We start from the raw sequence: 72,089 nt of genomic DNA, 5'->3' as shown, positions 1-72,089 counted from the left end.
ATGGCAGAGGTACAAGGGCCTGGCCATTTTGGCTAAGGCAGAACCCTCTAACTCATCCTCTTTGCCCCAGAGCTCTGCTTTGGGTTGGTCCATACTTTTTTAAATCTCATCACTGTCTGAGTTTCTCCTCTCCTGATTCTCTTTCCTCTGTGCAGGTGTCAAAACTACAGCCTGATTTATTTTCAAAGAAATATAGTATGCAACATGCAGAAACATTTAAAGCTCATTTTATTTTTCTTCTCTTAGCATTAAAACACTTGTTACAGCACATGACTTTTTAAAAAAGATTAATGTTAAATTATTTAAGGAAAGCACTAAATCATCACGCTGCTAAGGGCTGCTATGGCTTCGCTCGGTTCTCAGCAAACCTCCCACCGCACTGTAAGCATGGCGCCTCTCTCCCTGGAGACCAAAGCAGCACCTCCGACACCAAAGAGCACCACTGCCGAAAGATAACAAGATGTGACGAGGACTGACAGCTCTTCTTCCACACCATTCAGAAGAGTAAGGGTGCCCGTACTCCCCAATAGAACTTTGTCTCCCCAATAGAACTTTGTCTCCCCAATGACTGTGCCTTGGAGATGCATTTATTGCATTTCATACTTGTGACTTGACTCTGTGATATAAGAAAACACATTTTTTATTTTGCAAGAGAAGCACAGAGTTTAAATAGTTATTTTTTCTTCCTGTTGATTGAATTAGCACAGCCTCAACTGGCTGATTCGTATCTAATATTCACACCTTCCACGTTCTTAGTGCCTTGCAGTTGAGAGATTTGATCCTCCAATATTTCATGTGAATCTTCTTACAATTTTGTGAGGGGTCAAGGACAAGTAATATTATCTTTGTTTTATATATAAGGAAAATGAGGTTTATAGAGGTTAAGTGCTTTTATTTTCAAGGTCACATAGCAGGAAAATGCAAAAGCTGTGACTAAATCCTAAGTTGTTCAAGTCTGATCAAGACCCATTCTACTATACTCTATGGTTTGAGAAATATTACTCTGACAAACTAGCAGAAGCCATCTGTTATTTCAGCCCAAGCTTTTATCAGATAAGGCTTAGTGCATAATAACAAGTGAGGAACATTTGTTTCTTTATTCCATTTGCATGAAATGCAAAATAAAATAAAATATTCATTAATGAAAACTTCTTTGAAGTAGAACACTTGCATGCCCTGCTTAAGTATTAAAAGCTGCCATTTGTTCATATTCACTGAGACTCTATTTTTGTGCAAAAGCTAATTTGGTTGTGACTCATAATGAAGGTTTAGTGGATGCAGCAACTCAGGAATGGAAGAAACAGTGAATTATCTGCCATTGGCATTTGGCTACCAACCAACACGTTGGACTACTGGATTAGACTCATCAGTAAGCCACTGGCCATAGTATGACTGTTGAAAACATGTCTCATGATTTTTGGCCCAGGGAAACTAATGAAAGTGGGTAGTTATGCAAGATTTTTTCCTTCTTTTCTTTCATAGCTCCCCAACTAAGCAAAATAAATTCACTAGCATTAAAAAGTTGAATTTAGAATAATTTAATGAAGCCAATGAATCTTTTAAATGGGTAATTACACTTACCATATTAAAGGAAAATAAGAAAAGATAGAACAAAGCTTATGGAAATATGATTTATTCAGGAGAAGGAGTTAGGAAAGAAAATAGAGATATTCTACTTTGTTTTTATGCAAGCACAGCGTGGACACCATCTTGTAGTGAAAAATGACTTCAAATATGTAGAATACAGGATAAAAATGGAAACTGTGCCTTAATTCCACCTCTCTTTCTGAGAGACAACTGTGGACAGTTTACTGTCTATGTGTCTATTTCTAGCTGTGTGCATGGACAAATAAACATTTAATAGTAATTGAACTTTGCTCTATGTATTATTCTACCACTCTCTTATTTTCACTAAATGATATATATTACAGATCTTTCTATGTCAGTGCATACATCAGTGTGTTTAAATTGATCATGTCTATAGTGTAGATGACACTGCAACTTACTTAGCCACTTCCCAATTAATACCTATTTAACTTCTTTCCCATCAACAATGTGGTGAGCAATATTGTACATGCCCCTTGCTTCACATGAGAATCAATACCCAGTAACCAAATCATGAGTTTAAATCAACTGTACCTTTAATATGTATGTATACCCCACCGAATTGCCTTCTGAAAAGACTACTCTTTTATCTTATCTACAGTAACAGATGAGATAAATGTTCACAGACAAATGTGTATATTATTATAATTTGAAAATTTTGTTTATAATTTTATTATTTAGGTTCTTTCTATTTTTTGTTATTTAGTGTATCTAAAATTTTGTCAAATTTGTTTATCTTTTTAAAGAAACAACTCTTGGTTTTCTCAGTCTTTTCTATTGTCTCTCTATTCTCTGTTTATTTCTGCTCATATCTTTATTATTTTCTTTCTTTTGTTAGCTTTGGCCTTAGTTTGTTCTTATTTTAAAAGTTCCTTGGTGTAAAGTTAGATTATTTATTTGAGATCTTTCTTTTTTTCTGATGAATGTGTTTATCACTGTAAACTTCCCTTTTAGAACTGCTTTTGCTATATCCATAAATTTTGGTATGTTGAGATTCTATTTTCATTTGTCTCGAGATATTTTTTATTTCCATTTTGATTTCTTTGATCCATTTGTTGTTCAGGAGTGTGGTTTTTAATTTCCATGTATTTGTGATTGTTCCAGCATTCCTCCTGTTATTGACTTCTGGTTTCATTCCATCATGGTCAGAAAAGATAATTGATATAATGCCTACCTTCTTGAATTTGTTGAGACTTGTTTTGTAGCCAAATATATGCTCTGTCCTAGAAAATGTTCCATGTGTGCTTCAGAAGAATGTATATTCTGCTGCTGTTGGATGAAATATTCTGTATATGTCTGTTAGTTAAGTCCATTTTTCTATAATGTTGTTCAAATATGCTACTTCCTCATTGGTTCTTTGCCAGATAATAGAGCCATTGTTGAGAGTGGGGTATTAAAGTGCCCCAATATTGTTGCTTTTTTTTTACTTTTAGTTTTGTTAGCATTTGCTTTACATATTTAGGTCCTCTGATGTTGGGTCCATAAGTATTTATAATTATTATATCTTCTTGATGGCAAATAAATAAAATTATACATGAGAGAGGAGATGGTAAAACTGATACCACAGAAATGCAAAGGATCAAGTGAGACTACTATTAACAACTTTATGCCATCAAATTGCACAACCTAGAAGAAATAGATAAATTCCTAGAAACATACCACTACCAGGGCTGAATCAAGAAGAATTAGGCCATTTGAACAGACCAATACTAAGTAAAGAGATTACATTAGTAATCCAAAAGCTCCCAAGAAAGAAAAACCCAGAACTGATGGTTTCACTGGTTAAATGGAACCAAACATTTAAAGAAGAATTAATGCCGATTCTTCTCAAATTATTTCAAAAAATAAAAATGAAAGGAATACTCCAAAACTCATATCACAAAGCCAGCATACTAATACTGAAGCCAGATACTAAAACTACAAGAAAACTACAGGCCAATATCCCCGATGGATATAGATGCAAAGATTCTCAACAAAATATTAGCAAACCAAATTTAATAGCACATTTAAAGTGTAATACACCATGAACAAGTCAGATTCATCCCTGGGGAACTAAGATGGTTCAAGATATGCAAATAAACAAGTATAATACAGCATACTAATAGAATGAAAGATTAAAAAACAGACCATCTCAATAGATGCAGAAAAAGCATTTGTCAAAATTCAACATCCTTTCATGATAAAAAAACACTAAAAAATTGAGTATATAAAGAAGATACTGCAACATAATACAGGCCATATATGACAAACACACAGCTAACATCATACACAGTAGTGAAAGGTTGAAAGCTTTTCCTCTAAGATCAGGAACAAGACAAGTGTGCCCACTCTCACCACTACTATTCAACATATCAGAAGTCCTAGCCAGAACAATTGGGCAAGAAAAAGAATAAAATGCTTCTTAATTGGAAAGGAGGAATTAAAACTGTATCTGTTTGCAGATGCCATGATCTTACACATAGAAAATCCTGATGACTCCACCAAAAAACTATTAGAACTAATAAAAATTCAATAAAGTGATAGGATGCAAAATCACTAAACAAAAGTAACTGCATTTCTATACACTAACAATTAATTATCTGAAAAAGAAATAGAGAAAATCTCACTTACAATAGCATCAAAAACAATGAAATGCTTAGGAATAAGTAACTAAGGAGGATAATGATCCTTACACATAAAACTGTAAAATATTGATGAACAAAATGAAGAAGACACATTTAAATGGAAAGATATCTGATGTTCATGGGTTGGAAGAATTAATAGTATTAAAATGTCCATACTACCCAAAGTAATCTACAGATTCAATGCATCCCATCAAAATTCCAATGGCAATTTTTATAGGGTATAGAAAAAATTCTAAAATTTGTATGGAACCACGAAAGACTCCAAACAGACAAAGCAATCATGAGAAAAAAGAACAAAGTTGGAGACATTACACTTCCTGATTTCAAAACTATATTACAAAGCTAAAGTAATTAAAAGAGTATGATAGTGGCATGGAAACATCAACACCAACGAGTCAGAATCAAGAGGCCAGAAATATACCTGTGTTTATATAGTCAAGTAAAATTACAATGGAACCAAGAATACTTGATGGGGAAAGGGTAGTATCTTAAATAAATCATGCTGGCCAAACTGGATATTTATATGGAAAAGAATGAAACTGGACCCCTGTGTTACCCTATTCACAAAAGTTAACTTGAAATGGATTAAAGATTTAAATATAAGACCTGAAATCATAAAACTCATAGAAAAAACATAGAGAAAACACTCCATGGCATTGGTCTTGACAGTGGTTTTAAGGATATGACACCCAAAGCACAAGCAACAAAAACAAAAATAAACAAGCGTGACTACAACAAACTAAAAAGCTTTTGCACAGAAAAAGTAAAGATCAACAAAATGAAAAGGCATCCTACAGAATGGGAGAAAATATTTGTAAACCACTTATCATATAAGAGGTTAATATCCAAATATATAAAGAACTCATACAATTCAATAGCAAAAATCTCCAAATAATCCAACTGAAAAATGGCAAAGAACCTGAAAAGACATTTCTCCCATGAAGATATTCAAATAGCCAACAGGTACATTAAAAAGTGCTTAACATCACTAATTATCAGGGAAATGAAACTCTAAGCCATAATGAGATATCACCTCACAACTTTTAGAATGGCTATTATCAAGAAGACAAGAGAAACCAAGTGCTGGCAAGGATGTAGAAAAAATGGAACCCTTGTACACTGTTGGTGGGAATGTAAATTGGTTCAGCCACAATGGAAAACAGTATGGAGGCTCCTTAGAAAAGGGAAAATGAACTAGCATATGAACCAGTAATCCCACTTCTGGGTGTTTATCTGAGGGAAATGAAATCACTGTCTTGAAGAGACATCTGCGCCCCTGTGTATAATGCAGCATTATGTCCGATAGCCAAGACGTGGAAACAACCTAAGTGTCTGTTGACAGATGAATAGCTAAGGAAAAAAATACACACAATGGAATCTTATTCAACCATAAAAAGAGGGAAATCATGCCATTTGTGACAACATGGATGGACCTTGAGAGTATTATGCTAAGTGAAATAAGTCAGATAGAGAGAGACAGATACTGTGTGATCTCACTTATATGTGGATTCTAAAAAAAAAAAAAAAAGTTCATGGAAACAGAGAACAGATTGTGGTTGCCAAGGCTGGGGGCTGAGAGATGAGGAAGATGGATGAAAATGGTCAAAGGGTACAAAATTCCAGTTATAAGATGGGTAAGTTCTGGGGATATAACATACAGCATGGTGACTACAGTTTACAGTACTGTATTATATATTTGAAAATTGCTGGGAGACTAAATTTTAAAATTTCTCACCACATACAGACAGAAAGGTCACTACATGAGGTGATGGATGTGTTAACTAACTTTATTGTGGCAATCATTTCTCAACATATATAAAACCACTACACTGTACACCTTAAACAATATATATGCCAATTATATCTCAATAAAGCTGGAAAAAAACTTAAAATTTTGCCTATCACATGGGAAAAAAATGTCTTATGCTTGGTATTAGTTCTAATTTTCCTAATTAATAATTCAAATGAATATAATTTTAGATATTTTTGGCCCATATGATCCACTTATGAAATATCTTTATACTTTTTGCTTAAATTCCTACTGAGTTGTTTGCCTTTGACTTTGGGTTGTTAGACGGCCTGTATATATTCTCAATTTTAATCCTGTCTGTAGTTTATGTTTTAAATATTTTTTCTCAGCCTTACACTTGTAATTTGCTTTTTCCTTATGATGTCTGTCATTAAACAATAAGTGTTTATACACTCAAATCTGTTGATCTTTTCCTGTAGGCTTCTGGGTTTTGTGTCTTGCTTAGTAAGACCTTTTCTACTTTGAAACAATGAGGAAAAATTCTCTTAATTTTTTCCAGTATATTTGAAATTGTGTAGTTTTCATACCCAGATCTTTAATCTGTATGGATTTTAATTTTTTGAATGATCTGAAGGAAAGATCCAATCATGTATATTTTTTACAAGTAGACAATTGTCCTAAGACCATTTGATAAATATTTAATTCATCCCTGACTGAAATATTATATGTCAAGTTTCTCTATGAACCTGTATTTGTTTTTAGACTTTACTTTCTGTTCCACTGATATAATTTTCTAGTCCTGTGACAGTGGTACACTCTCTTAATTACTATAACTTTATAGGTAGAGGGCTACTGCCCCACCCCTATTTTGCTATGCAAAATATGTCCCCTCTGTTCTTATACATTTTCTTTTCCGAATAATTTTTTGAATCAGCCTATGAAATTCTATGACAAAAAAGCTAGATTTAAAGAAAATTGAGAGTGCATTGATTTCATGGCTCATCTCTAGCTTTGTTCCCTTTCTCATTCCTAAAGTTAAACACCTGTGCACTGATTTGGTCTTCTCTTTTTCTCCAAATCTGTATTCAGAGTTCACAAAGGTTTGCCAATTGTACTGCTTATTTAAAAAACTTGGCTTTTTCATAGGCAGCAAAAGTAAAAGTAGATAAATTGGGCTGCATCAATATTAAAAACTTATGTGCATCAAGAAATACAATCAAACAGATGCAGAAAAAGCATTTGATAAAATTCAACACCCATTTATGATAAAAACTCTCACCAAAGTGGGTATAGAGGGAACATATCTCAACATAATAAAACCTATATATGACAAACCTACAGCCAGCATAGTACTCAATGGTGAGAAACTCAAAATTTTCCCACGAAAATCTGGGACAAGACAAGGATGCCCACTATCACCACTCCTATTCAACATAGTCTTGGAAGTCCTAGCCATAGCAATCAGGAAAGAGAGAGAAATAAAAGGGATCCAAATTGGAAAAGGAGAGGTAAAAGTATCACTATATGCCGATGACATGTTACTATATATAGAAAACCCTAAATGGTCCACATAAAAAATACTAGAGCTGATCGAAGAATTCAGCAAGGTAGCAGGCTACAAGATTAACGTTCAAAAATCAGTTGCATTTCTTTACACTAACAATGAATTAACAGAAAAAGAAAGTAAAGAAACAATCCCCTTTAAAATAGCACCCAAAGTAATAAAATACCTAGGAATAAATCTAACCAAGGAGGTGAAAGAATTATTCACAGAAAACTATAAACCATTGAAAGAAATTAAAGAAATCTTTAAAAAATGGAAAGATATCCCATGCTCCTGGATTCAAAGAATCAATATTGTTAAAATGGTCACACTGCCAAAGGCAATCTACAGATTTAATGCAATCCCTATCCAATTACCCAGGACATATTTCACAGAACCAGAACAAATCATAATAAAATTTATAGGGAACCACAAAAGACCTAGAATTGCCAAAGCATTACTGAAGAAAAAGAAAGAGGCTGGAGGAATAACTCTCCCAGACTTCAGACAATACTGTAGAGCTACAGTCATCAAGACAGCATGGTATTGGTACAAAAACAGACATATAGACCAATGGAACAGAATAGAGAGCCCAGAAATGAACCCACAAACTTTTGGTCAACTCATCTTCAACAAAGGAGCCAAGAATATACAATGGAATAAAGACAGTCTCTTCACCAAATGGTGTTGGGAAAACTGGACAGCAGCATGTAAAGCAATGAAGCTAGAACACTCCCTTACACCAGACACAAAAATCAACTCAAAATGGATCACAGACTTAAACATAAGACAAGATACAATAAGCCTCCTAGAAGAAAATATAGGCAAAACATTATCTCACATTCATCTCAAAAATGTTCTCCTAGGGCAGTCTACCCAAGCAATAGAAATAATAACAAGAATAAACAAATGGGACCTAATGAAACTGACAAGCTTCTGCACAGCAAAGGAAACCATAAGTAAAACAAAAAGACAACCTACGGAATGGGAGAAAATTTTTGCAAATGAAACCGACAAAGGCTTGATCTCCAGAATATATAAGCAGCTCATACGACTCAATAAGAAGAAAATAAACAACCCAATCCAAAAATGGGCAGAAGACCTAAACAAGCAATTCTCCAAGGAAGACATACAAATGATCAATAGGCACATGAAAAAAGGCTCAATATCACTAACTATCAGAGAAATGCAAATCAAAACTACAGTGAGGTATCACCTCACACCAGTCAGAATGGCCATCATTCAGAAATCTACAAATGACAAATGCTGGAGAGGCTGTGGAGAAAAGGGAACCCTCCTACACTGCTGGTGGGGATGCAGTTTGGTGCAGCCACTGTGGAAACAGCATGGAGATTCCTCAAAGACTAGGAATAGACTTACCATATGACCCAGGAATCCCACTCCTGGGCATATATCCAGAAGGAACCCTACTTCAAAATGACACCTGCACCCCAATGTTCATAGCAGCACTATTTACAATAGCCAAGGCATGGAGACAGCCTAAACGTCCATCAACAGATGACTGGATAAAGAAGAGGTGGTATATTTATACAATGGAATACTACTCAGCCATAAAAACCGACAACATAATGCCATTTGCAGCAACATGGATGCTCCTGGAGAATGTCATTCTAAGTGAAGTAAGTCAGAAAGAGAAAGAAAAATACCATATGAGATCGCTCATATGTGGACTCTAAAAACAAAACAAAACAAAACAAAACATAAGTACAAAACAGAAACAGACTCATAGACATAGAATACAAACTTGTGGTTGCCAAGGGGGCATGGGGTGGGAAGGGACAGACTGGGTTTTCAAAATGTAGAATAGGTGAACAGGATTATACTGTATAGCACAGGGAAATATATACAAAATCTTGTGGTAGCTCACAGAGAAAAAAGTGTGACAATAAATATATGTATGTTCATGTATAACTGAAAAATTGTGCTCTACACTGGAATTTGACACAACATCGTAAAATGACTATAACACAATAAAAAATGTTTAAAAAAAAGAGATACAATCAACAGAATGAGAAGTCAACCTACAGAATGGGATAAGATATTTGCAAACAATATATTTGGTAAGGGATTCTTATCTAGAATATATAACAACTCCTACAACTCAACAACAACAACAACAACAACAAAAACCCACAGATAACCAATTTAAAAATGTTCAAGAGACTTAAATAGAAATTTCTCCAAGGAAAATACACAAATAGCCACAACCGTGCATACAGACGTCAACATCACTAATTTTGGGGGAAACACAAATGAAAACTCAAAATGAGAGTCCATCTCACATCTAGTAGAATGACCCCATCCAAAAAACAAAAAAACAAACAAACAAAAACAGAAAATAAGTGTTTGTAACGATTTACAGAGATTAGAATCCTTGTGCACCATTGGTGGAAATGTAAAATGATGTAGCCATTCCACTAGGGGAAATGGTACGGCATTTCCTCAAAAGATTAAACATAGAATTGCCATATGACCCAGAAGGTCACCTTCTGGGTATATGCCCCCAAAGAATTAAAACAGTATCTTGAAGAGATATTTGTATACACATGTTTATAGCAGTATTATTCACAGTAGCCCAAAGGTGGAAGCAACAAGTGTCCATGGAGGAATAAGTGGATAAACTCAACAGAATATTATTCAGCCTTAAAAAGGAAGAGAATTTTAACACGTGGTACAACATAGATGAACCTTGAGGTCATTACACTAAGTGAAATAGCCAGTCACAAAAAGACAAACGCTATTTGATGACACTTGTATGGGACATCGAGAGCAGTCAAATGCATAGAAATAGAAAGTAGACTGGTGGTTGCCAGGCACTGGGGTAGGTGGGCGTGGGAAGTTTTCTTTTTAATGGAAATAGAGTTTCAGTTTTGCAAGATGCACAAGTTCTGGATGTTGGTTGCAAACAATGTGAATATATTTAACAGTACTGAACTGTTCAGTTCAAAATCATTAAGATGGCCAGTTTGACACTGTTTATTTCATCACAGTTTAAAAAATGGTTTTTGGTTTTACTAATCAAGTCTATGTTTTTAATGGTTTCCATTTCCTATTTTCTGCTTTTACTTGTTGTAAGGCCTCCCTTTTGCTTTCCTTGTAGCAATTTTGTTCTTTTTTTTATTGGCGTTTGGAGTAAAGGTAAGGGTGTGTTAATGTCTCTCAACATGATTGTGAAAAAAAATGTCAAAATTTTATTTCCAGAATTTTTGCTATATATACATTTCAGCCCTTCTATTAAATGCCATATTTGCCAGTCATAGTTTTAGTTCTTAAACCCTTTTTCTTATTGTTGGATTGCTTTTCTTCATAGAAGTCTTTTCTTGTTTAATGGATGAACACTCCTTTCACATTCTGAGTACATACACGTCTCCTTTTTTCCCTAAATTATATATTTCCTATAGACTCAATTGTGCACCTTTGTCCAGAGTATACATTTTGGTCCTTTTCTTTCATTTTCCTTGTTTTATATATGTTTTATATATATATAAATTAAGTATAATCAGTTTACAATGTTGTGTGAATTTATTTTGAATGAAGATTTGCATTGATTAGTCTAGATCTGAGGGGAGCAGTTCTGTTGGCCCAACAGTAACTCTTCTCCAAGTTACGGCAGGTGGCTGACTGGGGCTCTGGGTGAGCAGCTGGATGTGTCAACTGGCCGGCTTCTCTACAGGTGGGTGGGCTTAGCGCCCTCTCTAATCGCCTGCCAATGAGCAGTGCTCTGTGCTGCTGGTGGAGGATTTTAGTGTAACTCCCTCCCTCCTAGGCAATGCTGCTCCCTCCATCCATACCTCTCTCTCTCACAAACACACACTTGCTGTGGAGACCTGTGACTTCTGCAAGCCCTTCTCTGATTCTCTGTCAGGTTTCCATACTCTTATGAGGAGCTCCTGCCAGTCAGGTAGTTTCTTTTTAGTTTTAGCCTAGGGTCAAATGCCACAAATGCATGTCACTCTGTGTGTGTGTGTGTGTGTGTGTGTGTGTGTGTGTGTGTGTGTGTGTGTGTGTGTGTGTGTAGCTATGGGGATTGCTGGGAAAGAATGTCTTTCTCTCAAATTCTGAATATTGTATGTCAATGACCTTGAAAATTTTCCCAGGAGTCCCTCAAGTTCTTTGTATTTGGTTTCTCTGTTGGAGTTTCTGTAATTCTGGCATTACCTTAGAAATTATTTGTTCCTTTCTGTCCTTTAGGCTGTGTTTCCTCTTGTTTCTCTGTCTCAGACAATTCAATTGCATCTACTTTGAGAAGCTCCTCACAATTTGATCTCTTGGTTGCAATTCCTCTTGCTTTTTAGTGCCACTGTGGGTGTGAGTGCAACTGGTGTTGGGGTGGGGGTGAGATGTGTTTATGGCACACATGTGTGACAGCTCTGTCACTCTTAACAATTTGAGCAGAAGTTCAAGTCGACCATGTGATGAGTCCAACATGATGTAGTTGAAAAATGATTGCCGTCGCTCCCTCAGCATCTCTTCTAGGCACTGTGCTTGGTATACCACACGCATTTTCTCCAGTGCTTAAATGCTATTAGAACATAAGCACCACGAGGACAGGAACTGTAAGCTGTCTTGTCCATTATTGTATTCCCGGTGCCTAGCATAGCCCCCAGCACATAGTAGCTACTCAATAAATATTTGTTGAGTTAAAAACCCTACCAGATGAGTAATAACTTTACTATCATTTAGTAGATGATGAATTCTAAGCTCGGACAGCTTTATCAGACTTCTCTAGATTGTAAATACTGGAGCAAGGTTGCAAATACAGATCCATATGTCCTAAACTTGCTCTTACATACGACAATGCTAATATCAGGGGTTCTTTAAGTGAAACACTAGAATGGAGATATGAGTAGTTGTTCTAGATCTGACTTGAGTTCTGTTTTTCTCTCTGTAATGAAGTTGTGCATGAAGATTTGCCCTTGTGCGTACTGCAAAATAATAATCTCTTCTCTGGGGCAATGGACCAGATTTTAGGTGGGAGAGATGTGGCTTTAGAGCAGTTCATATTAATAAAGCCTGAGAGTTTTAATTTATCACAGGTTCAAAGTGACCCCAGAGTACGACATGATCAGTGCAAAAAATTAGTTTACTTTAGGGAAAATATATGGAAATTTGATGCAGGCCAAGACTCACTATATTCTGTACTCATTAGCTCTCCTCTGGAGAAATCTGTTACCTCTGGGACAGTAACAAACCACGTCACATGTGGCAGAGTAAAGGCCTGGGTCTATTTTATGTCTAGCCATGCTTGTGTTTTCAATCCATCCTTCTCTCTTTGCACCCACAGACGCTGCCTTCATTTAAGACCTCATCACTTTTACCTTTGCAACAGTCCACTGACTTTTCTCCCTATCTATAGCCTTACCTCTTCACATCCATTCTCCACACAGCAGCCAGGGTGATCTTTCAAAGACAAAAATCAGATCATATCATACCTCTTATAAAACCCCTTCAATGGTTCCTCAGGGGTCTCAAGATAAAATAACATTAGAGGTGATGTCCTGGAAGATCTGGGCCCTTTTACTGTCTCTGGCTTCATTCCCCATCACTGGGGAAGGAGACAGTGCTCAAGTGCCATTGAGGTACTGTGATGAATTGAGGTCGTGTGGTGTAAATACTCAATATGAATACTTTACATCCTATAAGTCTACACGTTCCTACTTCAGATGGCGAAATGCTACTTTGTGCTCCAGATATTAGAGTATAGGTCTCCAAATCCAACTGGATAAATACAATCAACATGATTACTTGCAAATGCTTATTCATCAGGAGTGGCAAACTGACTATAATCCAGAAAACATAAACCTTAACCTCCCAGTTGTTTTCCAAGTTACAGACATATTAGAGTTCATGGCCGTACGGGAGGCAGTGGCTAAGGGCAGGCAAGAAGGTCCAGGCTCTAAAATCTAGAGAAGCAAAAGCATCCTGAATGCATGAGGCAGACTGGCAGTGAAGAGAAAGGTGGCCAGGAAAGGCAAGGGGGCCTGTGCAGATCTGGTGGCTTGAGTCTGGGAGTTGTCAGCACAGCACTGCTTGGTCACCTACTCCAAGAACAGACCTGTGCGTGTTTATGTTGGCTTGATTCACGTCTTGTTTGGGTTTCCTTGTCCCTTCTCTAGTTTCTTATAGTCAGAAGGAACTCAGGGTCTTTGAGATGAATTTCTTTCCTCACTTAGCTAACAATGGTTCAATCTAGTCATTCATTCACTCATCCATCATCTGCCATTTACTAGGAGACTGCCATGTGACTGACACTCTGGTAGGGGCTGAGATATGTTAGTCGGAATGCTAATTTCTGTAAACAGCAGCCCTAAAATCTGGATGGCTTAACCTTTTAAAAATTTAACTTTTGCTCTGAACACAGTCCCATATGGGGTGGTGGAAGAGACTTTTCTCCATACCATCATTCAGGACACCGGGCTGTTTTCATCTTGAACTTTACCCTCTTCTTGGTCCTTGGAGGTCTCTCTCATTCAGTGAGCAGACAGAGAATGAGAGAGAGATGAGCCAGGCCTGGGAGGGGCACATTTCACTGCTACTCACATGCCTGTAGCTGAACTCAGACATATGTCTACTCCTAAATCTCAGGGCCACTGGGAGATGCAGTCTTCCTGTGGATCTAAGGGGAAGCGGGGAACACAAGCACTGGGGTCACCAGCAGTGTCTATGTACGGGGCTGAAAGAGATTCAGCTTTGTAGTAGTATGCAAGGAAATGGAGATCTGAAAGTAAGACTGCCAAGGGCATGTCATGGGAGAACAGGCCGAGGGCAAGACAGGCATCGTCACAGAACTCCTGAGGATGTAGTATTTTTCCTGAGAGAGGGAAGTAGCTCTAAATGTGTAAGTATCATTACTGTCCTTGGATTATTAAATAACTAGACAAGAGCGTCTGTCATTCATACTCTCCAAATGCCACTTAGCTGACCTAAAAGTAAGAAAGCCAAATGAAACGAGTCACTTTACAAGTCAGTTCCGTGTTGGCTGAGCAGCAATCTTTGCCGGACCCTGAGCTATGTAGGCCCCGAGGGCACAGTGATGGATGAAAGCAGCTCCCGTCCTCACGTCCTTCTCAGCCCAGTGAGGAGGGATGCGCGAAGCTCGGAGCCCTCGCTGCACTTCTGATCGCATGACGCGCTGTCACGGGGGAGGGCAAGCGAGGAAGCCACCATCCCTGCCTGGGGGCCTGTGGATAGCAAAGAGCATGTCACTGGAGCCTTGAGGGATGTGCAGGGTTACGACAGGAAAAGGTGGGTTCCAAGGACCACTGAAGCAGAGAGGGAAGATCTAGGGAGATGAGGGCATATAGCATGTAGAAGGCATTGCTCAAGAACCAGTGGCTTATTTTAAACAACCTCAGTGGTCCTGAGAAAGACCTTGTAAAAGCATGGTTTGTCCTAATAGCAAATGGTTTAAAATAGCGTTATCTACAGTTATTATTACAAAGAAAGAGCATTCTATTTGAAATTGTGGTGGTCACTGGAGATATTTTTACCTTCCCATTGAGCAAGAATTGTTTTCTCATGTACATATCGGAAAAGCAGAAATATTTGCAGCCATATTTATGCTATTTCATATTTATTCATTTTTATTTAACTAAAGTAGCCTTTACAAACTGTCAGGCACTGTTCTGAGCACTTTATAAATATTCATCCGTTTAATTCTCCTAACAACCCTGTGAGGGAAGTACCATCATCGTCTGTGTCGAACATTTGGGGGAACAAAGGCACAGACATGTGACCGCATAGCCAGTAAGTGGCATTACAAGGGTTTAGGACCCACGCAAGCCAAGGCTCCGGGGTCTGGGCTATTTTCAATCATTTACTCATATCAAACAACACATCACAAGATTTGGTTTGCGATCCTAGCCCCCTTGGAGTTCCCAGAAAGATGACACACTTCAAGGGATGAGCAGAGAGAAGTGGTCAAGATGTCAAATTAAAAAGTGTGACCTCGGCGTGTGCCTGAGGATGAGTTCTGCGGCGAGGCCTGGCCCAGGGAGAGCGGTGGGGTGGCTGTGGTCGCAGCCTGCTGAGCTGCGGGGACGGCGGTGACAGACAGGAAGGCTGAGCTACAGAGCAGACTGTGCGGAGGACAAGCAGCAGGGTCTGGCAGCAGGTGGCAGGAGGAGCGAGAGAGAGGCACGACTTTCCAGCAGCGTCCATCTGCTGTCTTGTCCTTGTCTGCCAGTCGAATTTAGCCGGGTGACTTCTGAAAGCCAACTGCCCTTCACCTTAGATCGACTGTTGACCAACAGTAACAGTACTTGCAAGTGAAGAAGTGAAGCACGAACTTGACCTAGGAGTGGTTCTTGAAGGAAATAGGGCGGAGAGTTTCCTATTCGGATACTTTGAAAACACAGACCAGCCACTACCATCTATGCGGAAGGACCCCACTGGGCCCAAAGGTTCTCACACTAATGGTTACGCCCACCCAGCCGTGGGAGGGCTTCTCCATCCAAAAAGGATCAGAGGAGACAGGAGAGGGGAGCACCCGGGCTCCCCCGAGAGCTGCTCCAGCGCTGCCCGGGCTTGGGCATGGGTGCCCGGACGGCCCTGCCAGTGAGTTAGGGGCTGATGAATGCTCACTGTTTTCTCTTCAGTTTCTTGTATCCATTCAACCCACTGGACTCTATTTTCAATGGTTGTGGGTTTTGCTTGTTTTTCTTTCATTTGGTCTTCCTTTTTTTAAAAAATAATTTTTATAGTTCTTTCTTTATTTGTTTTTTAATTGGAGGCACTGGGGATGGAACCCAGGACCTTCTGCGTGCTAAGCACATGCTCTGCCACTGAGCTTTACCCACGCCCCTCTTTGGCGTCCTTCGACCAGAGGGCCTCTCCTGGTGTTCCATGAGCAGCACGCTTTGTTGCAGCAATCTTGACCTGGTGGTCAGGACAAAGAGGTCGAGATCATTCCTCCCTGGCACTTTCAAAGCCAGCTTGCTGGCCTGGAGCAAGTTGTTCAACTTTCTCGGCCTCTCTCCTCCCCTGTCTGCTGCCCCAAGCCTGCTGGGATTCCTCAGTGCAAGACCCACTCAAGTATGAAGAGTCAAGATGTGAAGTCGTCCAAGCCTACTGGGTCTGCAGCTTTCCGCCCGCCCTCAGCTCTGCCCGTGAGTGATTCGCTCAGAAGGCTGTGCAGACTTATAGACATGAGCTGTTTTAGCCTTCAGGTGAGTGACAAGCCGTTCCGTCCCGAATCTGCACCCTCTCCTGCTCACAGGGCTTGACGCGGAGATGCAGAGCAGTGCCTTAGCCGTTGCCGGAGCTGCGTCTCTCTGGGAACATTTTCCTTCCTTCTGTGTCACACTCAGGACACACTTTGTCAAAGGACTCATCTGATCTAGCCCAGTGGCTTGCTATTTTATTTTATTTTAATTAAATTTTTTTCTCAAGGACTGTAACTTGCTTGACACGAACCACATTTGCTATTCAGATGGGAAACTGCTTTCTCAGCTTGGTTATTTTACCTCATCTTTTTTTTTTTTTTTTTTAATTTTTGAGATCCAATTCACATGTCACACTGTGTCAGTTTAAGGTGTTGATTTGATACATTCATATATTGCAAGATGATTACCATCAGAGAATTAGCTGACACCTTCCTCGCATAACATAATTATCATTTTGTTTTACCCCATCTTAAGCCAACGAAAAACTTGTTTTCAGATAGCAATTCATAGGCATATTAAAGGTGGCTACAGCTTAAGCACAAGTCATGAAGTGTTGACAGGGACATGGGGTAATTGATTTTGGTCAGTTTTAAAGGTCAGCACATCTTCCTTCCTGCTTCCAGTCCCCAGGTTGACGTTCCTGTAAACTAATGGGCAATTTTGATTTTACCAGGTTGCCTTAATCCCCAGGCCAGATGTGTTAAATCTCCCCCAGGTTTCTCTTAACAAAGTGACAGCAGGTTTTAATCTTCCTGTACATACTACAGCAGCTGTGCAAACATTTCATTAACAAGAGAAAAGTGGGAAGCATTAAACCTGTGGGTAACTTGTGCCTAGCATTTGCTATCAGTAGACTTTAAGATGCCCCAAAGTAAGGATAAATCTGTGAGCCTTAAATTCTATTTTATTTCAAAAAGCTTGAGTAGTCATAACAAAGAAATTAAACTCCACCTAGGGAATTAGAAAATGTAAGAAGAATCTCTGAATTAGTATTCAGCAACACAATTCTCTAAAAGCATATGCGGCAGAAAGAATAAAACAAAGCAACTTCCAGGCAATTCACATTCTGAATGGGGAAGCTATGAAATGGGAGGCAGGCAAGTCCTTTAAATGAAAAACTGTTTAATATAATATTTACATGCTGTCCTTCCTAAGGTTTTGGAATTACGTCGACATTTGTTCTCAAGATACAAAATTGTTCAAAGACAGCTGGGAAGTCAACGCTCGGACTTTGATTTGTCTTGGTTTTATTACCATTAAAGTGATTTATTATGTTTATTTCATAGTTCTCCTCCCTGAGAATTTTTAATATACTGCTGATGTTTTATTAGTTGGAGAATTTTTTTATATCAAAGAATCTGCCTATGGATTCTGTACTTACTAGTATAAAAAGTAAGGACAAATCTCTCCTGCTTTCCTAGCTCATTTTTATTTGAACATAATTCATACTGTGTACAAACAGAAACATTTATCACTTACTTTCTTAAAGGATTCAGGTTACTATAATTTTAGGTGTATGCCCCCTCCTCCATGCAGGCCTCCCCTAATCCAATAGTAGGAAATCATTTCCCTCAATCCTCTGCTGGGGCTTTTTTGTACTTTCCTCATGGTGTTTATCACATGGTTCACTATATTATAGTTCTTTGTGTACATGTTAATCTTCCTGCTCCGCAGTGAGCTTGCTGAGGCCAGGTACTAGGGCCAACCCAAAGTATCCACCCACGACCCCCACTTGGCCACAGACGTCCACCGAGTGAAGCCCGTGGGTGGAATGTGATGCTAATGGTGGGGCTCTTACTTCTCTGCTGTTTGGCTGTTTGTCTCAGTGAGCGCACTCTGTTATTCCCAGCTGTGCGCTGGGTCTGGGAAGGGTTATGGGACTGGCTGAAAGAGAGGGACAAGACACAGTCCCTACCTCTAGAGAGCCCCCATTTCAGGGAGGAAGTTTGCAAGTCAACAATAAACATATATGGCAGGTTTAATAAAAATAATCATGTAGTTTTGGGGAGATTAATTTACATTACATTTAAAAATTCCAGCACGAGAAAAGTCCACAGTAGAGCTTTCAAAATTGGAGTCAATCCTCCCAACCCCTGCTGTTGCTTTAGCAACTAAGTTTATGTAATAGTCTGAACCCTATGTTGTTATATCCATAATCTTCACAGCATCTTCACCAGGAGTAGATTCCATCTCAAGAAGTGACTTCTCCTCTCTAGCTATGAAAGTCCTAGATGGCATCTTGTTCCAATAGAAGGCTGTTTCATCTACACTGAAAATCTCTTGTTTAGTGCAGCCACATTCATGAATTCTCTGAGCTGGATCTTCTGGAGAACTTGCTGCAGCTTCTGTATCAGCCCTGGTACTTTTATGTAATGGAAACGGCTTCTTTCCTTAAACCTCATCAACCAACCTCTGCTGGCTTCAAACCTTCCTTCTGTAGCTTCCTCACCCCTGTCAGCCTTCATGGAATTGAAGAGAGTTCGGGTCTTGCTCTGGATTAGGCTTTGGCTTAGGGAAGGTTGTGGCTGGCTTGATCTTCTATCCAGACCACTTAAACTCTCTGAATGTCAGCAATGAGGCTGTTTCACTTTCTTATCATTCGTGGGCTCACTTTAATTTTCTTCAAGATCTTTTCCTTTGCATTCTTGGCTAAGTGTCTGATGCAGAGGCCTCACTTCCAACCTGTCTCAGCTTTCAACATGCCTTCCTCACTAAGCTTAATTGTTCCTGGCTTTTGATTTAAAGTGGAAGATTTGCAATCTTTCCTTTTACTTGACAACTTAGGGGCCATTGTAGGTTTTTTTTATTGGTCTAACTTCAATTCTGTTGTGTCTCAGGCACTCAGGAGGCCTGAGGGGAGGGGGAGGGAGGGGGAGGAACTGCCGGTTGGTGGAGCAATAAGGACACACATGACATTTGTTGATTAAGCTCATTGTCTTATGTAGGCACGGTTTGTGGTCTCAAAATAATGACAGTGGTAACATACACAGATCACTGATCACAGGTCACCATCACAAATATAATAATAATGAAAAAGTTTGAAATATTGCAAGAATTACCAAAATGTGACACAGAGACAGGAAGTGAGTAAATGCTGTAGGAAAAATGGCAGCAACTGAGTTGTTTGGCACAGGGTTGCCACCGACCTTCAATTTGTATAAACTTTAATATCTATGAACCTCCATAAATCAAAGTGCAATAAAACAAAGTATAGCTGTGCTCAACAGTACTCACTTTGTGCCAGGTACTGTACTTACTACTTGTCATGCAGTAATGCCCGCAATAGCTGTGTGAGGTCGAGATCAGCATCATCCTTACTTTATGGATGACAGGATTGAGAGACGGGAGGGACTTGGGAGCACATCAGGATGCAGGTTAATAGTTGGTCCATTTGAGTCATCCTGGTTTTGCCTCAGTGGGGATAAGAAGTGGACGGACTCTTGATGTTGCCAACTCTCTGTGAATGAACCAGACTTTGTCGTGGGAACGCTGCTCAGAGTTCTTCTCGTTGACTACACGAGAACAGACTCTTCTAGGACCCTAGAGTCCCTCCACCCCTCCAGAGTGAGAGGGACAGTACCCTCGGGCTAGAAGGCCTGCTTTGCCATCATGGGAAGCTTCGGGATAGTTTTCCTTTCTAATTGCGAGGTTCTGAATGCAGAACCGTGTTTTTTTTTCTAATTCACATAGGACAGTGGATGACTTCACAGATCTGGAGACAGAGGACCTGAGGTCACATCCAAGCTCTTCCTTTACTTGCTGTATGTCCTTAGCAAAATCCCGTACCTTCTCTGCACCTCAGCTTCTTCATTTGTGAAACAGGACTTACAGTGGTACCTATCTTGTATGTCGGTTGGAGAAGTTAGAACACGCCTAGCGAGGAGGAGGCACTCAGTGCACCATGCCTGTCGCTGTGTACATGTCACTAAGGGAGCGTGCTTGCTTTTCCTTGAACTTCTTTCAATCTTCAGCCTCTACCACTTTGCGGTGGTAACTCAGCTGCACGTGTAACCCTAGCATTTGTTTTCTCCGCAGTCCCCTGGAGCAGCTGTGCCTGCTTGATGTAGTTTGCCAACTTCCTTTACATTTTGCCACTCTCATATTTGCTTTGGATCCGTTTGCATTTCTGAACAGTCTATTTGCCTGGTGAATGCAAGTGGACACTCAGTTGGAAAGAATGCTGAACTCACTTAGAAAGAACCCCCATTTGAATTCTCTACTTCAGTACTGTTCTAGAATTGGGACTCACTGAAGAATCTTCCATAGAAGATGCTGCAGAACGTGGGAGGGGGAAAAGTGTCCATTAGCGAGTCATGAGAATCATGGAAAGATTTCCTTGCTTCGACAAACATTTTGGAGGACGTACTATGCGGCAGACGCTCTAATAGACATGGGGGATATAGTAACGAAAAAAAAAAGTTTTGCCATTTAGCTTGGGGTCCAGTGGGGAAAGCATAAGCAAGCAGGTGATTAGAATAGAGTGTGGCAGGTCCTATAGGCAGAATAAGCAAAGGCTCCGGGCAGCTGGGAGGAGGGCCGGGCCCGCCTCCTGGCAGGAGCCGTTCAGCCTAGAGAACGCGGAGCGTCCTCTTGAAGCGCTTATCCGAGCCCGCCTCGCTTCACTCTTGGGAGACTGAAGCAGCGTCTCCTCTCTTCTTCCTGGCTCCTTCAACTCCAATCCGTTTTTGGCAGAACTGTGGGTGAATTTGTCAAAAAGATCTGGCAAAGAAAAGAAACTGATGAAAATCAAACCAGACAAATCAGCATGTGTCAAGATTGAATTATCTCCTGTAACTCTACAGCTGTACACACACACAAACACACACACACACACGCACGCACACACGCACACACAGTTAAGTTTTGTGTACCCTGAGCACTTTTGAAATGTGCTTATGTGCTTTTATGCATTTCTGGCCATTTATTCTTCTTATAAAGTATTTTTCATAATTTCTAGAAATGCTGGGAAAATTTTGCAGTTGTTAAGTGGGTTTCTTTGTTAAGAATTTTTTATTCATTTTTTGGAATTAAAAACAGTTTAATTCATTTTTTAAATTATACCAGCTCTGCATGTTTTTCAATGTTGCTTGAATTTTAAAATATAGCTTCTGGCTCTAAATAAATTGTCAGGAAGTGAAGTGGCCAAAAGCAATGTTACCAGCCACTAGTTCACTTATTAATGAATTTACTTCATCTCAGGGTGATTCTAGAGCATGTCGGATACTCACAAATTATTTTCTTCCATCGTCCGGATAATTTTCTCTTTAAACTTAAATTTAACTTTAAATTCAATTTAATTGATGATTCAATTTAATTGATAATTAAATGATTAATTTAATCGATAATCTATGATTCAACTTAATTGATTGATAATTAAATGAACTTTTACATTCATTTTAAATTTAGACTAACATGGAGGCTGATTTTTACCTATGCAGTATTTGTAAACCACTGTAAATTGATTTGTAGTTTGTGTTTCAGCAGGGTTAACAGTCTTCACAGCAAAGAAAAACAAAGAGAAATCTAGTAGGAAGAAGAGGATGACTGCTTTGGTTTTGGGATAGTTTTGAAATAGGCACTACACTTTTAAATGTTGAGTTAGTATTTACATCAAGATGGGAAATGAAGAGACGAGAAATCAGTTCCGTAGCTCCCTTCTTCTGTGTTAACCTTTACAATACCTGTAGGCATTTTGTCTCAACCATACTGAATCAGTCATTCTACCCCCTTAGACTGGCCAGTCATAGTGAATAGGGATAATGTAGACAAACCTGCTAAGTAGTGACCCAGCTGCTACCCCGACACATTCATCTTCTGGCAGTTCACTGTGTCAGCTCACCTGCCATTCCAACCACTGATTTTCAAACAAAATCTCTTTCTTGTCTACCGCCCCTAGAGTTCACCGCGTAAAATCTGCCTGTCACCAAGGCTGTTTCTTGCTCAAAAAAGTCCTCTACATTCTTAGCAGAATAAATTGCACATTTATTAGCTTAACATTCAGCCTTGAGTACATAAGAGATACTCACTCACTTTTGTTGGTGATAACAATAACAATACTCTGTGGTGTGCTTACCATGTGCTAAACACCGTCCTAAGTGCTTTTCGTGGATTACGTCATATCGTTGCACCAAGTAACTTTATGTGGCAGGTGCTATTATTATCCTCCTCTTCCAGACAAGGAAGTGGGAACTCGGAGAGGGTAAGAACCATCCCAAGTATACCCTGAATTTGAACTCACCTCTATTGGCCTCTTATGTTCTGTACATTGCTTTCTGCTATATATCATTCTAGTCATATTTCTAAAGCTCTAAATTCTAGCTCTGCAAGTTAATTTTAACTTTTTAATCTTTTTATCATGCCAAAACATACATAAAATATACCCTTTTATCCATTTCTTAGTGTACAATTCAGTGGCATTAAGTAATTTGCAGTGTTGTGCAGCCATCACCGTTATCTATCACCAGGACTTTTTTGTTAACCCAAGCCTATGTTTTACCCATTAAACAGTCACTCTCCATTTCCTCTTACTTGCAGCCCCTGGTAATCTCTCTTCTACTTTCTCTGTGAATCACCTATTCTAGGTACCTCATATAAGTGGAATCATATAATATTTGTCCTTGTATGTTTGGTTTATTTCACATAGCATGTTTTGAAGGTTCATGCATGTTGTAGCCTGTACCAAAATATCCTTCTTTTCCAAGGCTGAATAATATTCCATTATATGTATACTCCACACTTCACTTATTCATTCATCTATTGATGGGCACTTGGGTGGTTTCTACCTTTTGGCTATTATGAATAATGCTGCTGTGAACATTGGTGTACAAATATCTGTTTGAGTCCCTGCTTTTAATTCTTTCAGATATACAATTATGAAAGGAATTGTTGGTTCTTATGGTAATTCCATTTTTAAATTTTTAAGGAACCAGCATACTGTTTTCTTTCTTTTTTTATTGAAGTATAAATTACTTACAATATTATATTAGTTTCAGGTGTGCCTCTTAATGATTTGATATTTTATACATTATGAAATGATCACCACAGTATGATTAGTTACCACCTGTCACCATACAAAGTTATTAAAATATTATTGACTTATATTCCCTACACTGTACAGTATACCCCTGTGACTTATTTATTTTTTAGCTGCAAGTTTGTAGCTCTTTACCCCCTTCACCTATTTCACACATCCCTCTACCTCCACCCCCTGGCAACCATCAGTTTGTTCTCTTTATCTATGAGTCTGTTTCTGTTTTGTTATGCTTGATCATTAGTTTTGTTTTTCAGATTTCATATGTAAATGAAATCATATGGTATTTGTCTATATGTCTGACTTATTTCACTTAGCATAACATTCTCTAGGCCCACCCACGTTGTCACAAACGGCAAGATTTCATTCTTTTTTATGGCTGAGTAATATTCCATTATATACACAAATGTATATCTATATGTGTGTGTGTGTGTGTGTGTGTGTGTGTGTGTGTGTGTGTGTGTTTGTGTGTATATATCTCACATCTTTTTTATCCATTCATCTTTTGATTGGCATTTAGGTTGCTTCCATATCTTGCCTATTATAAACAGTGCTGCAATGAACATTGGAGTGCATGTATGTTTCCGAGTTCATGTTTCCATTTTCTTCAGCTAAATACCCAGGGGTAGAATTTCTGGATCATATAGTAGTTCTATTTTTGATTATTTGAGGAGCCTCCATACTCTTTTCTACAGCAGCTGCACCAATTTACATTCCCACCAACAGTGCATGAGGGTTCTCTTTTCTCCCCATCCTCATCCAACACTTGTTGTTTCTTGTCTTTTTGATGATGGCTATTCTGACAGGTGCGAGGTGGTATCTGATTGTGGTTTTGATTTGCGTTTCTCTGATGGTTAGTGATGGTGAGCACCTTTTCAAGTGCCTGTTCCGCCGTACTCTTTTCTACAGCAGCTGCACCATTTTACATTCCCATCAGCAATGTACAAGTGTTCCAATTTGTCCACATCCTCTGCAACATTTGTCATATTCTGGCCATTTTTTTTTTTTTTGGTAATGGCCATCCTAATGAGTGTGGAGTGGCATTTCACATTGATTTTGATTTGTATTTCCATAATTACTAGTGGTATTGAGCCTCTTTTCATGTGCTTATTGGCCATTGTATATGTTTTTTGGAGAAATGTGTATTCATGTCCTTTGCCCATTTTAAAAATGGTTGGTATGTTTTTTTTGTTGTTGTTGTTGTCTTTTTAATTTTTTAATAAAAGTATTCAAGGAGCATGAACCACATATAGCATACTGTGAGAGGTAAAAAAGTGAGACAGTTTTGACCCCTAACATGAGTAGCAGTAAGTGCCCAGTGACACAGGGGAGGAGACATGACATCTAAGTGTTCTGAGAAGCAGTTAGCTAAGCCTGCATGAAATCAGGAGACTGGAGATGAGCTTTAAGGGACAAACTGGATTTCAATGGGCACGGATAGGGGAGGGAGGGCCCGCGGGTACAAGATTCAGCGTAATCACAGCAGGGACATAGGAAAGCTGTACACCAGCAACTTGTTCATTTGTTCATAAAGGTTGAATAAGTCTTTACTGTAGAGGGCCTCAAATGTCAAAATAACAGATTTCTTAACTATTCTCAAAGCAGTGGGGAGCTTGTGGAAATTTTTGAGCAGGGATGGGGTCTGAAGAGGGCTAGGTCCTGACTGGTGCACCCTCCGCTCTCATGCTTTTGTGTAGCTGGATGCCTCACAGCCTCTAGTAAGTACTTTGCACATATCCAGCATCCAAGAAATGATTGATGGATAGCACAGAGCCCTTGGCGCCAGTCTGTTTTCTGAGGTGTCATTTATCTGAATATGTAGAAAATCAATGGAATTTTTTACAGTCTAACTCTCCATATAATTATTTTGTCAAAGCTACGAATGCTTGTCCAAAATAATGAATGGGTTACCTGAGTGTGCCTTTTATTCCAATGGATTTTATAGGAACTGCAGCTGTTTTATCAGAGTGTGTCTTTGCTGGGACAATTAAGAGGAAAATGGAGCTATTACAAATAGAACACAGGACTCCAAGCCAGCCCTCAATCATTTTCTGGCTGCAGATATGAAACCCTGGTTGGTTCCAGCTTACATTTTGTGATTCAGTCCTGTGATGGTAAATGTGAATAGTGGTTTATTATTATTTTTTCAAAATAGACAGAATTCACATTGAAGTCAATATAGAGAAGAGAAAGCTTTTCTTGCAGTTATCAGATTGCATGGCATATTTGTCTTCCCCTATTCAAGAGCAGCGTTTGTGGTTTCTGAGATCAGCAAAGGCTGAGGCACTGGTGAGCTTGTTTACTGTGTACAATGGCTTCAGCTTCACATTATCCAAGAATAAACCCCAAGGCCATTTACACGTGTCTAACAATTTAAAACAACTCAGACTCACTCTCCAGGGTCAATATTTCTACCACATAAAGATGTTATTGTCAAAAAGCAAAAAGGAAAAAACATCAGTAGTTACAATGAATCGCTGTGAATAGCTAAGGCTGGAGATGACATTTATTGAGTACTTACAACGGGCCGGGCTCTGTACTAGACGTTAGTCATGTCTACTTCTCCCAACACCCCTCCTCAAGTTACAGATGAGGCAACAGCTAGGTAGTTACGCAGCGGTCACACTTGGCTAATGGGTGTCTCCAGGATCCATGGCTTAACACAGCAAAGGTTAATTTCTTATTCCTCTCATAATCTAATTGGGTCAACAGGGAACTCCGCTTCAGGGACTCAGGGTCCTTTTATCAAGAGCTCCCGCCCCCTTGGAAGGCCTTGGACTTCTCTGCTGGATTTTGTTTTTTGCATCCATCTGGAGGGTGATGGAAGGAAAAACCATGGAGGGTGGCTTGAGAGGTACCTGAAATCCACCTACTACAGTACACATTCCATTGGCCAAAACTCAGCCCCATGGACCCAGCTAACTGCAGGTGGGCCAGGAAGTGCGGTCTCATGGTGTGTCAAGGGACAGAGGGAGAAAGCAGAGGCTAGTGAATACAAGAATGCTTTGCCACAGAGCACTGTTCTGATTACCAAATTCCGTTCACTCTTCTTCCCACACATACAACACATTACCTATCTACTCCTCCCATTGGTAGGCAGTAACCAAAATCCCCATCTGCTTGTTGCGTCCATCTCTGGTGAGGTGATACATATTCCTTTCTGTCAGGTGCAGATTTGGCCCCACTTCACTCTGCTTCATGAAGTAAAAAGATAGGTCCCCCATCCCTCACACCACCACCACTCAGGATCCAACGACACCATCTAGCAGTCCACTCTCTTTCTCTTCATAAACGAATAAACAGATATTTGAAGAAGGCATGTGGCTTCCTTTGGGGTAGAGCTGGATCAGGAATCCAGGTCTCCAGACTCTCAGTATAATGTTAAAGGTTATGTTACCTTTGTTAAATTGTTGAAATGTAAGCCATGAATTGCTAAAGTGTATGCCATTGTTATGAGTTGTTAAATTGTTAAAATGTTTGCCATTAATATGAGTCACTGAATGGGAGGAGAGCTCTAGGATCTAATTCAATCCCCCAACCAATATGTCATCTCTTGCTACTTGCCTGATGTATGTCTGCTAAGAGTCCACTCTTACCAACGCATCACAGACCTCCTTGTGAAGGCAGACAGGTATTTGAGGCACATTAAAGTTAGAGTGTTGGCCCTAAAAGGCTTCTCTGATTCTGTCAGGACCCCAGTGTGCTTGTGGCAGTGGGCACACCATGAAGAATGATGGCAACCACAATAGCAAAACTAGTAGAATTTACTGAGACCGACTGTGCACCTAGCATAGTGGAAGCCCATTGTGTGCATTATTTTAATACATCTTCACAAATCCCTATGAAGGTGGTACTATTATGATTCCCATTTTACAGGTATAGAAACTGAGACTCAGTATAAAGCCTCTTGCCTAAGTTACTCAGCTAGGAAATAGAGCCAGACTTCAACACAGGCCTCTCTTTCACTGAAGCCTGTTCTCCTAAGCACGAATGACAATTATGAGTTTCATTGGAGCTTTGTGGCTGTTGTGGAAAGGGAATGTCACCTGCCATTCCAGTAAAAAAATGAATGTTGCCCTCCATGAAGCCATCAGCCACAGCAGCCTCCCCATACAATGCACCCTGAGGGGAATTCAAGATGGGAAAAAACAGGAAACATTCTGTACTCTGGAATCTGGCCCTAGATAATTAAGATACATATTTAAGGAATTCAGTGAGCCCGGACTCTTACATCTTCTCATGCATAGAAAAGTACGAAAATCATTAACCTGAGATATCTGGGTTTTTTTTTTTTTTTTTGTGATTAGCAGTAATCTTTCGATGTTTGACTACATGATTTTGTTTTTCTCAGTAAAAACTCCTGTATATCCTGGCTCCTCCCTTACTTCTTTGGAGCAGTTCCTCAGAGCTTTCTGAGATGCTGTGTTCCAGGCTATAGTCCTCAGTAAGTTCTCCAAATAAAATTGAACTCACAACTTTTAGGTTGTGCATTTTTCTTCAGTTGACACTATCGTAGAAAAAAATGGAGCGCTGTGGTTTGGGGGTGGGGCATGACACTTGCCTGACTTTCTCACAGGACAAAGGGGGAAGAAATGAGGGGCAAAACACTGCTGCCAACAATTGACTCCTTACAAGTACAGAACAAGTTGTGTTCCTCTTGGTGTCACAATTCCTAATGATTGATGCAAGGCCAGGCCTTTTGAAATTTTTAAAATCTCAGTGCATGACACTAGAGGTGAGATTAGAATTTGCCGAACATACCTTGGAGAGGAATTCCATTCGTCTGTGAGGGGTAGCGTGCTGGGCCCTTTTTCATGTTTTATGTTGCTGTGGTTAAAGATGGGGCAGAGTGGAAGTGAGGTGACTCAGAATAGCATCTTTCTGGCAAATAAGTTTCAACCGTGTTTCCAAAAGTTGGACAACAGCAGGTGATATAAATTCATGCACATGTATTCCTTTCCAATTATTTGCTATAAAGTGAATCTAATTCTTAGGTTGTATGTGTTCTGGGATTTGTAGTTTATCTTTCAAATAAAGTAGAACATTCTGAACACAACATTCTCTGTTCCTCAAAGCCCCTGGCATTCTCAAATGTGTGACCATTAGATTCATCCTCATTTCTGGTTAATCTAAACTTGATGGGAAACATTTTGAAAAAGAAAGAGTGCGGAGCACCCAGCAGAGCAGGAGTGAAAACTTTCGCGTGCAGTCCTTCTGTCTCTGCCCCTGTCACTCACTGAGCTCCAGTCACACTGGTCGCCTTTCCATTTTGTGAGCACACTGAGTTCACACCTGCCTTAGTTGCTCTCACTTTGGGGCCTTTACATTTCTGTTCCTTCTACCTGGAATGCACGTCCTTCAGATCCATGCATGGCTGCCTCCTTCTCACTCTACTCTGCTGGAAGAACACTTCAGGACCAGCAAGTGACAAAGACCTCAAGGTCTTTCCTGACCACCCTACCCAGATCAGGCTCTCTCTTCCCCTAGCTCAGAGTTCCCCATTGCTCTCTGTTCCCCCCGCCCGCCCCGTCCTTCATAGAAATGCACACTTGTGATTAATTGTTTAGGTCTAGACCAATGGTTGTCAACCATGGGCATTTTTTTACCCCCAGGGAACATTGGCAATGTCTGGAGACATTTTTATGTCACAGTTGTGGTGGAGGACTGTGCTACTGGCATCCAATGGGTAGGGATTCAGAATGCTGCAAGGCATCCTACAACACACAGGCCAGCCCATCATGAGAGAATTAATTATCCAGCCCCAAATGTCAATACTGTTGGAGTTGAGAATCCCCGGTGTAAACTGTAAGGTTCACGAGGGTGGGGATTGTGCCCATTAGATTCATCCTCATATTCCAAGCTCCTAGAAGGGTGCCTGACATAATAAATGTGTGTTGATTGAATACAGGTTTATCCCACTTTTCAAGTTTGCTTTCAGCCAATTAAATGAAAGACATGTAAAAGCCACTTTAAAATAAAAAGAAATTTAACGAAAGACCGACATTAGTACCTGTTTTCGTTAACTAAAAGAAATCAAAAGAGGATTTTTGCTTTTACAAAAAAAGGCCAAAAGCAAAAACAGCATTCAGTATTTGTCTATAGAGGCTGATGTGCCCCGAGCATCAAGCACTGAGCATGGAGAATGGCCCCAACAAGCTCCTTCCCAGAAACCACACTCAGCATCCCAGCATCCAGCCACCATAGCTTTGAAATGTGTCTGTGGGCATCTGTGCTTTGTCTCCATTTTTTTGTGCATCCCTTAGCGAGAGTCTCCTAATATAATTGCTTTTTTGCTTTATATCATTTCGATTTATGGAGGGTTTCATAGGAACACTCTAGTTTTGGATAGTGGGGTAAACCTGTAAATGAATGGCTAAGTGAAGATGAGGGAAGCTGAGAAAAGTAGCCCGAGCCCCTTTGGGTTAGCAAGATGCCACGACAGGCTGTTCTGTTATGTGCCGTTGTGTTCTGCATTGATAGGTAAGTTCAAGGCTGCATATCCCCTTGGAAGGGGGAGAAGGTTGAAGGCCAAACTCTAGGTGCACAAGGACAGACAACTGCACTTATGAAAAACCAAGCAGGCAAAATAAAGTTTCGAACTGTTTTTCACCTTACAAGTCCTTGTTATTCGGCATTTATGTGACATGATTTTGGAAATGGGTGTAGAGACAAAAGAATTGAAACTATGAGACAAATCAAAGTATGTATTAGTCATGTATGGATTCTTCCAAGTCATTGGCATACACACCCACACATCCACACCACGCATGCATGCTGGTTTGTTTTCCTCAATTGCAATCATGCTATATGGTCAGTTTTATGATGATACAATTCACTTAACAATATTATATGCGACCTTTTCATGTCCATGTGTATATAAATAGATCCCCTTTAGTCTTTTTAATGGCTGAATAGTATTCCCTGGTATGCATGTTTTATAATTTACTTTAACAATCCTTTATTCGTGAATATTTAGGTTGTTTTCTGTTTTTCATTTTTACAAAAAGAAAAAAAAGCTTTTTTGCTGACTCTTGGTCTCCAGTCTTCTAGAAACCTTGTTTTTAGTGCATTCTGTGCATTTCCTCAGTCTAATCTAATAAAGTTTTGGTCAGTGCAGGATTTATGCTTCAGCCTCTCTTGGATGAAGATTCTCCTATGCCTCCCTTTCTTTCCTCCCCTGATTTCCCCCTGGAAGTGATATGCATGGCAGGGGGCTACATATCATTCTGGCATTGGAGAAGGACCACATATCATCTGCTCGCTGTTATATTTGATATTACACATCCATCCTTATTCTATAATGTGTAGTCAGTTCTCATTATTCTCATAGTTTATGTATACAGAGTCACCATGAGCACTGAATTAGTGAGTACTGAACCACTGCTCCTAGGGGAAATATGTACACACACACACACACACACACACACACACAGAGGAAATAGACAGATATGTATATATTCACATATCTCACATAGATAATTACCTTAAATCATAAAATCAATTCATCCTGGTAGTTTCTATCTTCTTTACAATATTTTTTAAAAAGAGTAAATGAGGTTCAAATGTGTGAGGGGACTGGCTGGAAGCTGCCCCACTAAGAAGTGCAGGAACTGGGATTCAGACCTTGTTCAGCTGCCCCCTACTGCCTCTGTTCTGGTCATCTCTGTAAGAGAGCGAAACAAGGATGCGGGGCCTCTCCTTGGTCATCCTCAGTTGGGAACATTCAGGGAAGCAACTCAAAATTTTGGCTGCTCTGCACATGTTTGGTAATGACCACAAAAGTGCTGCAAGTATTTATTTTGAGGTTAAATAAATATGAGCAACTATAAATACAGAATCTACAAATAATATGGATCAACAGTATCATTGCTATGGCTTTCCTGGTTATTTTGAAACCCAAAGCCGAGAATTCAATTCCTTATTCATCTTGGGTTATTTTGGATCCTCCCCTAGGGCTAGAAACTTCGGACTCTGGATCTAGTCGGTGAAAATTAACTAATATAACTTGGCAAGTTTATCACTCAAAAGTCTTTCCTTATTCAAAAACAGGAATAATTCTTTCCTGAGTTTTTTCTATATTATATGTGAGGGCTGAATCAAGGTGACATATAAGATCATTTCTAGATTTAATTGTATTAGTTTCCTGTGGTCGCTGTAACAAATTATCACCAACTTGAAGCCTTAAAATAAGAGAAATTTATTCTTTCATAGTAGAAGCTAGAAGTCCAAAATCAGTGTCACTGGGCCAAAATCAAGGTGTCGGGGGGCCTTGCTACGTCCACAGGCTCCATTCATTCCTTGTCTCTTCCAGCTTCTAGTGGCTGCCAACAGTCCTTAATTTGTGGCTACATCACTCCAGTCTTTAAAATTGGCATCTTCAAATCTCTTTGGTCCATCTTCACATCTCGCTCTCTCCTCTATGTTCCTATCAAACCTCTGTCTGCTCCATTTTGTACGATACATGTGGTACTGTTTTGTGCCCACCTGGGTAATCCAGGATCATCTGCCAAACTCAAGATCTCTTAACTTAATCACATCTACAAAGAACCCTTTCCTTATAAGGCAATCTTTACAGGACCCAGGAATTGGGACCGGATATTTTTGGGTGGACATTATTCAGCCAACAACATCCATTAACGAGCCTGAAGTCTCTCCACAAAGTCAAAGATGAGGACCTAGAAGCCAACAGAAAGCATATGGTCCATGGTGCTTCTGTATATATTTCTATTCACATGAGCTACCAGACTTGGTCTTTACCTAGGTGGGTTATAGTTATTGTTATTCTAAATGAGATCAGAGGATGTTTCGGATAAGATCTAGTGTGTAGTTGGGCTGTGCTTTTGTCGGCCAGCCAGTGAGCATCCAAGGTGTCCTTACAGGAGGACCTGTTAACAGCATCTCCTCAAGGAGCATCTGACAGTGAGTTTGTACCTGCTAAGAACTCGCCAGGGCAAACGTAACAGGGAAGTGGTATAACTTCTCTGGCTCATACAACTGCTAAAGTCAAGTTTGCTGCGGCCTATTAACACATTAGTTGAGCAGAAACCTGATGCTACATGGGTCTAACATTCACCGTATAGAGATGTAGTATTCAAACAAACTTAAAATAAACTTAAGCGGACAGAACATTTTTGGATTCCCACCCCTCAAGCCATTATCCTGTTTCCCTCTAAAAGTTTGGAATGACCACTTCAAAGCAGAGTGGCCTTAAATGGCCAGATATTTACAAAAAGGCTTGCATGACTTTCCTAGGCTTCCTCTTTGCTGATTAACAGCCTGTTATTTATGTGGAGGTGATATTTGCCACATGAGGGGCTGTGGCTCTGGTAATGCTAGAGATTTGTTGGCTTGTTTTGTTCTGTTTGAAATGTTGAATGATGTGTGGCCCAGTTGAGAGGGATGAAATTATAGGGCTAAATAAGAGTAATTTTGCCACAATAGAGGCTCAATTTCATGGTTGCTTTTTTCTGCTGATCTGAACAAGACTCTGGTTCTCTGCCTACCTGGTTCAGCCACAAAACTGGGAATTAAGTGACTGAGTAAATAAGACGAACTCTTTGTCTTCCTTACTATGATGCCCATACATCCATTTTGCTTGCATACTTGAACCTATAGGAGTCCTTGTTTCTATTTCTGAAAATAGAATTATCTTTACTTGAATTTTCCCATCAGGGACACTAAGTGAGAGTTATCAACAGCATGGCCTCTGGTTTTCACATATTTAGGCCACTTCAAAATACCCCATAGCTTAGTAGGTTCTCGTTCCTTCCATCAGCTTTCTGATGACTCTCCTAGCAGCCCATCCCAACCACCCCCAACGGTTATCCCTCTAAATTGATGCAACTAGATCATAGTTCAGGCCTGGGTATTACTGTGAACCAAAGGTCTCAAGGGACTTCTGTGTCCAGTTAAGTAATAAGTAGGGCCACTTTTGTGACTTTTCTCTGCATTTTCCAGATTAGCTTTCAGAACAGACAGTCTATGCCAATAAACTAGACATTTAGAAGCATCCGGCCGTGACCAAATGCAGTGAGGATTTTGGTGCAGCCTCTCCAAAATGCTGTTTTATCTCCGTTAATAATGGTGATTAGATGTTTTGTTATACTTATCATACTTGGTTACAAAGATGATTTGAGGTGCCTTCCAATAAAAATATGTTTATGATAAGACTGTTTAAAAAAAACTCCACGGTGATTGAGAAGGAAGCAGTTACATGGAGGACTAGCTCATTAATATAATAACAGTGACTGAATGTTCCGCTTGGCTGTGAGCTTCCTAGCTGTCAGGATATAAAAGAAAGCACAATGTATTACACAATTTCTATTATCTGCTACAAAGAAAAGGTCCACTTTCTTTGTGGGAGACAAACTACATCCTGTTTAGTAAATTCTTCCTGGAGGTGCTGATTGGGAGGGGAGTGGTGGAAGTGGAAATTGCATTCTGAAAATCATTTATCATATGGATCCATATGCATGAGACATTGGCCAACCAAATTGAAAGCATCTTCAAAAGCTGTTTGTCATAAAATGCTGAGAAGCATCATTCATTGTCATTTTCTGATCTGAGCATTAATGAAAGCCGAAGGCGTGATGTTAAGGTAGGAGTCAGGAAAGGGGCTCAGTGGGGAACGAAGGAGTTAGGGCCCATTTTTTTATATTATTGTATTATTTATTTATTCAGTTTGGCTTTTAGGTGTTATTTAAAAATAATCTGCTTTTGTTACAGTCACTCATTTTGAAATGCATGGGTAGATGAGAACAAAGTGATATCTGGGGCTTAGATGAGCCGACTTTTGTGAATTTTGCTTGACTTAGGTTGTGGTGAGTTGGGATTTGTTAAAGTGGAAGGATGCTTTTCTTGGAAATATCCAACAGCATAGCCCTGCTTCTTAATAGTACTGCTCATTGAAATGAAATTCAACGATATTGCTTCGGAGGGCTGCGAGGCCACATGCAGGCTATTTCATCCAATAGACTTTCACTGTTAGAGCAAAATGAAGCAACAAGTTCTTCAGATACAAGAGATTGCCTGCTCCCTAATAGCTGGAGAGAATATCGTCAGACTGATAGCAGACGAGCATGCTTTCAAAAGGCAATACTGCAAAATAAGTAAGAGTTGATCTTGTCCTGTGTCTGAGGAAAATACATGTACAAAAAGGCTCAAATGTCCAGTGACTCCAGATCAAAGCTCTGTGAGGTTTGGATTGGACACCAATAGGCCTTGCCCCGACTCTACTCCTCACTGGCCCAAGCCTCTTGTTCTTTGGGTCCCATTTTGACTTATAAAATATGATAGTGCTGGATTAGATGTATCTAAAACTCTTTTAATTTAAAAAGCTGTTTTTATGAAATCCAAAAAAAGATTGCAGCAAGCTATAGCAAAAAAGCTCATTATCAAAATGATATGTAAACATGGATAAATGTCTGGTCTTGCCCTTGGGTCCAAAAAGTAAACTACGCACCTATAGGTGGGAGGCACAGCTTAATGTTGACTCACGGGGTTGGTGGGCAGGCATTTTAGGCCTGTGAAAATCATAATGGGTCACTATATCGTGTGGCCACTGAAATGGTTCTTCAAGTCCTTCTTCAGAGATGGCACTTCAGCAGTCTGTTGCCTAGGCTGAGAGGGATGGTAGTCCCAGCCCCCTTGCACCGGTATGGCCGTGTGGGGTCACGAGTAGGCATCCGGGGTGGAGAATGGGGCGTTCTTTCTATCTTCTGAAGAGTGAATGGAGGAACAGAGAATGGTCGGCTGGAGAAGAGAAGACTCAGGGAGGACACGAGGTCTGCCTTTGAAAATGTTCAGCCTGACTTGCCCTTGGGGATCCCTTTCCCACCGTTCGCCATCCGCTTTCTAGCTCTCTGAGCTCTGACGGAGTTCAGCCAAGGAGCGGTACCAGCAAGAGATTGCCAGGGGAGGAGGAGCAGAAAGTCAGGGTGCTTCTTCCCCCACGTCCTCCTTGCTGGACTTCAGCTTGGCAGTGTCTGTGCTGCTTTCCCGGAGGTCAGAGCTCCTGTTGGGTTTCCTTGTCTTATAGGTACATTTTTCTCTGTCAGCCTTTTTGTCCTCTCAGCCATTTTCTAGCCCCAAGGTACGTTAGATAGAAATACTCTTTCTTCTGATTTGTATTTGAGTTTGACACTGCAAGGTAAGCAAAACTGAGGCACTGAGCCACACAGCTGGGCTCTCCTCTCCATTCTGAGCACCTACACGTGCGTGGCATGCTGAGAGGCACTCCGGGGGGAGGAGGACCAAAAGGAAGCTGCTGTCCTTTCCCTTTCAAACACAATCAAAGCATCAGATGTTTGCCTGCGCTAGGTGATCTTTGTAGTTTTTTCCGTCTCTCCCCTGCTTTCCTCCCTCCCTTCCTCCCTCCCTCCCTCCCTTCCTTCCTTCTTCCCTCCCTTCCTTCCTTCCCTCCATTCATTTCCTTGTTCCACATTTCCTCAGCAATATATGGGCCCAGAAGCATGCAAGCTTCTGCCCAGCAGTGTTGGGGAGGCGCGGAGGTTCATTACCAGAGTAAAGAGCACACAGCTCAGGCAGCTCGTGCTTTCAGAGTCCGCCGTCTGGCAGGAGACACAGACAGATGCTGACAGAATAGTTCGCCCTTGTTTCCTCAAACTCTTCTGTTCTGTATTTTGGAAATTCTCCCCTTACATGCCCACACATTAAGCTTCCCTCCAGTCCTTCCTGCCTTTTGTTAACCCATTCTTCACCTTTCCCTGTGCTTTTTTATGTACTTGAAACGCCATCTCTTTGTAGCTGACTCCCACCCCCTCTCTTAAGTCATCTCTTAACCCTTTGTCAGCGTTCCCAGGATGACGCTCACTGCTTGGGCAAAGGGAAGTGCTTACCTATTGCTATCTGCTTCCAACCAGTATAATGAAAGGTTTGTGTCCTCCAACGTCCATTGAGAAAAAGAAGCATAGTCATCAAAATACTCTATAGTTATGATAAAACCAGAGAAAAGATGTATAAATGCAACAGAGCAAACCCAGCTCATTACGAATCGAGGAGGAAAAGAAGACACATCGAGAGTGCTGAGAGGCCTGGCAGGCGAGCAGGCGTTAGGAATTTTTTTCTTTTAAGGATTTTAAAAAATGACTTTCAAGTTCCTATACTTTGCAGCCTTACTGCCCCAAACGCCTTCATCATATTAGCTGTATTGAGATGCTGCCATTGATTTTTTTTCCCCAAGGCCACAGAACATCATCACGCCCAACTTATTGGGCTGGTTTTTGAAGCTTCAAGTACTCCACTCTTCCTTTAGAGGTCATTGCAGTTAGAGATACTGGATTCTAGATTTACAGTGTCTTAGTCTCTGCCAGTCATGTTAGGTAAATGCTTGTAGCAGGAAGAGAGAAGGAAGTAAAATGGTAGCCATTGTTCAGAGATCATGATGAGCCAGGGCAAACAGAAAGTTTTCTGCAAAGAAAGTGGTCTTCTCTTGACTTAGGTTGGTGCTTTGAGGATAAGCACGTGCTTTATATTGTGCTCACCATGGTTCAAAAATGATTGATGGAAAAAACAAAATGATGAATGGTCCACACGCCTCACCACCTGCACTCGGATGGTATATACATACAATATGGGGGGATGTGAGGTAGGCGTGGCGTGTGTGGTCTCATTTCCAAAGGCAGAGTTTGACATTGAATTAACTTTTGCCATTTTACAGAAGACAAGAAACACATGTCTCCTGCATGCCAGAGCACTGAGGGGGAGATTTCCTCCGAGCTTTGTGTGCCAAGCCTTGTCTTGCTGGAAGGAGATAATTTAACTAAGTTGATATCACATCTTATGCAGTTTTGGGGGGTGCTTAAGGTTCACCATGATTTGACTGGTCTTAAAGTTAGACTGTGGTCTTAAATGTCATTGGTATAGACTTGCAGTGTTCAGTATGATAGCCACTAGCCATATGTGGCTATTTAAATTTAAATTTAAATTTAAATGACTTTAAATGAAATGCAATTAAACATGCAGGACCCCCCCATTCATGCTAATGTACTTTCAGTTGCTCAACAGCCACACGTGGCCAGTAGCTACCTATTGGACAGTGTAGATACAGAATACTTCCATCATAACAGAAAGTTCCATGAGACTGGTATGGACAACTCCTTCATTTACCTTTATTTATTGTAGGGTTTCATTGGAAAGCCTCATGTCCCAAAGCTATGCAGAGTCAGAGATCTAGTATATGTAATAACTATCAAGTAATGGGTGTTCAGATGACTACAGGGAAGTGGGGCAGTGGGCTAGGAAAGGTGTGCCATTCTAATCTTGGGTGATTTGAAAAATATATATTTTAATATGTGTATGCTATTTACTTTGAAGAATTAATAATACATTAAAACAGTGGAGTATTTTGATACTTACTACATAGCTTTTTATGGTTGAAAAAACTGACATATAATAATATAGAAATAGCTTTTAGCAGTCTCTAAATTTAAGTGCTACGGCCTTTTGCCTTTAGGACTTACCAACTGGTTTCCTGAAATGGTTCTTGAATACTGACCTAGCCAGAGGCAAAGCCTGGGGGTACTGGGCTGGCCCCAGTGTAACGTTACATGTCCTATCGCATTAATGCCAGGTGGCACCACGGCGTGGCAGCTTTGATGACAGGTGGAGAACACACGAATATCCTCTGCATCGGACGAGGTGATGTCTTACTTCATACGGAGGCCCATTGAAGTAACTGCTCATTAGATCCTAAGCAGCTTTCCAAAACTATCTGTGCAATAGAGAAGGGATGCTACCCAGGAAAACTGAGGCATGCCCAGCTTCCACACCTGTTTTCACAGCTCCTCCTAGAGGAAATGGAGTTTCGAAAGCCTGGAGGACTTTGTGCACAGGTGTGTGCGTATGTGCATGTATACACATTTATGTGGGTACATGCACACACGCACACACACATGCCTCTGCAGTTGTATTAAATGAGATTGTTAGAATATAAAATACCTATATCAATGACTGCTACGTGTTGAATGGCCAGTAAATATCGTGTTTAACACCCTCCCCTCCTTTATAATAAATAATACATTGCATGGGAAAAGGCTGGGCTGTGTAATTTTCCTTATTGTTCACAGCTTTGAATAATGAATAAAACTGGGGGCAGGAGGGATCTGATTAGGTTTCCCAGCTGCCTTTTCTGTCCTCTTCAGGGCTTTCACTCTAGGACACTGTTTGTTGATTGACAACATTTGGTTCTTCCAGGGCCAGGCCCTCTGCTAATTGGTAGCCTGAGTGTTAGCCTTTGACACTCCCTCTGAATTCCTCAGGAAAACCTATCCATGGAGAGGTATCAGGTCCTCTACACACCACACCACAGATGACTGGCCCTTGGCAACCCAGAATCAAAGTCTCATTTTCCATTAGCGTTGTCTTAAGTGATTAAATGAGATGATACATATAAAGTACCTGGCACAATGCTTGGCATTTAAGTGCTCAGAAATTGTCAGCCATCTGTGAGGGTCATGCTTCCAGGTGTTATATTATCCCCCATCCCCAGGTCTTCCTCTGACTGCCATGCCGTCCAAGGGGGCCTCTTACTTCCATGCCTTTAATGCACCTACGACATATGTTCTTTAAAAGTAGCGAATCAAAGATTAGAAAAATTGCATAAATAGAGTCCATCTCTGGTGAGTGCTCTTAGTGAGAAAGGTGACAGACATGATGCTGGAGTCTCATCAAGTGTAATTTTATCTGTTGCTTCTTGTTCATATGTTCTGCTGTTCACATTGAATGATGAAGCCACCGTAAATGACTTATTTCAAGATGCCAAATGCTCTCGTATCTAGCAAAGCACTTTATTTCCATGAGATGTTTTATTCAAATTGGGAGATCATGGGCACAGAAATTTTGAAAATAGCTCTTATGCATCAAATAAAGGAAGGGACTGTGGTTTAATAAAAAAAGGTTTATTTTTCCTCAAAAATGTACTATAGAAATGCAACCTGGTTTTTTTGCTATTGGGTCATAGATGCCACTTCACTGTCATCAGACATCAGGGAGCACTACCCCGTAGCCATGCAGAATTAGTTTCTTTTGGCCTGAGAAAAACTAGACCAAGTGTGAGGTTGATATGGAGATTGTAACTAGAGTGTACATTTTTGAATGGTACCCACTGGTCAAGGAGTCCTGTAACTCATTATTTCCAAAACTTCCCTGCTGTTATGAATCATTTTGGAAGCTTGCTAAAGAAACAAATTTCCAGACTCCCACCAGACAGTCCAAAGCACATTCTCCAAGAGACAGGTTTGGCAAACCAGATTGTTAACAAGCTCCCCAGCTGATTATTATGATCAGAAATTTTGGGAAACTCTACCTAGTTTGCCTTCCAAAACAAAGGTAGATTGAACATCATTTTATGGATGCTTGGTTGTGTTTGATGTAACCATTAAGAAACTGCCATAGAATTGCAGAAAATGGTCAAAAGTTTAATGGTTTTAAAATTCTTTTCTAAAAGTGATTACTCGGGGGAGGAGCCCTGGGAGTGAGAAATACTCTTGCCTATTGAAATCATCCTGATGGAGAACGAACGCATATACAATAAGGAAAAACCCCATAGTGGTACGTTTTTATTACATGGATATTTTGTGTCCTTGGATTCTGCTTCTGTGGCTACTGTGTGGCACCACCAGGATCAGAGATATGGTCTGGGAAAGAAGATTATGATTTTCTTTAGCTTAGGAGTCATAATATTGACTGTGTCTGTTTTCCTATCACTTGTCTCCAACCTAGTGTTCCGTATACAATTGGAAGTTAATGTGTGGTGATTATTCAAATAATTATGCCACCTTGGTGATTCCATGAAGGACACATCAAGGTATGATGATTTACAGTTTACAGAATTCCCTATGTAAGAGCATATGCAAGACTTGCTTCCAGGTAAGATGGGATAACAAGATCTAGATTCACTCTCTCCCTGAAACACCACCTGGCTAAAATACACACACACACAATTTATGAAACAATGGCTTTCAAGACAGTGTACATCAAGTGACAATAAACAGGACTGCCTGAGAAATGGAAAATAAGCAATGTGTTGCAATTGTTACAGCTTATTTCTTTAAAAGAGTTTCCAGCTGCACCACACAGAGAGAGAACCAAGGTGAAGCCAGGTGAATTACCTGACTTGAGGAGATAGAGGTGAATGTCTGGGGCTGGAATCCACAGGGCAGAGTACTGGAGGGGAAAGAAATGAACAGAAATGGAAACATTGTCACCTGCAGAAGGTCTCATTGACATGTTCAGCAGAGTATGTACATATGAGGAAATTATTCCACAGCAGGGAAAGAATCATTTGAGAGGTCCAGAGGAAACAGTACTCAGTGTTGATACATGACTGAAAACAGTGCCAGTTTCCACTAGCCAAATAGGAAAAACTCATAATCCACGTGACATTAAATAGAGTACCCAGAAGGGACTTGCTTCAGCAGTGGGGAATAATTAGCCCTTGACTAAATACTTTGGTCCCACTTAACAAATGATAAAAGCAAAGCCAAAAAAATATCAAACTGTTTCCAAATAAGTTAACTGCACCCCAGAACAAAGCTTGAGGATGTTTATAGAAAGATAACCAATATGATAAAATTTACAAGATCTGGCATCTATGAAAAATTCTCAGGCATGCAAAAAAACTGGAAAATAAGTTCCATAATGAGGATAAAAATCAATTAAAACCAACCCAGAGCTAACACAGATGTTAGAATTAGTAGACAAAGACATTAAAAGAGTTACAACTGCATTACCATATGTTCAAAAAGTTAAGTAGGGACATGGATGATATAAAAAAGATCCAAATCACATGTCTAAAGATGAAAAGTACAATATCTGAAATAGAAAATGTACAAGATGGGATTAAGTACAGATTAGATATTGCAGAAGATGAGATTAATAAACCTGAAGACATAGCACCAAAAGATGTCCAAAATGGAATACAGAGAGAAACAAGAAAAATATTTGAAAAGGGCATCTGAGACTTGTGTGCCAACTACAAGCACACTAATATATGTACAATTTGAGTCTCTGAAGGGGAGAGCAGAAAAATGTTTGAAGAAATAATGGCCCCCAAATTTCCAAATCTGATATGGAAACTATAAACCCACAGATCCATGCAGCTCAACAAATCCCAAACAGGAAGCCTAAAGGAAACGATGCCAAGACACAACATAATCAACTGCTCAAAATCAATGATAAAGAAAAAAAATCTTCAAAGCAGCAAGAGGAAAAAGACACCTTACATACACAGGAACAAAGGATAGCAGGTTTCTCACAGGAACTAGCACAAAGGAGAAGAAAGTATAGCAACATATTTAAAGTTCTAGAAGAAAAAAAAAATGCCCAGCAACCTAGAGTTCTATACTTTGTGAGTGTATCTTTCAAATATGAAGATGAATTAATGATGTTTCAGACATATACGAGGTGAAAGAGTTCATCACCAGCATTCCCATGGTACAAGAAATGATAAAGAATATTCTTTAGGCAAAACAAAAATAATACCAGTTAGAACTAGGGATATACACAAAGTAATGAAGATTCCTGGAAATAATAACTACATGCAAAAGTATATAAGATTTTCTTACTATTTTAATTTATTTAAAATAAACTACAACTGACTATTTAAACAAAAATAGCAAAAAGGTTTGTATGCTCTATCATATATGTGTAAGGAAAATATCTGACAATATAGCATGAAGACCTGGAGGAGAGACATGGAAGTATACTATTTCATGGGTCTTATACTATATATCATGTGGTATAATACCACTTCCAGGTAGACTGTGACAAATTAAAAATGTATACTATAAATCCTAAAGCACATGACATTAAGAAAACAAAAAGTTATAGAATATGAAGAAGAGAAAATGTAATAAAGTATAATCAATAAGAAGTTAAAAAGAAAAAAAGGGACTAAAGATAAAGTAGAACAAATGGAAAACAAATAGGTGATGGATTTAAGCTTAACTATATCAAAAACAAAAGAGGAAAAAATGAATAGAAATACAAAAAGGCCAGGAATCAATTAATAAGATGGTATTAATAAGTTCTTATGTATCAGTAATTATGCCAGATGTGAATGGATTGAATTCACCAACCAAAAGGCACAGAGTAGATGGATGGATTAAAACAAAACAAAAAAAGACCCAACTATATACTGCCTACGAAAAGACTCACTTCAGGTTTAAGGACACACATAGGCTCTAAGCGAAGGGATGAAAAAAAGATATTCCAAGGACGTGGAAACAAAAAGAAAGCAGGGTAGTTCCTCTTATATCCGGCAAAATGGAATTTAAGCCAAAAATGGTAGCAAGAGACAAAAAGTGGTCAACTCATCAAGAAGATATAACAATTGTAAATATACATAGATACCCAGCATCAGAGCATCTAAATATATTAAGCAAATACTAACAGAACTGAAGGAAGAAATAGACAACACTGCATTAATAGTACGGGACTTCAGTATCCCACTTTTGGTAATGGATAGATTATCCAGAAAGAAAAATTGATGCAGAAATATTGGACTTGAACCATTCATTATACCAAATAGGACAAACAGACATTTATAGAACATTCCATACAATGGCAATAGAACACACATTCTTCAAAAGTGCACACAGAATATTTTTCAGAATAGATCATATGATAAGCCACAAAACAAGTCTAAACAAAGTTAAGAAGATTGAAACCATACCAAAATTTTTTTTTCTGACTACAATGGTATGAAATTAGAAATCAACAAGAGGAAAGCTGAAAAATTTACAAACATGTGGAAACTAAACAACACACTCCTGAACAACCAAAAGGGTCAAAGAAGAAATCAAAAGGGAGTTAAAAATTTCGAATCGAATGAAAATGGAAACAGAACATACCAAAAATATGGGATGCTGTGAAAGCAGTTCTTTGAGGGCCATTTATAGTGATAAATGCATGTATTAAGAAAAAGAAAGTTCTTAAATAAACAACCTAACTTTTCACCTCAAGGAATGAGATAAAGAAGAACAAACTAAGTCCAAAGTTAATAAAAGGAAGGAAATTTTTAAAAATCAGAAATGAAAATGGATACTGGAAAAATAATAGAAAAAAATCAACAAAATTAAGAGCTGTTTTTTAAATATAAATAAGCTTTCCATACCTTTAGTTAGACTAAGAAAAAAGACAGATGATTCTAATAAATAAAATCAGAAATGAAAGAGGAGATATTACAACTGACACCACAGATGTACAAAGGATGGTAAGAAACTACTATGAACAATTACATACCAACAACTTGGGTAACCTAGAAGTGGATAAATTCCTAAAGTCATACAACCTACCAAGACTGAATCTTAAAGAAATACAAAGTCTGAACAGAGCAAAAATGAGTAAGGAGATTGAATCAGTAATCAAAAACCTCCCAAGAGAGGAAAGCCCGGGACCAAATCATTTCCCTTGTGAATTCTTACAAATGTTTAAGAAGAATTAAAGTCAATCTTTCTAAAACCCTTCAAAAATTGAAGAGGGAGGAACATTCCCAAAATCATTTACAAAGCCAAAAGTGCCCTGATACCAAAACCAGATAAGAAAAGAAAACTTCAGGCCAGTATCTCTGATGAATATAGATGCAAAAATTCTCAACAAAATATTAGCAACCTAAATTTAACAGCACATTAAAAGGGTCATACACCATGATCAAGTGTGATTTATCCCTGGGATACAAGGGTGGTTCAACAAATCAATAAATGTGATACAGGACATAAATAGAATAAAAGATAAATATCATTTCATCTCAATAGAGAAAAGGCATTTGACACAGTACAGCACCCTTTCATGATAAAAATCCTCAACAAGTTGGGTGAAGGAGGAACATACTTCAACATAATAAAGGCTACACATGACGAACCCACAGCTAACCTCATACTCAATGGTGAAAGTTTGAAAGCTTTTCCTTTAAGATTAGGAGCAAGACAAGGATGCCTACTATCACCACTCTTATTCAACATAGTACTGGAAGTCCTAACTAGAGCAATCAGGCAAAGAGAAAAAAAAAGGCATGCAAATCAGAAAGGGAGAAGTAAAATTGTTATTTGAAGGTGATACAATTTTACGTTTGGAAAATCTTAAAGATTCAACCCAAAACAAAAAACCTGTTGGAACTAATTAACAAATTCTGTTAAGCTGCAAGATATAAAGCCAACATACAGAATTCAGTTGCATTTCTATACACTACAACAAAATATTTGAAAAAGAAAACAATTGCATTCACAATAGCATCAAATACAATAAAACACAGGAATAAATTTAACCAGAAAAGTGAAAGAGCTGTGCAATGAAAACCGCAAGGCTTTGATGAGAAAATGAGGAAGAGACAAACAAATGGCAAGATAGCCCACATTCATGGATGATAAGAATTAATATTGTTAAAATGTCCATGCTACCCAAAGGCATCTATAGATTCAGTGTAATCCCTATCAAAATTTCAGTATTTTTTTTTCACAAAAATAGAAAAAAAATCCTAAACTTCTCAGGGAACTACAAAAGTCCCCCAGTAGCTCAAGCAATCCTAAGAAAGAAGAACAAAGCTGAAGGCATCACACCTGCTGGTTTCAAACTGTATTACAAAACTATAGTAATCAAAACAGTGTGGTACTCACATAACAATGGGCACCTAGACCAATGTAGCAGAATAGAGAATCCAGAAATAAACCTGTGCATATGCAGTCAATTAATTTAAAAGAAATTAGTCAAGAATACACAATGGGGAAAGGATAGTCTCTTCAATAAATGACTGGATTGCAATGTGCAGAATAATGAAACTGAGCCTTTATCTTACACCACTCACAAAAATGAAGTCTAAATGATTTAAAGTCTTACATGTAAGACTTGAAACTGTAAAACTCCTGAAAAAAACTTAGGGAAAAAGTTCATTGACATTGGTCTTGGCAATGACTTTTTGGATATGACACTAAAAGTACAAACAAGAAAAGCAAAAATAACCAAGTGGGACTACATCAAACTTAAAAACTTCAACACAGCAAAGCAAACAATGAACAAAATGAAAAGACAATCTATGGAATGGGAGAAAATATTTGTAAACTATATATTTGATAAGGGATATACATACGTATATGTAAGCAACTTACACAACTTAAGTAAAAACCTAAATAGCCTAATTAAAAATGGGCAAAAGAACTAAATAGACATTTTCCCAAAGAAAACACACAAATGGCTGACAAGTACATGAAAATGTGTTCAATGTCACTAATCATCAGGGAAATGCAACTCTAAAGCACGGTGAGATCTCACCTCATGCCCGTTAGGATGGCCATTGACAAAAAGAGAAGACACAAGAGCTGGCAAGGATATCCAGAAAAGTGAACCCTTGTGCACCGCTGGTGTGAATGTAAATCATTACAGCCATTATGGAAAGCAATGAATGTTCCTCAAAAACTTAAACATAGAACTATTTTATAATCCAGCAGTCCCACTTCTGGGTATATATCTGAAGGAAATGAAATCACTATCTCTAAGAGATCTCTTAACTCCCATGTTCACTGCAGCATTATTTGCAGTCGCCAAGATATGGAAACGACCCAAGTGTCCATTGATGGATAAATGAATAAACATGATATAGTGCATACATGAGTGTATTATATATATACACACACACACATATATATATAACAGACAGAGAATGAAATATTATTCAGCCATTAGAAAGAAGGAAATCCTGCCACTTGCGACAACATGGATGAAACTTGACGATGTTATGCTAAGTGAAATAAACCAGACATCGAAAGACAAATACTGTATGATCTCACTTTTGTGTGGAATCTAAAGGAAAAGAAAGTTTAATTCATAGAAATGGAGTAGAATGGTGGTCATCAGGGACCAGGGATAGGAAATAAGGAGAAATGCTGGTCACAGGGTACTAGTTTTTCAGTTACAAGATGAGTAAGTTCTGGGGATCTAATGTACAGCATGGTGACTATAGTTGATAATATTGTATTGTATACATGAAATTTGCTGGAAGAGTTGATCTTAAGCATTCTCACCATAAAAAAGGTTACTATGTGGGGTGATGGATGTATTAATTAACCTGATTGTAGTAATCATTTCATAGTGTGTGAGTATATCAAATCATCATGTTGTACGCTTTAAATATATAATGATTTATTTGTCAATTATACCTTATTAAAGCCTGGGGTAGGGGAAAGAAATAGGTAATTTCTCATAATTTAGTCTAACACTGTAGGATGTTCTCCTTCACATTTCTGATGGGCTTCCAGTGAGAATGCTAAAGATCCCCCAAAAAAGATTGCAAATGTTGGTTCAGATCCCCTCTCCCCTCTTATGACTTTTAGAAAAATGCACAGTCACAGGTATATTTTAATACCAAGTGAAGAAGAGGAGATGGGGCAGGCTCTATTCAGGGGGAGGGGAGAGAAGAGTGTTCGTTGAATACTCTCCATAATTTTCGCAAAAAAGATGATGAGCAAAATTCATTAAGAACATTCTCTGGATGGCTTACGGTGATATTTTATGCAGAATAAAACCAGTCAGTACACTTTGTCTTTTGAGACGGAGTGAATGAAAACAAATTTGCACTTTTCAGGGAGGCTTTGTCTTATTACAATAGGTTTTCCTGTGGCATTGTTTTCCCAAGTTCACGTTCTGGAATATGTATTGTGAAACGCTTTAAGCCTATATATGTCATAAAAAATAATAGCTGAAGTAGCCCTTAGGGGAAACTCCATAATATTGATATTGCTATTTTAGTGCGTTCATAATTGAATGGGAGAGCAGGAGAGCCATGAGTTCCTGTTTCTTATTATACCAAATCTGCTGATATAGTAGAATATGTTATGGCCACTATAGTTTGAACCACCATAATCGCACGGTGTTGTGTGGCACTAATAGCAAGCCTCTGCCTTAGAGTTGGCCATAGCTTCAGAGAACAAGCCAGAGAGATAAATGAGGCACAGGCTTCTTACCTGTTTTCATTTGAAGAGGAGTTTCTTCCAGGAAAGTGGCGCTTTCAGGTTGCTTGTGCTTGGTGTTAAAAAAGAAGGCTAGGTTGGTAATTAGAAGACAAGGGTCTAAAACAAGTTCTGTTACTCTGCTGTCTTAGGCAAGTTACTTTGTCTCAGGCAAAAGAACGAGTGAGATTAAATGTCCTTCCAGATGTCCTTCTGTTATAGAATTTCACCAAGTTCTCCAGGCACGATGGAGAGAATACAATAAGAAATCAATGAAGAGTCCTTATTTTTTATTGAAGTATAGTCAGTTTACAATATATTCATATGGTGTAGTAACCTATGAAAAAGAATATGAAAGCAAATATATGTATGTATATGTATAACTGAAACATTCTGCTGTACACCAGAAATGGACACATTGTAAGAGTCCTTATTTTTGATTCAAGTAAACCTTAAGGTTAGCCATAGAATAAGGAAATTTCTGTGGAAAATTCGTAAATTCTCTAACTGCAAAATTTGGTGTGAGTTGATGACGAAGGTGCAAAATGAGATGTTGGGCAGTGCAGACTGAGGAAATGATATGATGGATGAGCATCGTAAGTGAAAAGGTATGGTTGATTGTTACCCCAAACCCTCATGTAGCAGTGGGTATTATTAAAATGTGATAATAATAATCCAGTACATTTAAGTAGAAAATTACAGCTTATCAATTTCTTTCACACATATAGCAGCATTCATTTTCCACTAGAGTAAGTGGAAAGCAAAACTTAAGGACTGTGCAAATATCACTTGGAGGGTCAGAGTGGTAGACAAAGCCAAAGGAAGAGTACATGTTTGTGTATACAGCCACATATATGTGTTGGGTGAAAAATAGCAGTTTTAAAACAAACCCAAAGTGATATTTTCCTTAAGAAAACTGTCAATAATTTACAAGGTCTGTGATACCCTCAAGAATTCAATTACCACTTGCAGCTGAAGAAAAGGAAGCTATTGCACTTCCTCTTTCATTTTTTCCCTCAACAGTGAAGGCGAGGAGCAATGCTGCTTTTTAGAACATGTGGTTGATGAAATGAATCTGAGTTTATTATCAATGTGACGGAAGAAGCGCTTGACATTTTTTCACTAAATTCTGTTTTGAAACTTGTGGAGAAGACTATCCAAAATGGGTTTTTCTCATTGACCAGCAATAATAGGACTTTGATGTTTGCCTGTGTTGGAAAATTTGCTTTTTACCAGTTTCCTCAAACAAGCAGGGATGTTCCTTGTATGTTAGTTCACTGCAGGGGCAGCAAATCCTGCAATTTCCAGCAATTTCATGAGTGACCTTGTTCTTTCTAAGTAAAAATTCATGGAAATAAATGTAATTTTAGAAAGAATGTCATACAAAATATTCTTGCAAGGAAATAATCATGATGCTTATCCCTAACCAAGGCAGGAGAGACATTCAGAGATACCGTTGGAAGTAAAGTATACTGGATTGAAAATCAGAACTTGTTTGTAGACCTAGTTCAACCACTTACACACAGAGCCCCCAAATTTTTTTCTGTAAATAAGGGTGCTATTATTAACACTGCCCAACTCAGAAAAACTATAAGGAACAAGTAATGATCACATATACATAAAAACACAATGCTTAAAAGTTGAATGCACTACAGAAATATTCACAGTATGTAATAAGGTTACAATTTATTAGTAGCCTTTATTTGTAGGCTAACTGTAATAAGAGCTTTAGGTGTAGAATAAGACATGGTGCAGATTTTTTTTTTTTTAATTCCAGCTTAGCACTAAGTAGCTATGTAGATTTTTTTTAATGAAGTATGGTCATTTACAATGTGTCAATTTCTGGTGTGCAGCACAATGTCCCAGTCATGCATATACATACATATATTCATTCTCATATTCCTTTTCATTAAAGGTCATCACAAGATATTGAATATAGTTCCCTGTGCTATCTTTATAAAGTTTATACCAGTATAAACTTGTTTTGTATCTTTTTTAATATATACATAATTTGTAGAACAATTTATTCAAATGAGGCCTCATGAAGTAGTTTATTATTTAACACGGATAAATCCAGAACTGTTCTCGTTAAAGCAGGGGTGAAAGGCCTAGGCTTTTGCCCTTGAATTCTACCTCCACCTGCCTCCACCGTCCCTGAGAGAGCTCTTTGAAACTGCTGGATTAGGTTTCTTGGGTTCCATCCGGGTCTAAAATATTCTTTTCTGACTCATGCCATTGTAATATACAACCTTGCACTGGGTCCTAATTCTACAATGTGTTGATTGAATTATTAAGGAATGAAGTGTGTCGACAACACTGTCTCTTCAGACCATGAAAGTCTCTTTCCACTTGACTTTTTGGTGAAGAAAGTCACTTTGCCATATGTTTTGATTTTGCAAAGATCCTGCCTTGAGGTTAGCTGTTCTTCTTCATGGATCAATCTAGTCCAAGGGGTAGAGAGAAGTAAGTTTCTTCATCTGCCACGAATGGAGTATTTTCTGGGGGAATGTCTATAAAGAGAATGGGATACAGAATTTTTATTCTGGTTTAAAACCAATACCCTCAATTCCATCTGTTGCTACAATTGTGATTTAGAGCCAAAACTATTGGCACTAGAATCCTGGATTCACAACTTAATTGCTGTGTGCAAATTAGTGCACTTTTCTGAGCCTCAGTTTCCCCATCTGTAAACTGAGATTGTTGGGAGGATTAAATGAGTGAATGCATTCAAACTTCATGACCCACGGGGGATGACAGATCCGTGTTCAGCCCCTTTCTCCCCTCCTCCTCTTTGAGAATAGGAGCGCGTTGCACTGTTTTCTCGGCTGTTGGTGAAGCACTTTGTAGTCAACCTTTTCTCTATGCTCACGGAGAAGATGGTATCAGGGATGAATTTATGTGTCGTCTCCAAATTACATTCTATTTTAATATCTTTCTCTGTGAGAAAATCTATGTAGAATACTATCATGTTAAACTTAGACTGAATCGAAGTTTCTTTTCTTTCATCCATTTGACTCATATTTGAAAGAGGACTGGCCATACAAGTGAGTGGAAAGCTGCCCAGTGTTGCGATCTTGGTAGTGAGAAGGAACCCAAAGGCTTTTGTGTGATCCAGAACTTGGTAAAATCAGCCCTTCGCTAAATTGAAAGCATTCTCTCTTGTGTATTAGATAATCTGCAGGTTTATGGATGTCCTTCCTAGACATAAGTCCCAGTGAGATCTATTTTTTATGATCCTAAAAATGCACAAGGAAAAAGAAAGTATTAGAATATTGAATTGAAACATGTTTACTCTTCTCAATGTAGCACTATACCAATTTTTATTACATTTATTCTCTTTCTTAGAGCAGAGCAGAAAATTATATCTGGGCAGAAAGCCCTATGAAGATTGAAAGGAAATTTGAATTACATTTTCATATATCTACAGTGTCATATGACAAAATGAAAAATGTAAATAATATAGTTAGTTCTCAGAAAGATAGCCATTTGAATTCATCTTATTTTATTAAAATATATCAAAGTCAGTAGGAGCCAGCTTTTATTTTCTCAACATGCTAAATCACTGCATGACTTTGTGTTGACATGTCCACGGATGGTTTTAGCCATCCAGGATGTGATACGGCTGGAATGCCTCTCTAATGCAGCTATCTTTTCTTATTTAATTAATATCATTTAGGGATGTCAAAGTCTCATTATTATTGGATCCTTGAGGGCTCAGACTGTGCCTTCTTAGTGCTGTGTAAATCCCATAGTACCTGGGGTGTTAATAGCCACTTGAAGATGACATTTTGTATGTCAATAATAGCACAGCAAAGGTATTTATTAATGCACATGGCTAAAAGCTCTTTGCTGCTATGCTTGTAACACTGTAAGACTTCTTTCAGTCTCATATAATAGTGTAAGTCATCTAAAAGGGAAACCCATCAAGATACAACAGGATTTGAGTAAGAACCAAACAGTTCTCATTTGGAATGATAGACTTTTTATGAAACAGTTTAGACACACAGAACACTGCAGAAAGTCTTATGACACCCACGTGTACACCACCCAAAATAAGCAGAAGTGCTAATATAGTGCATATTTGCTTCAAATATTTTTCTTAGGAAATTAAAATATTTCAGATCCATTTAAATGTCTTCTCTTTGCATTCTCTTTTTTGCCTTCGTGGAGGCAACCGTTAGGCTGAACTCAGTATATATAATTCCAGTCTGTGCTTTTAGAATTTTATGATGCATGTCTGTACCTATAATTACTGTATAATATTGTTTTGTTCACTTTTAAATGTATATAAATGGCACGTCACTGTGTATATCATTTTGACTTACTTCAGTCACGTTATTTACTGTTACCATTTCTCATGCTTCTTTGTTTTATTTTTTCTCCGGCCCCCTAGGTAGAGTTGGCTTTACCTTCTCCAACCCTGTTTTTCCCTGTTCAGACTGATTTGCAAGTTCTGCCTTTGTACGGGTAAGGGTCCAATACACAGGGAAATGCACAGATTACCCACTCAAAAGGAGTCACTGGAAAGAGTTTAATGGAAGGGCTGCGCCCAAAGGTGTGGGTAGGGTGAACAAAAACAAGGGACCATGGCTCATCTTGAGGCTCCTAGAGCAGGCTCCAAGAGACCAAGAGAAGCTGTTAGCACTTCAGAGGTCTGAGAGGCGAGAGGAGGGAGGCCTTCACAGGGTCCAGCAAGTGCAGCAGCCTGCGGAGGCCGTGGCCTTCAGAGACTTCAGCTGTTGACAAACCAAGCAGCCAGAGAGGCCAGTTGATGCAGCTGTTAGGGGTCAGCCTCTAGATGCACAGAGTAGGACCGAGAAGGGTGGAGACTCATCTTAGTGGGCAAATGGAAAATCCCCAGTGTAGGCTTCTATTTCTCTTCTATTAATGACAACTTTAACATTTCTAGCACAAGTGTTTAAACTCTAAAGCTGCTCACTAGCTTTGCTCCTTACGCCTTCAGAAAGATTAAATTCAAACTCTCCCATTCCATCTTCCCTTCTGTGTATGTCTAGTGTTTTACTGTGTTTTTGACCCCTCCCAATCTGCCGCTGCTGTGACTTTCACTGTTATGATTGTTATTATTTGTTGTCAATATTTATTTAGATTTAATAATGTATCTTAACCAATTTCTTCACTTTTTCATCCCACTGCTTTCTTACAGGTCCAGTTTCCTTTATTAACAGAGTAGTTTTTCTGTGGCAGCCTCTTGCGCCCTTAGAGTAGGGGCACATGTCTGTGGGTTCTGCATCATCTGCTGCAGGATTTCCCCAGTTCTAGTCTTGTGTTAATTCTCAGTGTAGACAGTGGCCAGTGCGTATTAGAGTTCCATTTTGTCAGGGCCAGCCGGCCTGCCTTTCTCTCTTTCTTTCTCTCTTTCTCTCTTTTCTTTCTCTCTTCTTTCTTTCTCTCTTCCTCTTCTTTCTCTTCTTTCTCTCTTTCTCTCTTTCTTTCTCTCTCTCTCTTTCTCTCTCTTTCTCTCTTTCTCTCTTTCTCTCTTTCTCTCTTTCTCTCTTTCTTTCTTTCTTTCTTTCTTCTTTCTTTCTTTCTTCTTTCTTCTTTCTTCTTTCTTTCTTTCTTTCTTTCTTTCTTTCTTTCTTTCTTTCTTTCTTTCTTTTCTTTCTTTCTTTCTTTCTTTCTTTCTTTCTTTCTTTTTCCTCAAAGCATTGTAGGGAAGGAGTGGGGCAGGACAGGACAGGGAAGATTCCTTGTCCCTAGACCTACAGGAACACCTTTGTTTCTAGTTCCACGTTTGATAGACTTTATTCAGGGAGCTCAATTCTAGCTCCGTAGTCACACACACGCCTCAGGGCTTCTCTCAAGCTCATATGCCTCCTGCTTACCTTCTGGCTTGGAGGTCTACTTCGTTTTTGTTACTAGGGGTTTCTGTTTCTTGCTTTTAGCTTTGGGTATACACTTTTGAAAAATGAATTTCATTCAGTACTCCTCTAAGTCTGAAGCCAGAGGGGATATTTTGTGTGTTAGCTTAGTTGACCATAATGACTAGAAGTTCAATGATGGATTATATGCAGCTCGATCATTCTATGAAGAGTCTTTCTGCTCTGTTTTTTTTTTTTTTTTGTTCTCTGCTATTTTTCATCCACCTTTCGCATTTCTTTCCTTTTTTTTTTTTGCTTGGGTGTTTTGATCTCTTTACCTTCGTTGGCTGATTTTTCTTTCTCTTGCCTTCTTTGTACTCAATTCAGATGATTATTTTTTGTACATTATAGAAAAATGGCCAGCTGCCATTCTACTTCTTATGCTCTCAATTCTATTTTAAGGAACATTTTCCAGTTGTCTCTAAAATCTTATTTGATTTTTTGTTGTCTCCACTCATTGGATGTCTCCCTACACTGTGCAAGGTCTTCAGTTAGTTACATTTCGCCATCTCTCCCTGTGCTTATGCCAGTAACTTGTCTCTTGCTGATTTCATTTGCTCCTCAACTTGCTGCATTTGGGTAGTTGCCTAGGGACAAATTCTGGGCATTTTTTTTAAAAATCTAGTTATCCAGGATGGCAAAACTGAAACACTAAATAAAACTGCCATAAAGGGATTTTTAATGGAAAGCATCTTTACTCCCATGTATGGTTAATTTTGCCCAATTTCTGGGAGAAAAAATGAAGATTTTATTTTCAGATATAAAGAACAGGAATATATTCATTGTAAATATAAACTAATCGGGCTGAAGCTTATTTTTACTCAATAACTGAAACTGGGAAATGTATGTAACTTGTGGGGAAAAAATCAGCACTTAAATTCTCACTGTTTCTATTGAAAAGTCTTTTGAAGAGACTTTTGAAAATTATTAGCTCTATACATTCAGTTTTGCCATCAAATGGGATTATCCTTTCCCACTTTTTAGACATCTCTCCCTTTCTTCCACTTTGTTTTTATTTTTGGTTTTATGACATTATGTGTCTCTAAATTAGAGCAATATATGTACAGAGATCAAGCAAATATTTCAAGGCTTGTAAAGAAAAACGGCACTCCTCTGGCCACATCTCTCAGCCCTGTTCTTCAGAGACAACCTATTTCCAAATCTTTGCTCTGCTGCTTCTGGATTTTCCCTGCGTATTTCTAAATAATACGCATATGCTGCCAGGCCTTGAGGGTTTTTTTTTTTTTTTTTTCAATTTTTGACATTAGTTGTTTTCCATCTACTATGGAAATTGTAGATTTAGCACTGCCACCTCTGCATCCTCTTAATCACCCTCTCCTCACCATTCTAATATTATCAGAATGGTTGGTTTACTAGATATTCAGTATTTGCATTTAGCTTGTTCACAAAAGAGCCATACACGTAACTCTTATCTGTTATGCAGTTTTGTTTTGCCTAGAATTAAAAATTGCCTTGGTTTTTCACTTGATTACTCTTCAATATAAAGTCATTAATTTTCCCTCCAGACTCTTCTAAAGAACTGTAAAGTCCTTCTTCAAGCACGTCAAGTATTCTATGAGTTTTTTTTTTTTTTCCTTTTTCCCCCTTTTAGAGCCATCTGTCAGCCCCGGGGCCAGCTGCACAGTTGTAATCCTATTATTTCCATTGGCCCCTCCTTTGAAATCCCCATCATCATTCCCCGATTTGGATTCCCGGCGGTTATTTTACCTTGGATTGGTCAGTTTCTTCTGAGAGAATTGTCTAATCACCTGCTTAGGGGATGTATATGAGAATTCTGAATGTCCAGGAGAGGAAAAAAAAAAACCCTGATTTTCAACTTATCTTCAGAACCGACCTAGCATCCTTCCACTTGCACTCCATTAATTACAGCAAATCACAGGGCCAACCCCGAGTCCAGGTGAAGGACCTTCACCGGAGTCCGAGTACCACCCGTGTGGCTCCTTGTGACTGCCCTGTAACAGCCTACTTCAGTAAGCACTTCGCTTTCGGATCTGCTTAGTGAATGGAGGGCCATCCCATTTCATCTACGAACCTGCCGGTAACCTCTCTCCCCTGCTGTTTCCTTTTCTCTCATTTTTTGCCTTTTCTCTTTCTTTTTATTATCATTTTTATTGAGGCTTCTGGAAGGTGTGATAACAATCACGTATGCTTAATTCATCATTTTTAACCAGACATCCCCATTCTCTCGCCTGCTTTTTTTTTTTTTTTTTTTTTTAATTTTCTTCAAACACCACGAGCACTTATTTGGAACTTGTTTATTTATGAAGAGGTCACAAATAACCACATCTACAAATAACTATGCTTGATTCTCATTAGATTGTTGTTTTCAGTGCTTTGAGCCTAGGGTAATTTTATGGTTATATTATGACAGAATTTTTTAATTAAATCAAATCTGTTCATTAAGCTTTCAAAACCTGAAAAAATCGACAGTGGACCATGAAGGGGTCTGAAGTGACAGAGAATTCCTTGCTTTTGATTTTGTTTGTTTTCTGTAGCAGAATGAAGGTGCATAGTTGCAGAACGAGCTCCCTAGGAGAAGACCTGAATCCAGAGGGAAAGACACCTTTAAATCCATTGCATGTAATCTGAGAACATGTGAGCTTTGACTTAAGAAAAACAGTGGGTTATAAGTAAAAGTAGTAAGAGGTTTGACCTCGGATTTCCCTAGATTAGAATCTAACCTGCACGACACATTAGCTCTCTGACTTTGAGCACTTGATTTTACCTTTCTGATTCCCAATTCCCTTATGCCTGAAATTGAGGTAATTATACACACCCAATTTATGGGTTTGCTGTGTTTGTTAAATGAGATATTACATGTGAAAATAACACCTCAAAGTATAAGCTTTCTGGAACACTTTATTCCAGAAAGTACAGTGATTTATCCCAAGGAAATATTTAGACAAATATCCCAATTTTTGCACTAGGATGTTCCTGAAAAGTTTATAATAGCAAAAAGTGTGAAACAACCAAAATGCTCATTAAGAAGCGGTTACACAAGTTATGATCCATTCATACAATGCAGTACTCTCATTTTTGAAAAGAAATTGAATCATTCTTTTAGGCACATAACATAGTGATTCTAAGTAAAAACCCTAGAGCCCCAGCTGCCTGGGTTTGCAGTCTGGAGTGCAACCGACTAACTGCATGACCTTGGACAAGTCACTTCACCTCTGTGTGTATCAGTTTCCTCTTCTATAAAATACAGCTCCTAGTAGTAGCTAATTCACTGGGCAAAGCACTTAGAACATTGCCTGGCATATAGTAAGTGCCATATAAATGTTCTCTGTCATCATTTATCAGATGTTTATAGCCAGATAAGAACAGATACATATTGTTGCACTTTCAGAAGTGTTTTGGCCATTTCGTCTTACAGATTGAATTCTTTAAAATAGTTTTGCATCTCCCAACATGCTTTCTGTGTCAGCTGAAGTCCCATATTCAACAAGGTACGGGCATTTGACAAGGGGCCGACAATAGGAGACGTGTTCTGGGAGCATTACGTGGCTCCCTATTCTAGAACACCATTGACTCCATAAAGATTTTCTTAGAGCAGATGTTCGGTAATACATCTGACCTTTGGGAAGAGAAAAATACAGATTTATGCAGAAGGCACACTGCCAACAGAGAAATCATCCCTGAATAAATTCAAGGGTAGGTTGATTGATTTTGTATTACTATAATGAAATATGGGAAATAGAAAATCTACTGCAGTGATGTGACTTACAGCTAGAAAAGCTAAGCAAATGTTTGCTTATTTCTGTGTTCCTGGAAGGGTCATTTGATGGCCTTGCCTTTGTACTTGCTGGGCCTCTCACCCGTGAATGTGCTGGATACACAGTGACACTAAAACTTACATTTCCTTTAAGCCCCAAGTTGATGGGTTTCAAAAATATTACCTGATTTTATCTTTACAACAACCAACAATACTATAAATTAATTAGGATGGGTAGTTTATCCCCCTTTTACAGGTAAAAGAATAGGCACTCCTGTCTAAAATCACTTGTGTAGAAGGACACAAGCCAATAAATAATAAAACCGAAATGCTGAATTTAAATCCAGTGGTCTTTCCACGACACTATTCACTCACTCATCCATTCAGTTAGCGCTATAAACTTTGTGAAGACCTGTACTGAGTGAGATGCAAAGAAATAGAAGGCAGTCCTTAGCTGTTACATACTGTTAATTTGATCGGGGAGACGAAATACAAAATGGCTCAAAAAGGAGAGTATCATATGTAACAATGGAGATGCTCATTTTGATCTTCTGATTTTCCATGAAGACCTCGGGGAGGAGAAAGTTTGTATGCTGTGCTAGAAGTAATAATGAGCTTTGGGGTAATTGGGAAGGTTGAGAAATGGGGGTAGACAGCAGTAGCAAAGGTCTGGAGTACAAAATACATTTTCTCACTGTTGATAGGGGCAGAAGGAGTGGGAGCAGGATTTAGGAGAGGATTCATGGGTTGAGAAGATGGGGCTGGCGATGTACAGCTTCACAGGTCAGGCTCAGGCATTGGCTGTGACCTCCCAGGCAGCAGGGAATCATCAGAATCTATTAGATAGAGGGACAAAATGGGGGAAAATTTAGAAAGAGTTATCTTGGCAACAGTGTAAGATAAATTAGGAAAAGCTAAGCTGGGGGGGAGGAACGGATATTTCAATTGTAACTACATTGCCCATGAGATATGTAAAGATAAATCCAGAGTCGGGCAGGCCGCATGTTGTCTGAGAGAGGTCATTTTGTCTTATCCTCCAGTTAACTAACTGGGGGCAGGTTCAACAGAAAATGAGAAACAAATAAAGAGAAAAGAATTTCTGAGCACAACAGTGAATTTGCTTTTGAGTATCACTCTCTGCCTGAGTAGTGTGTTCCTCATCTAAAACCTCTGATGTCCAGAAACCTCCACTCACTTCACAAAAGTAATATATGACACACGCATGGACAATTTGTTGAAGGCAATGGTGGCTCGAATTCACGCTGGAGGAGAACCACACCTCTGAATTTCAAGAATCAACATGCATTTGGATTAAATAGCAAACAGGCCCAGAAATAGCTGAAACTATAGACAACTGAAGTTTGTGTAGTTGAGGTAAAAGGTCTCTGTGATTGAATTTCAGACATTGACACCATGGGCACTCTACTGTTCAAATAGCTGTTCTGGTGGATGTACAGACATGTGTAGACTGACATGGGGCCATGAGAGATGTAGACACAAAGGATTCTGAGCAGAATTCCAAAGAAAGAAAAGGATCCCCACCAACACAAATGGGAGAGAATACACTTCTGTTTTCCCATTGCCTTACATAGCAGTGGTTGATATTCAGCACATAAGCCACACCATAGTTATCCTTGTACAGTGGTTGAAGCTGATGATAATGATGATTGTCCATCTAGGTACATGTGCATTGCTGATGTTCATGGATAAACTGTATACTAAGTATAATTATCCTCAGTTTATAAAATACTGCCTCCTCTCCTGATTCAGTTCCCAGACTGAATATTCTAAGTAAATAGCTCTCCCTAAAAGAAGATTGTCCAAAGAGGAACTGGTCTCTTGGTACATTATGAGGGGAGCTTGGCAATGAGTTGACAGCAGCAATGTAGAAGACAGAGTTACCAAGGAGGGACCAGCAAGCGGAAGTAACTGCCTGGATATGATGGTCAAGGGGAAGGAGCCATGCAGATCAAAGTTCAGCAAAATGCCTTGTACTCCTGGAGGATGGTGGTGCCCCTTCAAGCAGTAGCAATGATGGGTTGGAGGACATACTTGGGCTTCATGGTTGCTCTTTTAGATTTGAAAGGCAGGTGAGATACTCCAGCAGAGGTAGCCTGCAGACAGCTAGGATGTGTGGTCAGAACTTTCCTCAAGCAGAGAGAAATCTCAACTTGAGAGATGCCACTGTAAAGTTTAGACAAAGCTGTTGTGAGTAGGAAAATGGGAAGTGAAAAACAGAAGGCTGAGTTCTAATACCCACAGTGGAAAGAAACAGAACAATAAGATGAGTGACTAAACATCCACGTGAGGTAAAGTCACCAGATTTAACAAAAATACAGGATGCTCAGTTAGACTTACATTTCAGATAAGCAATGAATGATTTTTTTTATATAAGCATGTCTCAAATATTGCACAGTCATGGGACATAGTTTTCTGAAAAAAAATGTTCATTGTTTGTCTGAAATTCAAATGTAACTGGGCCTCCTGTATTTCACCTGGCAAATCATGTCATTTTGACTTGATAACATGTCAGAACTGCAGATGTAAAGGGGTCGTGAGAAACATGTACTCAGCTTTGCAAGTGGTCCCCTGCTTATTGATTTCAGAATTTTGTCAGAATTCATACACACTTGTTGGCAAGGTAAATAATGCTATTGTTTAATGTAATTTGTTTCATCAAACTATTGATCAAATTGTTTACATTATGCATGTCAAGTAAAACTGTGTTTCTAAAAAGACAATACCAATTTGGCAGGACTAACACCAGAGTCAGGATGCGTGCAAGGATATAAAGATTCCTTTTTAACTGCAATACTTCTCAAATTTTGATTTCAGGGTATTAGTTTAAACTGTGCTTTGTCATTAGCACATGCACAGATTAGATTCATATTAGATGCATCTTTGAGTCTTTCCAGTGCTTTAATCCACCAGAGTGGTCATTTTCAAAAGTATGAAGGAAACAAAATCCAAGGAATTTATATTGATTTTTGATCATTATTTAAACTGAAAGGCCAGAGACTTTTTAAAATTCGATAATATTCTAATCAAATTATATCTAGTTTTTTCCTAAATCAATTCTTGCCTCAAGTACAATAGCCACAATTAGGAAGGTAATAAATATTGTCTTTGATAGTCCATGAAATAAAGTTCATAAGCTTGTCATTATGAGATTTAGCTGTAGATTAAATTTTTTACTTTCATGGAGTATAAATGTTAAATTGTCCGTAGGCAATATCTTACGTGTGAAACATTATGCAATCTAGAAAAACCATGTAATATATTCACAAATGAAAGAAGAACTGTTAGCTAGGTTTTACCCTCTGGAAAGGAAACCATAAAGATAGTGTCATGTTCTCCAAGAGAAGAGAATGTTTCAAACGGAAGAGGGGTGACCTATGATGTTGAATGTTGTTGAAGTGACGCAAGACAGGAACTGCCATAGCGTTAGCAACGTGGGTGTCCTCAGAGATCTTAGTTGTGATGTGGCCGAAAGCCCAACTGAGTGAACTGGGAATCAGTGGGATGGGAGAAAATGCAGACAGATCATCAGCAGAGGGAACTCATTTAAGAGATTTGGTTGTGAAAGGAAAAGATATAGGAGAGTAATCAGAAGGAATATGCGGTTCGGTGAGGTTTCTGTCTTTTGATGATGGATGCTTGAGCATGAGTAAGCCTAAATGGGAGGATCTATTTGAGAAGAAGAGACGGAATATAGAAAAGCGAGAAGGGATAATTGGTAGTGTAAGGTGAGGGACGCTGAAAAAGATGGGACCCTGACACAGGATCCTCTAATGTTACAAGTTGTAGAAATGGAGTAAGTATGAGTATGTTTGGGAGCAGAGGGATAAGAGCATTCTCATCTGGTGACACGTTTTCTCTGTAAAGGAGCAGGTAAGATCATCTGTGGGGGCGGTGAGTGGAAGGGAAGTTGATGAGTTTTGTTGATGTTTGTGAAGAGTGGGCATGTTGATTACAGGGATGTGCTAGGCTGGTGAGGCTGTGTTCAGGGCCCATTTGCAGCTGATGGTTAGAAATGTACAGCGGGACCAACTTATACAGTGCCCAGTATTATACCAACAAACATTTTTCAACAAGGGTCCCAGCTTGAGCCTAAAATGTGTTTACTGTGGGACTCACTCGTGTCTGCAGGGCCAGTTAGAGAGACTCACAGATATTAAGGGCTAACGCCTTCTGCTGTAGCAGCATCTGAAGTATAACAAGAATAAAATTGTTGCCATGTTTGCATTCGTTCAACCTAGTAGAGATGACTGTACAAGGGCCTAGCATCCTTTTATTCCATCCCTTTTCAGAGCTGGGAGAAAGTGATGAACTTAACCTGGATATTCCTGGAGTGCAAGTTTAGGAAAACTTTCTTGGCAAATATAAGAAAGCAGAAATAAATTGCAGAGGCAGAAAAGGCTTCTTGCAATTTTAAATCAGAAAATTCTAAAAATGAACGAATGGCGGATTCAAATACGGTAGTTGGCACGTGTTGGCCTCATCTCCCGTTTCACAGGGGCTTTCCTCTCTCGCCCTAAGTGCCAGGAGGCATGATCTCTGCCCTTTTCTCCGCACACCTCTCCACTAGTGCTTTTGGAAAGCCAGCCGCCATTAACATGCCTGCCTCCAAGAATCCTCTGTGATGAATGTGACTGAGCATCCTTCTTTGAACTCTGTACTGTAAGGGTACTTAGGAAAAAGGCGATGCTAGGCATGACTATATACAACTCACTTTCTAGGCCATGAGTGTTGCTGGGTGGAGGAGACACCCTGAAGAAACCCTGCACAAGGGACCCATCCTCCCGGGAGTCCGTGCGTCATACATGGGGTTACACTCACTAATGAAAAAGAAATTCTTTCGGTTTTAGCATTCCTAATAAAATGGCCATGGTGTTACTACTGCTTCTGTGCATCTGTAAACTGCAGACGAGAATAACACCTGCCCTGACCCTCTCAGAGCTATGCAAGATACCCTTGAGATAACGGAAAATGAAGTGCTTTAAAACTGTAAAACAGCAGGTAAATAGGAGCAGTTATTTGATCATCAAGTGTTCTTTCATCCCCCAGCTATTTAACGCCCTCAGCTTTGAAGGCAGCGCTGAACTGTGTTCAGCTTTTCCTTGTTCAGTCTCTAATTATCCTGGAAAGAATTTCCTCTCAAATTCATTCATCACATAGTGAGTGGCTACCATGCACTAGGCGGTGCTGGGCATGCAGTGGTGACTGACAAACATGATCTGTACCCTCAGCTCGTGTGAGCACCTCCCACCCCAGATATATACCTGGATCCCACTGCAAAGTTTCCATTTACTCTTCTGAATGGCCCGACCTCTAACAGTACCAGTGCTGGTAACCTTTGCCAACTAAAAATTGGCGCTTGCCACCTGCCTCTACAGGGACTGAATCACGTTGGCACTTGCCGTCTACCTCTGCAAGGGTTAATCACGACCGTCAACACACCCTGACTGAAAGGAGTTCAGGGTGGGGGTCAGGAATGAGGCGCTCTGTGCTCTGGGCAAACTGGTGGAACAGGCCTTCAGATAGTTAGATATTTTCAGGAGAAGATTTTATGAGCCTAATTTTTGCATCTCCTCATATCTAGAAAAGCACTAAAATCGTTAACAGTGACACCTGCTACTTGAGACCAGCAGCGAGCCTCTGCCTTAAATGCGTGCTTGACTGCACGTCCCCCCTTAACTGAAATCATATATGGTACTGAGATCCCCCTGCCCCTTAGGAGCAGTTCTTCAGAGCTATCTGCGATGCTGTCTCCTGGGCTACAGTCCTCATTTTGCCCCAAATAAAACTTAACTCACAATGCTCACATTGTGAGATTTTATTTCAGTGGATAATTTATAATAGTGCCTTGAGGCTCCCATATTTATTTGATCATCAGCATTCCTTAGAGAGAAGTCTGTTTTCTCTTAAAGGTATTATTGTGTTAAGTTCATCCTCATTATTGCATGCTGATACCTGCATTTTGATCATTTCTTATGGTAAAAGTGTAGTTTTAAGGGTTAATGGAAAAAAGGTGCAGAGCTACTATTTGCATGGGGGTTTATGGTATTTTTGGAGGGGAGGTGTAGTTTATGTGCGGTAGCTTTCTAGCACTCGTGGAATGTGGGGTTTGATTTGTTCTGATGTACACAGAATTCCTGATTTTATTTCTTTTACATAATACCTGGTTGTCGAGAATCAACACAGTAGTTGCTAAGTAACCGCATGGCTCCACTGGCCCTAAGATTTTATTGCAGGGAATATAAAAGGATGCTGCTGTAGGAAGCATCTCATTTAGAGAACTCTTCCTGTTATGCCAACAGGATTCCTTGTTTTCCTTCTAAGGCTTGTCTACACAAGTGGAGAACTGAAGTGATCATTGCTTTCAAAGTGGAAGCAGAAATGTTGACATATATGAGCCACTTGGATGAACTTATTTATCAAATTCAACAATTAATTGCTGGAGTTTCTACTTCACTGCCTGGCTATACTTAAGGCAGTGTTCAGGCTCAACAATAGCATATTGATATGAGAGTCTTAGGCAAATTGTCAGATTTTCTCTTTTGAGATACATGTCAAGTGAAGGCATATTTGCATACACGTTTATAACAGGTGTATCTAGATGTGTACCCATGGGTGTTCCGACTTTCTTTTCTTTGTTTTGTTAGAATACTCTCCAAAAATTTCCCCAAGAAAGTTGGAAAAAAAAGCAGGATAAAGGCAAAATTTGGAAGATAACTGTCTTTTCAGTTTGTGCATCAGTCTGGCTCCAATTCTCAGACCCCACTCTTGTAAATGCTGGGGGGAAGAATTGACAGCTTGTGTCTTTAAGAAATCCACAATCCAGTGAGAAAAAAGCACATACAGGGATAAGTTCAGGGGTGGGATGATGGCTGTAATAGAAGTTTTGCGCCACTATGACAGCACAGGGGGTGGGGGTGGGGTGAGAGAAAGCATGTTTACCTGGTCAGGGAAGAGTCAGGGAGGGCCTCAGGCAGCGTGGTGTCCTGGAAATAAATGGGGCCCGAGGGGGACTAAGCAAATGTGGACAGGCCCATAGCCCTTGGCAAGCAGGTACATATTTTGGATAAAATACAGTTCAGAAGTTACCTGTGTGTGTGTGTACACACACATACACACACACACACATATATATACACACACACATATACACAAACATATATAACTTTGAACTGTGTTTTATTTTATACATATATATATATATATATATATATATATATATGGAGAGAGAGAGAGAAAACTGACCTGAAACTAGCTTACCAGAAATAATGAGAAAAATTAAGGCCTCAGCAGTGACTATGATCTGCTGTGTCACGGTGTCCCATAGGGACAGGGCTTCCTGCATCAGGGTAGAGGGGGCAAGGTGGCTGGAAGTGAGACCCCAGGAGAACTAACCTATCCCTTAATATGGAGCTAGCATGTTTAGGAAAGGACAGGCTCCAGACTAGAAAGTGCCCTAATGACCTTCAAAAGTAGAATGGATAAACTGTCCTATAGTCACACAGTGGAATACACTGAAGCAATGAGAGCTGATGAAATCTAACTACATGCGACAATGCAGAGGAATCTCACAAACGTAACGTCGAGAGAAAACAAGTCAGTCACAAAGGAGTATATGCTATATGACTCCATTGATATGAAGTTCAAAAACAGACAAATTAATTTCTGACATTAGGAGTCAGGATAATGGTTAACCTTGGTGGGAAATAGTGAATGGAAAGGGACATGGAGGGGGTCTTTGGGATTATGTAATATTCCATTCTGTTATTATTATTATTAGAATACTGATTACACAAATGAAAATTTATAAAACTTCTTCAAACTGCGTAGTTATAAGAGTTCTTTTCTATATGAATATTATGCTTTAATAAAAAGTTTTAAAAAGGGAACTGGAAAAATTTCACCAACTGGCCTTGAAAACGGCAAGTAAATTCAACTTCTGTCTGCTTGCTCATATTGTGTGGAAAGAAATAGAAAAGTCACCCATGAGAAATCTCAGACTTGTGCCATGCATAGGCGTGGTTTCCAATTTTATAATGCCTGCTTGTATGTTAAATCCGACAAGTTCTCGGAATAAAGTAAAAATGGGACAAGGGCCACTAAAATCTCTACGGGACCTCCCTAAAAGGAAATACAAAACCACTTTGCAAGGGCATTTTTGCAGCCTAAGGCATTTAAGACTCAATGAGGAAAACAAAAACAAATAAAGCAACTTTAAACTGGGGACTAGACACATAGAAAAGAAATACAAAGCACATGATGAAACCTGTCACCATGAGCAAGTGCCAGCTGATATTAAAAAACTACAGATTTAGCAGACCAAGAAAATGCATATAACAGAATGACCTGGAAAAGACCATGGAGTAACTATGTTTAAAATGATGAGAAGGTAAACTAAAATCTGAAAGTCACAATGAATGAACTGGGGAGTAATTTTTTGAAAAAGAACAAACAGAACATCAATGAATACAATGGAAAAATAATATGAATACAGAAAATTTAATCAACTCGATAACAACTTTGATTAGTGGACAAAATAGAGCATTTCAACCAACAAATAGAGAATGCATCTTTTTCAAGCACACATGGAATATTTACCCCCAAATTTACCTTGGACTAGACTGTAAAAGAAGTCCAAACACTTACTAAAGAATTTGTATCATGTAGATCAAATTTTGTGATTACAATAAAATTAAATAAAACAAAATAAATAGCAATAAGTGAGCTAACATCACTACTTTCTCATATATTTGATAATAAAATTTGTACTTTTCAATAACTCATGAGTCAATGTAAAAACCTAATGGAAATTATGAATTAGTGATGATTAAGTGACAAGCACATATCATTTCAAAAATGAACAATGCAGCTAAATTTGTACATTGATGGAAATTTTTAGCCATAAATTGTTATACATAAAATAAGGCTGAAAATTAATGTACTGTGTTCAACTCCCAAATATAGAAGAATAAAGTAAAAGTAAAGAAAACAGAAGGAAGGGAAGATTACAAACAGAAATTAATTAAATAAAAAATAATTTTCTGATTAGATTAGTAAATAAGCAAACTCAAAAGTTATTCTTCTGAAAACAGGCAAACGTCTGAAATGATTGCTCAAGGGAGCAAATAATAGAGTTCACAAAGATTTTTTTAAAGTATTTAGAATTTAGAAGGGGCTATATCAATAAATAGTGTAGAGAATGAAATTATAAGAGAATATTCAAAATAGCAACCTGTCAATAGATTTGAAAACTTAGATACAGTAGAATTTTACTAGAAAAATATTTTTACATTGAAACAACATATACATATAAATGACCAGTTGTTTATACTTAGTGCTTCTCTTTCGCAAGTGATATCTAACAGTGAGTTCTTTTTTAAATTGAAGTAGAGTTGATTTACAATGCTGTGTGTTTCTGGTATACAGCCTAGTGATTCAGCTATACATATATACATTTGTATGTTCCTTTTCAAATTCTTTTTCATTATTTTTCATTATAGGCTATTACAAGATATTGAATATAGTTCCCTGTGCTCTACAGTAGGACCTTGATGTTTATCTAGTTTATATATAGCAGTGTCTGCAAATCCCCAGATCCCAATTTATCCCTCCTCACCCCCTCTTTTTCTCTCCTGGTAACCACAAGTTTGTTTTCTACGTCTGTGAGTCTAACGGTGAAGTCTTAATTTTTAAAAATGGGCAATTGTCTCAGTTTGGACAATTACCCATTGTTTCATTTTTATAAAATCATCATAGTATTTCAAAGTAAACATGCTCATTTAAATTTTTTCTTCAAATTCAGAAAAAAAAGGTTAAAATCCATTTGCAGTGATTCTTAGCACATGCCTTTGAGCTTGCAGGTATTACTGAGTGTTCGCTCTCCTCTTTTCTTTTTTTTTTTTTGCAAGTGTACTAAGAATTCTGTTCTACTCACCAGCTCCCCGCATCACCTCCTTAACAAGAGCTTAAAAGGGCAAAGACCCATATTTCAAGGCTGTTAGAAAATAATTGATTTCTTAGGGCATGATCCTAATGCACCTGATAATACTCCAGGCTGGCACAGATTTAGACTTTTCCTTTGTCTTGCTAAAGCTTACTGTATAATGCAAGGCATTTTATTGACTCACCTGATCCAATTAATCTATGAATTATATTTTTAACCTTATCACCCCACTCTAAATGTGGAAAAGTATTTCAGTTTGACATATTTCTTACTCATCTTAACCTCTTGATATAAGAAGGCAGGATTTCTTAGCGCCAGGTATTGCCGTAAACTCTATGAACCAGAAAGAAGTGGCGTGAGTGAGACTTGATCTAAATCAACCCTAAAAGAAAAAAAAAATGTTCAAAATACAAAAGAAATGTTGCATTTCATATCACATAGTTTACAGGGCAGGTACAAACGTGATGGCATCGTGTCCTTACCTGTCTGCGTGCACACCTGTGCAGACCCGTCTGCACACACACGAACACAGGGGAGCAGGGGAGCTAGGTGATTATCCCACTCCATTTTACAGGTGAAGAAACAGGCTCAAAGTTTAAGAGTCCCTTGTCAATGTCATGCAATTTAACATGCAAATATCTGTGGCAGAGTCTGCCAGTATTTCCTGCTTTACACTGCACACTAATCTAAGTTGAGGGCATTACTCGTTGGGAACAAGGAACATCACTCATTTTCTCCCTGCTTTTCTTCCTTATTTAATCACTACTTCTCAGCTGCCTACCTTATGCCAGGCACTATAATTGAGTCCTCTGTGTGTAGTTGGCTTCCCTTTCGTCTTAACTTCCCTCTTTTTGATAGCTACATTGCCTTCCATGCTGCCTCGGTAATCTCTGCCTCTGACCATTTACTATTTTCAGCCACCCAGTAATCAAGTTCCACCAAAGCAAACCAAGGCTGGAGATAGTGGGCTTCTGTAACTGGAGGTGGTTCCTGTAAGGTGGTTCTCACTTTTGTGCAGAGAAATAATGGCTATTTTCTGAGCATAATGCTTCTCTGAATTGAGCCATAAATCAATTTGTTGTGGAAAGGTAAGGAGGAACACTGAAAATAGAGGGGGAAAAGCACCATCCACAAATCTGAATCTATATTGGGAAATTTTCTCAAATGTCCTTGACACATTTTTACTAGATGTGCGGAATTTAGGATAACTATTAATTAGACAGGGACATTACATATGCTCTGATTGTTTGGCACAATAAAGGCATACGGCTGAGATCTACAAACATCATTTGGCTACTCAGTGTAAGGTGACCCTGCGTTATGGCCCCTGGCCAGTTCATTATTATTATGGATGTCCAACCTTTGTATCTGACTGTATTTCCTTGGAAGGACTTGAGTGTGGTTGACTTCTGGACTACAGTCTGCCAAGAACCCTAATGCAAAGTTATAAAGTGCCCCATGATGTCACAAAATCTAGCTAGAAGGGCGCTGCTGGGATTTTACTTGTTTTCAGAATAACCAGTTGTCTAACCAATTTCAAAGCCTTTTCTTAAAAAAAAAAAAAAGATTCTGCATATACATCCGCACAGCCAAAGCATTGCTCATTCCCAAGGTGGCAAGCAAAATGGTATTGGAGTCCCTGTACTGTAATGTTATGTGGCAGTTTCCTCCCATTAAAATGCTGGAATTCATTGCTGCTTAGCAAAGGTGTCATAACAAAAGCATTTGTCCAAGTTCTTGAGAAAATACAATCAGAGCTTGTGGGGGAAATGGCTGTGCATGAATGCTAAGTGTTATTTTTATGTTCTGAGGCTTTTCAAAGACACACAGATATGTTTGGTAAAAAACAGAAACATACAATATTCCTTCTGTTTGAGATGGACTTGCACAATACAACGTCTACACCCTCCTGTGAAGGTTGCGGTGCTCGGGGCTGATCTATTCTTCTGGGTGATGCTCCAGGCCGGTGTCCCTCTGTTGTGAACTTATCTAGTTATTTACCGAGTCCATTGCAAGCAGGCAGCCTTCTCTTCCTGCCTGCTACATGTTAATATGCAGAACAAAACTCGTGCAGAAGTGCTGCAGATATTTAGGGCATTTAACTGCGGTAGTAAAATACAAATTAACGGGAAAATTGCTGACATCGTTAGTGTAAAGCATTAACATCTGCAGGTTACACGTGCCAGATGCATAATATCTGTTAATTATGGTTGTGATAGGAGACCAGTGGGAGTGTGAATCAGGATTTATGTGAAAGTTTTGCTACTTTCCGAAATACAGAATTCTACTTGCGATATTTCATTTGTAAAAATGAAGAAAATACTATACGTGGGTATGTATGGGTGAATCTAACATTTCTGAGAATGAATAATCCAGTTATTTCTTATTTCTTTTTTCCCCCCAAGAAATTTGATTAAGCTTAATTTTGGTAATAGAGAAATATAAACTTTCAAGTCCTTTGTTTAAAAAACACAGGGATCATTTGATGAAAATTATTTGCTTCTATGATATCTTGAGTGACTTTTCATCATTACACATGATAAAGTGATTCTGTCCCCTCCCTACTGTTTTCAATTAACCTTAACATGTCACATATTATTTAATTTGTACTTTAGTTGTGTTTTCATCTCAGTTTATGCTGTATTGAAATCTCTCTCTGAGGGCATTGATGTAGCAGATACTATCTTATAATAACTATGTCCATCGGAAATACGTGTGGCCTGAGATGGGGGAATCCACCAATTTAATGAGTTTAAGGGATGTGAAAAAATACACAGTAGAGGTTTTAGAGATGAAACTTGGGAGTTTGGGGGACAGGAAAATCAGTACCGTTACAAGTGACTAATGACTTTCCCTAGATTTGACAGACTTGATATTTTTTTCCGAGTCCTATCCTTAACAAAAGGAAATACTAGATAATAGTTAGAAGCTTCCTTTCTTTCCACTGACTTTTCCATGCAGTTAGTGATATATAACCAGATTCTCTGAATGCCCTTTAAACACGCCTGCTACTGATTATCAGATTTTCTCTATCTAGCAGATTTGCACTATTTTTCATGATTTTTATATTACCTCTTTCAAGGTTACACATACCTAGAATGGTTGATTGGGTTCAGATAAGAGTTGTATCCTGGAGGAAAATTTCCTGAATAATTTAATGAAACATGGAGTGAATGCACTGGAAAGAGAACATACAAGAAAGCTGCATATAGTGTGTAGATGCTATGAAAAATGGCCACATACATGGATAAGGATTAGGAAGTTGAGGAGCCAAACATGTCACCATATAAATCTAAGTAATAGCTGACAACCTGCAAGGTGTAGATGTAGTTATAGGAAGTCAAAGTATGACATTCTAGATGCAAATTTATTTTAGTCTACAAACAAGGCATATAAATTTAACTTCATTTTCTAAAAAACCCTAATTTTTGTTTTAAAATTCCAGTCTCCACAGTAACAAAAATTACTGTGAGTCAATTCAGGGTTCCTTCCTTTCCTTGGGGTTGTGCCTGAATTGTAAAGGAGGTTATATGTGTCAAGGTGTTGGAGAGATTCATTTTATGTTCTATTTCATTTGCTCACCCTGATATTTGATTCATCAGTCCATCCTAAAGGAGTTAAAGTGGGCATGCAGGTCACCAGGGTCATACCCACTGTTCCTTACCACCATTACCTTATCCTTGAGTCCCTCTGTCCTCTTCATTCTTCCCTTGTTGGGGTGTATAAAAAGCACTGAGATGCCTGTGTATCACACTTGAGAGAAGAAAATCCATGAGACTAAGGCTCAATTTCTTGGGAAAACCAAGATATTACATTGGTTATTATTTTTTAAAATATTGTCTAGTCATATGGAAAGCAGAACTAGAAAATGCTGGAGAGGAAAGGGGCAGGTGACTGTATCTGCCTCTCCTAAGTCAATATTGGCCTCTGGGGCCAAATGAAGGTTTTGAGTATTATGGGAAGAGATAACTAACGCAGAGCTTTCTTCTCCTGGGACTGGGAAAGATCCTGAGGACAAGTACGAAAGGCTTGAGATTAAGCTCATAATGTAGAGGGATTTGGGGGTATGTACCACAGAGCTCTATGAAATGCCTGGAGAAGGTTGATGTCACTTGCCACCCCATTAGTGTGCTTCATCTGAGGCAGGAAGGAAGGGGTTGGGGCACCACCATTAAAGGAATGACACAGCAATTGAGGACAGGACAAAGTGGTTAGGACCAAGATGGTGGAAGTTTCGACTTCCAGTAGACCTTGAGCCTCATGGCACATCCACAGGCGCCATGACAGTTCCTAGGCTGACCATAAAAAGTCAAAAAATAGGTGGGGCATTGCTGTTAAACTGTGGATTATTACAGCCTTTGGGGAAAGAAATTTCATGTCTATTAAAATTTTTAAAATTTTTATTTTATTGAGGTAACACTGGTTTCTAACGTTATATAAGTTTCATGTGTACAACATTATATCTCTACTTCTGTCTATACTACAGCATGCTCACCACCAAAAACTGAGTTCCCATCCATCACCCTACAGTTGATCCCCTTTACCCATTTCACTCTCCCCTCTGCCTCTTCCCCTCTGGGAACCACTTCTATGTTCTCTGTATCTATGTGTTTGTTTTGTTTGGTTTTGTTTGTTCATTTATTTTCTTTCTGTATATGTGTGTGTGTGTTTCTGTTTGTTTTTATATTCCCCTCCAATTATCAATTCCACTCATGATGATTCTACCCCACAGATAGAAAAGCCCCCGTTTTTAAGGATGTATGTGTGTGTGTGTTTAGGAAACACAATAAGCAATACAAAAATGGTTAACTAGATTATG

This window comes from Camelus dromedarius, chromosome X (genome assembly GCF_036321535.1).
Source record: "Camelus dromedarius isolate mCamDro1 chromosome X, mCamDro1.pat, whole genome shotgun sequence".
NCBI classification, from domain to species: Eukaryota; Metazoa; Chordata; class Mammalia; order Artiodactyla; family Camelidae; genus Camelus; species Camelus dromedarius.
This window is presented reverse-complemented; position numbering follows the sequence as displayed.